A 67,152-nucleotide genomic window follows, 5' to 3' on the forward strand; every position below is an offset into this window, starting at 1 on the left:
TGTTTCTTTAAATGAGAATTGGATTTTCATTTCATTTAGCTCCATTTAAATCAATTCTATGGATACAAAAACCAAATGAAAATGTTGCATTCAAGTTTAATTAGTTAAAGCGTTAATTAATTAAAGAAAGGGTGATTATGAACCTTAGCCTACGATAATTGAGCTATGTGAAAGGCCGTTTCAAATTTGTTTGAACCATGGGAATGTGTAGATTAAATTTTGGTTGTAATTTGATATGATCAATTGTTGTAAAAGAGCATAAGCTCTTCTTTACTTTAAAGTAATTTGATTTGATCAATTGTTGTAAAAGAGCATAAGCTCTTATTTACTTTGAAGTACTCCTTTCTTGTTTTATTCGATATGCATGAAAATGGAGTAGTTGGGTCCAACGCCCAATAAGACAACACGCCTTAATGTGATTAAACGCGTAACTAAAATCAATCACCATCCCTAGACCGAGATTCAACACTAGGCTCGTGTTTGAATCGAATCTAAGGTTCATAGTCATCCTAAGGCCCTAAGGCAACTATATAGTCCATCAATGAATGCAAACCTTATGTTAGTAGTATCATATACTCTTGCTTTAAAAACTGTTTTAAAAGCTTAGTGGGAGTATTATATACAACTAAATCAATCAAATGGACCAATAGTTGTAATAGGACCAAAATGTTTTAATTGGATTAAAATGTATGTTTATATGTGATGAGACCTAAAACCCTCAACAAATCAATATTAAGTTGATAAGCGAGAGATGCTTTGAATATCTCTTCGTGGCCTTCCACCGTGGTAGGCTCCAATCGTTTGTGACTTGTACACCGGCTTCACCCTATCATGGGGGAGTACAAAGTGCATGCTTACACTCAGGAGGAGTCTATACGCATATGATGAGGTGAGTGTAGGCAACGAGGATGGCCAATATCATATCATTGTGAGGCTATTCTTGAACCCCTTCATGAACTAAGCATGGTGGGAATAACTTAACTAAGTGCAATGGCGCCGATATCATATCATTGTGAGGCAACATTCTCTAGAGGCCAAATAAGATGGGTACTTGCATGAGATGCAAATGAGTAAGCGTACTCTCTCATTATTATTAATGCTAGCCAATATCGTATCATCGTGAGGTGGGCTTGGTAATAGTGAGCCTCCCATACCCTACTAAGAGTTTCCTCCAAAACTCTCGAATTCCGATGAGGGATATGGAATTTGCCAAAAATAGTGGGTGGTGCTAAGTGATTTAAAGACCCGAATCAAATAGCTTAAAATCAATCAATTTATATTCGTTATGTATTTGTTTACCAATATATTTGCAAACGCTATCCAAAACTTGACAAAGAAAAACCGAACGCTTTAGTTTCCGAACTTGGTACCACAATCCCATAGATTGTCTTGAATGGATTGTAAAAGTACCTAAGTAGTCTCATCCTCACAATCTTCCTATTGATAATGTATCAATAGAAGAACATGTTAGATAAGTCTACCATGAAGAGGACAATGCAAACTCTAGTGCTTGTCTCTTTGTTACACGAACAAGGAACTTGAGAAGTAAGCACAAGGGCATGGACACTTTATGTGCCATGATTCTTCACTTACAAATAGTTGTATGAAGAAATGAGAGTTGCCTTGAACAACTCTTGAGAGTTTGTTGTTATGTTTAGAACATAATGGTTGGTTGACAAAAATAGTCCATTTATATGGACTTATGATGATTTTGAATCATTGAGTGTTGAAGTGTTAAACCACTTAACGAGACGGAAACTAGGCAAGGACTTCACCTTTGTGTCCCTATCCTAATGGTTCACTAAGTTTATTGTAAACTATATAGTGAACAATAACTGCACGCTCTCCAAATCGTTTGATGTGTATAACACATTTGAAATAAGTTTCAAGAGAGATAGTGGGAGTTTAGGGACCATGACTATTGTAGTCAAAAGGGAAGTCAAATGAAGAAGGCAAAATAACTCCAAGGGAACAAACTTTCTTTATGAAAGGATGGACATTGGAAGGGGTATTTGCAAGAAATGTCTTGCAAGTGTCAAGAACACACCTTTCGAAGGTGTTGTAATATGTTCTTGAAATAGTTCACAACAGTTGGTTCTTCTACTTGAATGCATGATTCTGTATTAGTAACTATGTTTTACAATTGTTGTAAAAGTGTGCTAATAAGAAGTAGAAGATTAAATGAGAGAAGAGAAAGTACTTCACATTCCAAACGTGAATCGAATATAGATCTCTGCGAAAGCGGATTGTACTTACTTCCTCATATGAACTACCAAAGAAATTGGAAAATACTAAAGATTGTCTTTACATTCTAATTTTAAGGAACTTAAATCCGTCACTATAGTAGAGATGGATAAATGTTTTGTTTGACAAAACATTGTTCTTTATTAATCAAAAAAAAAATTAATTAGATTATTGTAATTTAATTGGTTGTCTCTATAGTAGAGATGATGTGGTAGTTTAACTGTTTAGAATACGATGATGCTTAAAACCCAAAAGGTTGCAAGGTAGTGACTAATCCCAACTGAGTTGTGATACCTCTAAAACATAAGTTACGAGTTGGTCATAGATGGATGCTTTGGATCGTTAGATCCGGATCCAATACCTTCTTGTTAAAATTGTATAGAGGCGAAATGTTCGAATCTTTATTCTTTTGGAAAGAAGAAAGAATCACAAAGTTGTTGAGGTTGATTCACTTAGATGTTAGTGGCACTTGTCCACAACATAATACTACTCATGTTGTATGACATTCACCGAAGATCACTCTCGGTTGGACTATAGTTTATTTTGAATAAACAAAAGTCCGAATACTTTGCAAAAGGTTTCAAAGAATTCAAGAAATGTAAGTAGATGAGTAAGACGTCTAAAGTATTTACCACCTTAGATTTGATCCAAGGAAAAAGTAACACTTTAGATTAATTTCCTTGAAAAATATCAAGGAAAGTAGCATCGTAAGATAATGAATTTCTCCATTAGGAGAAGAATGAACATGAATAAGATTTAGTTCGTTGGACATTATCAATTACCCATATATATATGATATATACTTCTAAGACATGTTAGTTGTAAGAAGATCCATCCATCATGGATCTTAGCAAGCTAGTGGGAGCTATAAGCGTCTTATGAGAAAAGATCAATTGTTTGATTTCTCATAAAGATGTAAATGAATCTTTTGTTTACTAGGTTTACAAAAGATTAGTGGGAGTTGATCATATTCCTAAATTTGAATATATATACATGATATATTAATTTTGAAAATGAAAGGAATTCTTCATCGTTAAAGTTATGACTTTAAACATTCTATAATGATAGAATGTATATGGGAGACATAGTCTATATACATGGGATGGAAATCTATAATGATAGATTTCAAAGATATAATTGGATTATATCAATCCCTAAAATAGACAATGAGATGCTAGGAAGTTTCTCATATGATGATAAACTTCAATTAGAATGACAATTCTAGTGAGACTAGGAAGTTGTTCTTCTCAAAGGGAATGTACCCTTTGACTCCCAAAGAAATAATGCGTAAATAGAATCCTTTATGCATACGCAGAAAAGTGATTTATGTATTTCATATTGTATGAAAACATTGATATAAGTCGTACCTAGAACGGTACAAGATGATATCAGTGCAAGCCCAGGATCAGAACCATGGCAACTGTCAAGTGAATCCTTAGGTATTTAAGAAATATTAAGGATGGATTCCTCAAGAATGAGGAAGAATTAGAGTAACGTAATGGAAGCGTAAATGTATTAGATTATGAATCTAATCCATCATAGAATATCTCTTCATTATGAATAAAGTGATAATGAGATATCTCGTTATTATGACTAAAGAGATATTTGGGTGGAAACATTAAAAGTAAATGACTTTAATGTGTTCCATCATGTATGCAAAATATATTGCCATATAGAAGCTTACAACATTGTTGTTTGGATGGGAAAGTTCATTCATGAACTCTTCATTCGGTTCCAACCAGAAAGTGTATGACACTAATGGGGCGATAGCTCAAGCCAGGGAATCAAGGTCTCATCAAGGTCCGAACTCAAATGAGAGACTGAACCACATGATTGAGAATCATGTATAATGGTGACGTCGCTATTCTCAAGGTTGCTTCTATGGATAACATATAGATATCCATTGTCTAGGCCTACTACTCAGCCATTTATGAAATGAATTACAGAAGAGGTATCATCAATGATGACTAAGCTGATTGGCTCTAGTGCAAGTGGGAGATTGTTGGAAATGTGCCCTAAAACCAATCATATGATGATACTTTACGGACATTTCAAACTAATGTAGTTCATTTCAAACTAATGTAGTTTAAATGTAAAGGGCAAAGATTATTGTTTGAGCCGTCTAATATAAATGTTATATGCTTAAACGATAAGTCCAAGGAATATGTGATTGGAAGAATGCGATCTAAAGAAGTTAGATTCATGAGACCATTCTTTCGTTGACACATCCTAAACGTTCCTGATCATAGGATTGTCAATTGGGCATTAACAGTCCGTTAAGATCAGTACGTGCTATGTCTTCTCTCAGGGAGAGTGACTAGTCTCGAGTCATTGGTGTGTGTGACATCAAGACAAGTACGTAGGTGCTCAATAGAGAATGAGTTCACTGAACACGATCAACGAAGAGTTCTCATATTCATGTCACATGAGAACTCATGGTTGGGATAATGCAAATTAGTCTTTTGACCTGAGGCATCACAGTTGTCTTGTGGTTAGGTCCTTAATCTTTGATTATGTCAAAGTCACTCTATCAGGGTGTCCACGGCATCGTCGGGGTTAAGCCACTTAGCCATGGAGGCAAGTGAATGCGCAACAAGGGATCTCTAACCTTCAAACTGTTTGAGGGAGAATACTCTATGATATGATTTGGAATCTCTGGCCAGAGTATGAATGAAATGTTGGAATGCGTTCCAGATCACATTCAAGGTAATCATATAAGCACAAGATTCACATTGGATAGTAGACATGAATAAACTATCAAACCAAACAATGTGGTCAAGAGTATTGTATTAGAGAAAGACCGTATTGCATTTGTAATCCTAAACTGAATAGGTTCTCCACCTCTTCTGATTAGCTTGGGTAACCATGATATGCTGCTAGGTGTCACTCATGGTTTGTGGAAGCCCTAAAAGTGTATTATCACTAACGGGAGAATTGAAAGTAAGTTTCAATTCACAATCGATTTGAAAGAGTTTGAATCGCCCACTGCCTCGCTAAAAGGAACCTAATGGATCGTACACCGTGTAAGGTAGAGTTTGAAGATTCAACGGAGATGAGTAAGAATAATTAAATGGTTTAATTATTTATCTAAGGCTAGGATTAATTAATATGTTAATTAATCAAACGAATAAGTTCGTTAAAGACCTCGGGTTAGTTTTGGGCCGCAAGGCCTAATGGGATTTGAATGTCAAGCCCATTAACTCAAGTTGTATGACAACTTGAATAAAACAAAGGGCTTGAAAGCCCAATAAACCTATAGGCTAGCCATGTGTAAAAGAATAGGGCTTTTGGTCCATTAGGTCACTTATTTGAAGGGACTATATAAAGGACTTTATAGCCTAAAATTTACTAAGGGTTATTTTTGGGGGAAAGGATGAGAACACAAGCTCTCCTTTCTCTCTAAAATTTTGGCCAATCTAGAGGGGAAAATCTAGCAATCTTACTTCCTCTAGGTCACTCATTTCTTCTTCAATATACCTTGGTGTGGAGACTTAGAGGTTCTCAATTTTGGGAACTTGGAGAAACCTTTTCATCCATCCAAATCCATGGATCCAAGATGCAAGGAATGAAGGCCCTCTCTTTGGGTGATTAGCCTTTGCTTATGCAAAGAGGAATCTACAAAGGTATTGATTTCTCAACTCACTTTGTTTTGAGTTGAGTCTTGATTCACCTATCTACTAGGCTTTGAATTTCATGGGTAAATGTTTTGTTTTAAGTGCATACAAGCATGATTCCGCCTTTAATTGTTAATTGCATGCTATTGATGTTGCTTAAATGAACATGTTTTTCACAAATTTTCCTTCACCCACATCGCCCAAGGGAGTGATCCTTATATGTTTATTCCCATCTCTACCTAGCATGAGGCCTTTTGGAAGTTCACTGGCTTTGGGTTCCATGGGAACTCCGAAGTTAAGCGAATAGCGCGCGAGAGCACTCCTATGATGGGTGACCCATTGGGAAGTTCTCGTGTGAGTTCCCAGAAACAAAAACCGTGAGGGCGTGGTCGGGGCCCAAAGCAGACACTATCATGCTACGGTGGAGTCAAGCTCGGGTCAGGATGTGACACTCTATGTTCCCCTCAAAAATGGAAAAAGTTCCATAAAAACCAAATTAATCAACATTTCTCTCCTCATTTGCTCCCACAAAGTTTTAAAAGTTTCACATGGTCGGGGCCCAAAGCAAACAATATCGTGTTACGGTGGAGTCAAACCCGGGTCGGGATGTGACACTCTATGTTCCCCTCAAAAATGGAAAAAGTTCCATAAAAACCAAATTAATCCACATTTCTCTCCTCATTTGCTCCCGCAAAGTTTTAAAAGTTTCACATGGTCGGGGCCCAAAGCGGACAATATTATGCTACGATGGAGTCAAGCCCGGATCGGGATGTGACACTCTATGTCCCCCACAAAAATGGAAAAAGTTCCATAAAAAGCAAATCAATCCACATTTCTCTTCTCATTTGCTCCCACAAAGTTTTAAAAGTTTCAAATGGGTGGTGCTAGAGGACCATTTACTTGAACCGTATTTTATAGATCACATGATGTGATGGTTGATAGTTGGACTTCCATTTTCAAATCATTAAAAAAAAAAAAAAAATTTAACCATCAACTGCCACATCATATGATCTACAAAATATAGTTAAAACATCTATAGGCTCCTTAGTATTTCTTTTTCACACACATAACGTGTGGGCATTTTCTAATATGAATAAAAGCATCGCGTGAATTCTACGTGAACAAATTAGATTATGAGGAACTATCAATCACTCCCCAATCATGAGATTATGATTTCTTATTTGGCTTGACCAACCTCATGCCTTCACAAGCGTAGTATGGATGCCTGCCTACCTTTTATTTGGTAAAGTGAACAACACTATGAACGTAATCAACTCCAACGGTAAGGGTAATCAGAATAAAAAAAAAAAAATTTGATTTCGATTACAATATATTTCGGTGTCTACTAAATATTTGGAGAATGAAAAATTTGGTGGACCCACACAATTTTTTAATCCAACTTCAAAATTTGAAGGAAATGGATTTCCTATAATTTAGTGGGAATTGAATCAAAGATTGTCCTTCACATTATTGGGGGAATCGGAATGAATTTGTCCTCCTCATTTTGATCACTTATTTTTAAAATTCCAAGATTGCCTTTCACATAAACCCAATACCAATTTTTGTTCTCTTAGAAAAAAAAAGATTAAATAAAGTTTTATCCAAAAAAATTAGCATAGAAAATAAATTACTAGAATATGAGCATTTTAGTAATCACATTAATTTTCATTCCGATTTATGTAAATTAGTAAACAGCTTATATGATTCAGTACTATTCTTACTCTGATTCCTAAAAATTTTAGTAAATAGAATTTTAACAGGAATCTGATTATAATTCCATCCCATTCTAACTCCTCAATACAATTCCTCTCATATTGATTAAGGATTAGTAAATGAGTCAAACGAGAGATCTCTAAAGTGGGTTATAGCAAATAGTATTTTCTAAAGTGGGTGAAATTTTTGTATAATTTTGTTGTACATAACCTCTACATACTGTACAAAAAAAAAAAAAAAAAAAAGAGATTTGCATGCATATGATAAGAGGAACCCGAAAGTACAATAATAATAATAAAAACGATATTGCGTATTTGGTTTATATTAGTTCTATCTGCGTAAAATGGCAAGATATTATAAAATAAAATAAAATTTGAATTGTTGAAATTATATGAAGAAACAAAATTTTTAAAACATATCCTACAATTATAAATATATTTTAAAGAGAACTCCGATGAATTGTTATGGCTTGAGTTTGTTAGGTCATCTTCAATTGAAGGGTCCAGCGGGCCAAAAGGTTGAAAATAGCCCAAAAGTAGTCTCCAACCGAGGGCTAGGCTAAAGGGCTCGTGGGCCCTATTGGACAAAAAAGGTTCAAACCCAACCTAACCAGCCAGCCTCGGACCTGGCCAGAAATTTAAATGCAACGACTAGCTAACATCAATTAGCCGTTATATTTGAATTATTATTATTATTTTTACAGTTTCTTTTTTTTTTTTTTTTTTTTTGGGCTACAATTTTTTAAAAAATATTTAATTATAGGCCCAAAGGCGATTTATTCAAAGCTGTGCGTTAGGATGTGGCTTTTATAAGCATGGTTACTCAAATCTCTCCCACAGTCGATGTGGGACTCTCCCACCAGCTTCCCTTTTTTTTTTTTTTTTGTTACTCTAAATAAAACCTCTCACATTTGATTCGAAATATATAAGTTGTATTTTTTAAAATTTTACTCGTAGTTATTAAATTTAAGTTCTATTTTTAAAATTTTAGTTGTAGTTTTAAAATTTAAGTTGTAGTTTTAAAATTTAAATAATAAATTATGTATGGCCCTTTGACCCTCGATTGGAGATGGTTTTTTGTGATAGGGTTAAAATGAGCTCTATGACCCTTTGGCCCTCGGTTGAAGATGTTAAGAAATATGACCATGCATTGTTTATTAAAATATTAATTTCTTGGAGGGCCAAAGGGTTAAAACGAATCTTCTAATCAGCCTTTGGTTGGAGATGGTCTTATGGCCTTAATGGACGCTAGTTTTGTGAGCCCCAACAGTAGGCATGGAAAAGATCTGCAACTGCTTGTAATTAAGAAAATAATATATTACACCGTTAACTAGTATATTGGTAATTACTAGAATAGGTTCAAAGATTCACATGATTTTGGCAGTATACGAACTGATTAGCACACTGCAGATCATCATTTACCGCAATAGTATAAAGTAATTTTTTTGGTAAATAGTAGAAATTATTTTTGTGCATTTAATGTGGGTTTAATCTCACAGATCCCTTTTCTCTTAACAATTGAAAATTTATCACATGTCCCCTTTCTCTTAATGATTGACAAATTAATCTATTAACACTATCGTTTGTTAAAAAAAATAATAATAATTAATAAACGAAGAGGTCAGGGACTTGAACTGTTTTGCAGATCTAGGTTGTGGTTGTGGTTGTGGATCTGGGTGAGGGAGTGGAAGAGGGAGGTGGTGGCATTGCAGATTAGTTGTGCAATTGCTGTGAGGAGTGGGGACTGCGTTTTGGGCGTCGCGAGGGTGCCCGGTGGAACCATGGAAGCGCATGTGAAATATTTTTCTTTAAAATGTTTCAAAAATAATATTTTTGCACATGTAGCACCCACTTGGCATACAAACAAGCAAAAAATGGACCCATTTGTGCCACATCAACATATCTGAATGGAAAACTTAATAAACTTACGGCGTATGGTAAAGCAGGACATGTAAACATAATTTAGAGAATAAATTGGGTCAATATAACTTTTAAGGGCAAATTGGGACTCGCAAACACTTTTAAGGAGCAAGAGAGTAATTAAGCCAAGTTTCTATTACCATGTGATATTTTTTAATAATTGGAGATTTAACTTGTGGCATGAGAGATTCTTACAGTGCTAATTTCACTCGTTGCCTAATTATGTATAACATTGTACAAAATTTATCTAAAGAATTTTTCAGATTTGGATCCTTAGTATGTATCCCGATTAAATGTGTGGTAGCAAGGTTTAAGCACGTGCTTTAATCCGGAAAAAAAAAAAAGGATAATGCTTGTGGTTTCCTCGTGAAGAAATCTATTTGACCCACCACTAATAATTCACGAATCATCATCATACGAAACATTATAATCAAAATCTTTTAATATCTTTATCATCATTTAAAGATTATATATACAAAAAATATTCAATTTGGAGATCTTTAGCTATCCAGACGTTTCAAACCAATTAACAATTTTGATAACAAGCAGCCCTTGCATGATGAGCCCTGTGGATGCAAATTTCCGTCTTCTTCTTCTTGGACAAAATTGTACCTACGAAACAAATAACATCATAGGTCAAGGCCAAAAGCCTTGCGCGCCCACAATGATTTGGGGCCGGGGGGGGGGGGGGGGGGTGTGCTTTGGCCGAAGAACCTCCGATGCCAAAGTTAGAATTTTGAGGGAAAAGTGTTTGGAGAACTTAGAGAATTTTGCAAGAGAGTTGGAATTGAGTTTTGGAGAAAATGAGGGTGTTTATATAGGGGTGTGGCCAGCCCTTTTGGGAGGAGATGAACCAGCCACTTGGATGGTTTGTAGCTAATTAATAAATTAATTGAATAATAAATCAATTCCAAAGTGCATGCTTTCCATGATTTTGGGTGAGATTCGTGATTTGTAGCTCATCCCAAAGTGCATGCTTCTCTGCTAGAGTGAAAGAGCTTGCCAGAGTTAGATTTTTTTAAATGATTAATTCTCCGAATAGCGGGTGGTCTGCTAGGAATCATTTTTCAGAAGGCTGCTCTAGCTATTGAGTCATTGCATCTGACTATCATTGCCTTCTCTGCTTTGAACCTCTTCACATAGTCGTGAAGTGACTTCTTTGGTTGTTCTTGACATTGAACAAGTGGTAGGACTTTTTCTTGATTGAGGGATAGGATGAGTATTCTTTGGTAAAAACCAAAGAAAATTCGTCGAAACTCCAGATGGATTGTGGCAGCAGGGTGCATAACCAATCTTGCGCCTCGCCTTGTAGAGTGGTGGCGAATATCTTGCACATAAGATCATCGTTGCTTCGATAGAGGATCATTGCGCTTCGGTAGTGCTTTAGGTGTCTTTCCGGGTCTTCATCCCCTTTGAAAGATGTGAAATGTGGCATGCTAAACTTGCATGGAAACTCTGCCTGCTCAATCTTATCCATGAAGGGTGACCTGCTTATGTTGGTCATGTCCCATTGTAGTGCCTCGTTGGTGACCTTGTTGCGTCGGAAATCAAGCAATCGCTTCGGTCATGAGCCTTTCTACTTCTTCCTGAATTTTCCTTTGTTGGGGGTAACAGAGCTCTCGGCTACCCCCAATCATTACTTACTGGTCTAGGCTGCTCTTCTACGTGCTCTGCTTATCTATGATGCAGCTACGGTGCATGTGGTTCATTCCTAACAGGTGAGGGAATTCTTTGCAGGCTGCTGGTTGAGCTTGAGCCGGACTAAGTGACTGCTTCTCTCCATTCGTTGTGTTGCCTACTCTGATGTGAGGTGGAGGATGCTCCTTGCGGGCCTAGCTATGAATGAACACTTCGCTTGGAAGGTTGCTCATGTTAACTATCGGAGTGTGGCCCCAATCATGAATGTATGCTCATCCATAGGTTTAGTCGAGAGTGCACGCTTTTCCGCGTGCTAAGACGGGAGTATACGTTATCTCGGGGGCCCAATCGGGAGTGTACACTACTCTAATACTCGGTTTGTGGCTAGTTGAGTGGCTGCTTATCGGCATGTTACTGTTGAGGTTCTTCGTCTGCCCTTGTCCTATTTCTGGACACCTCATCTGGGGCAAGTTGCATCTCAGTGTGCTACAATAGTTGATTCACCAATGTTGTCTGCTGTGCGAGGGTGCTCGTCAATTCTATGACTTGTCGAGACAAGTGTAGATCTCCATTTGGGTTGGAAGAGCTTGGAAAAAATGCATCTCCCTGAGCAGTGGAAGTATGGTAGACTCTGAGTGAGAGATATGAGTTGGAAAATGTCAAATCCGAGGAGAAATGTGGTGAAAATGCCCTCCGTTAAATCGTAGGCCCAAAAATTTAAAGCTGGGACGGTTAAACTAATCTTGGATAGATTTAGGCTGCTTGGAAGGCTACGAGAGCAAGCTGGGCCAATTTGTGGCGCACGTGGGTGCGAGGCTAGGGCTCGGCTTGGCAACGCATTGGGTTCGCGTCGGGCTTGAGTGGCTCGGGCCATCTCACCTTGGGCTTGGGCCAGTGTGGGCTTGAATGGCACGATTTGGGCCATGGTTGTGGTGTCGTAGGCCTTGCTGAGGGTGATCACCATGATGGTTGCCACGGTGGTGCCCCATAGGGGTGGTGCCGCTCCATTCTTCGTTGTGCTGAGCCTCGTAGATCACTGTGGTCCTAATCCTTGAATGTTGGAATTTCCGTTTGTCGAGGTTTCCGAATCTCTTGTCATTGTACTTTTCTTTTACATTTTATCGAGGAATTTTTAAAAATAAAAATTCCAAGAATAAGAACGTACGAAAAATCTACAAGTGAACAAGAAAATGAAAAACCTTGAATGTGAGAGTCTTCTACAAGCATTTGATCAAGACTCTTAATGAAAGCATCAATTTGTGGATGCAAATTTCTGTCTTCGTCTTCTTGGATAAAATTGCACCTACAAAACAAATAACACCTTAGGTCAAGGCTAAGAGCCTCAAGGCCCACGATGAATGGGGGGGCTTTGTTCGAAGAACTTAGAGAATTCTGCAAGAGAGTTGGAATTGAGTTTTGAAGAAAATGAGGGTTTTTATATAGGGGTGTGGCCGGCCCCTTTGGGAGGAGATGGACCGGCCACTTGGATGTTTTTTTGTGTGAGATTCATGATTTGTAACTAATTAATAAATTTATTGAATAATAAATCAATTAATTAGCTAATGAATATAATTTGAAAAGAAAGATTTGGGGGTTACCTTGTGGAGAATATTTGATGAGGATGGATGAAATAGGTTTTGAATAAATACCTATTTTGGGCACTTTTGACTTGATTGAGGGACGGTTATCCATTTCTCACGCGTACGAGTTCTGGTGTTCCTCGAGGGTAATTTTGTCCTTTTCACCCTAGAATCCACGTGTCACCTCTATATTCTTCTTCATTATTTTTTGGCTCCACAAGCTGTCCATTTATTTGATGAATATGAATAACTAAAAAACCTCTAAATAGAATGATTTTTTTTTGCCTTTTTTTTTTTTGTTTGCATATATGATCTTCGGATAATGAGTATGAACATTTTTTATTCATATGATGATACATTGATCATAAATACAGAGACAAGTAGGTTCCTCTGTGCGGGGAACATAAGCATTATAGGCATGAGCTGTAACTCATGATGCATACAATATATAGAAAGATGATTTTCCAGGTCAATTGAGATTAAAAGATGCGTTAATTTTCGGCCAATTAAAGTAAAACGGCAGTATGGGTTAGTGCAAGGTCATATTCATAAAGATCAAATTTTTACAAAAGAAAATTAAAATCCAAGTTACTGTATTAAGGCTAATATCACACGGAATACTTCTCCGTTGGAATTTTTGTTTTATCGTTTTCTAATCTTTTGGTTTCTTTTGCGGTTTTACGTACTAGGTACAGAAAATAGGATATTATTCTTTAAGCACTTGTTATATAACACCATCACATTCTTTTTTCTTTGTTTATTCATTTGACTGCAACGTAAGTCCATTGTAAGGTTGGATTTGGATATGTGTTGAAAGTTAAACGCATTTCTCTAGATCTATTAGCATTGGAAGCTACAAGCAGTATTTTAGGTATACAAATCAACCTACCCAAAATCTTACAAGCTCGTAAGTATAAATTCCTGTAATTGAAACACTTCTTCCTTTTTGTTACGATTTATCCTGAAAATTATTCTATTTTAATTCCTGAAAGTATGAAACAACCAAAATGCTCCTAGAAAAGGAATGTGTTTGACTTTAGCTGACCGTTTCAGTTGTGACACCCATGACCTATCAAATTAGCATATTTTTATAGTACTCATCGACACAAACGCATGGGTTTAAACGGAACAGAATTCAAAGTTGAAATGAAGATTCTACGAAACTACAAAGTTCGAAGGTGTTTTATTAATTTTCCAATCTTCTAGATATTTCTTTTATTTTAATCTGTTTAGGTTTTTTGTCGACAAAGTTCAAAGGGTTTGGACTTATCTTCAACCCTTTGAAGCGTTCCCCAGAGGAAAACCTGTAGAAAACTGGAGCACATTAACCTTTTTATCGGGAGCCCCACGAGCTACTTGCTCCTCAATGGCGTGAATTTCGTCCAACTCATGTTATGGAAGCCCAAGGAATAAACGTGCTAGAAGAACCACATCACCTTGTGCGATCGCTAGGGCCAACAGGATCACTTGTCGATGGAAGGTGTCCTTATTGTCACAGATGATGAAGCGGCTAAGCCATAAACACAACATGACTTCAAATATGTAGTTCGATCAACTCCTGACTCTTCTGCCAAAAGTGCTTAATCCATTTCATTAAACCATAGGGCTTTGCTTGGAGAAGTAGGAGCACCCTTCTTCAGAGTCTTGTACACCTCATCATCCACGGGAGGAATGTCATAGTGGAACAGATCCATGCTCCCCATGTTGTCTTCCAACATCGAAGTAAAATCTTCCCTCCGTACTCCAGCTCTTGACCACATGTCGGAGGAAATCAGGCTCCATACAGAACCAACCGGACATGCCACTGGAGCAGCTGACACCTGTTTTAATCCAGATGTCTCTACAATTGCTGATGGACGAGATTGGGCAAAAGAAATGCCATGAGGTCCACAGCGTAGAAGCGAGAAGGGTTCAGGACATCGAGGGATCTTCTTCATCTAGCTAATAGCCCCCAAGTGGGACGTCTTCTAGACTACAGTAGTTGGAGATATAGTTAGAGGCCATGCACCAGCGAGAAGAAGAAGCCCGCCAGTGAGAAGAAGAAGGGCGTTAGGAAGGAGAAGCTCGAGAAGAAGCTGCGCACCAACGGGAGGAAAAGTTTCAGTGGTACATTGCTGGGATGACGCAAACAATGACATGCTCTAGAATTAGGCTCCCTAATCGGGCGAGCAACCTTCAATCACCGCCCTAATAGTTTAACATCTTTTACATATATACATTTGTAAGAATATTTCGGTTTTAATATAAATAAATTTTTTTTAATATTGTGATTTCTTTTGAGATTAATATAATTAAAACTAACTAATTTATTTAAATTATAATTTTCTTCTAAAAATAAATTAAACATTTGGCCAATGGCTATTTTTGTCTAGCATTTATTTTGTATTTATTTTTCTTTAATTTCCTTACCCGATGACTAGTTCGTCAAGCAAACGTTTTTAATTTTTTGAAGTTCCTAGAACTTGATGAAAATTGTCGTTGGACAAGTTAGATTAGCCCGGCCAAATTGGTCAACTCACTTTGCTCGACGAAAATGTTTCGTCTGGCAATGTTTACTTGACAGAGTTCTACAATTTGTCGGGCAAAAGTTTTGGCTACAACCTTTACCCCGGCTAATTTTTCCCTATGGAGTACCGTTGGACAAAAACTTAGATGATGAGAAGCTTATTTGGCCCGACAAAATCCTTTAGTATGAAAAGGGTGTTCTTTTTGTGTAGTGAATTGACACTACAAGAAAAATGGCCGTTGCACACAAAAAAGTTAAATGTGCCCTATGAGGCTTAAGGACACCACCATATGTGCCCATAGGGCAATAGCAACAATGCAGCAATTAAAACATCATGTGTGCCCTCTATGGGCATGCCCTTTGGTCATTGGGCACAACAATAAGGTGTTTGGTGCTGAAACAGGTAAGCACCAATCAGGGGCTTTTGTGCCTCTGTTCTGACACCTGTGTCAGATGACTTTTCCGAGCCATGTTTGCACAATTTTGTTATCGTGCCCAATAAGTTAAATATTAAAAAACATAAATTCAAAATTACAAAATCAAACCAAATAGTGATACCATCAGTAATAAATTATTTGGCTGGTTTTACATGCACACCCAGGATACCAATTAAACTAAGGGCAGAGCTAAACATGCTTCTAAAATTTAGTTCTACAATCGATTCATATAGATATAAGCACCATGTAAGCAACCAAATCCTTTTAGTATCTTGCCTAACAATATGATTCACCCACTATGAAAGATTCATCAATATTTACTTAATAGGGATAAGAGAAAATAGCTCGTGTTAAGGCCAAATTTATTCTCAATAATTACAAATCAAGTGATATAATATTTTTAGAGCCAGAATTTGATTCCAAGTGCAAACCAATCCACAACTATAATGCCAGTAAAGAAAAAGACCAACCTCTGCCTTCTCAATGACCGGAGACTTCTTGAATTGCAGTAAAATATGTGGGAGTAAATACATATAGACCACAATTGATCAAGTCACTCACCTGCATTTAGAAAATAGATAACCCTTACATAATGTGGCCAAGAACAAAGCACATAAAACAAAGAATTGAGATCATCAAGCACCAACTAAATGAACAATTTAGGGATAGTAATTGCATCGTGTACATACAAAAGTCTCTGGCTTTTCAGTATAATGCAAAGTTCTTTGGCAGGGTCAACAACCAACTGCCAAAATTGGTCTGAAGATTCAATAGAAACTTACAAATGAACCCAAAAACGAAGCATGGCATGATGAAAAAACAAGAGGAAAGAGCATCAGGAATATGGGGGACAGTTGCAACATTATTCAATAGTTCAAGCTGTCTATCAACAAACTAACCTTGTATTACAGACATCATACCCATCACCTTATATCCTTTATGAGCATCTACAATAACGAACAACAAGAAGCAATAAAAGGAATTAACTTTTCGAAATCTTATCTATAATTCCAAGCAACAAACTTCCAGTTAACATACAGGAATATGAAACACAAAACTCACCAAGCATGTTTGTAGACATGTAAATTTCATTGCATGCAAATGATGCATCACAAAGCTCCACGTGGCATACGACTCATCACAAATGAACAAGTCATCAATGACATGTGGAACAAATCAAGTAAAGGATGTACAAAACCTCCCCAAAATTCGACAAAAGCTAGAAAATATCCCTTAAAATCAGCAAAGGGCCCAAAGTGCTCTCAAAACTGGAAAGAAAGCTAAAACATCTTCACAAAACAAGCAAGAATTGAAGATTGATCACAAAATAGGCAACAAGGCCCATAAATTTCGACCAATATGAGGAAAAGTGGTTGAAATTAAGACACAAAATATGCCTAAATTCTCCCATGGACGAATCAAGACACAAATCAAAGCCAAATTCATCCAAAGACATGGCTTTGGAAGTCTATAAATACAAGGTCCCAAGAAACACATAAAGGTCGACAATTTTTACATTGAAGGGACAAAATTCTCACATCCAGAAGAACCTCTGCCAAATCTTTGAAGACTAATACCATGCCAAAGCTCTCTTCAAAGAACGCACAACTAAAGCCGAAGCTTTCAGTCGACCAAAGTCGAAGCATTCCATTGAAGAATTAACAAGCACTTGTGCCGATTCCTTTAAGACTTTGTTTCAAGCTTAAAACTTGTAACAATGTTTGGTTCAAGATCAAGTCGCCAAAACCATTGAATCAATGAAATTCTACATCAACACTCCATTTGCCATAGTCCTAAACTTGAGGTGAAGGCTATCCATACATCGTTTCAAGCTCAAAACTTGAACAATCGCTTAACCATTTGTCCGAGATCAAGTTATTGCAACCCCTCTTGGATCAACAACCTGCGCATCTACATCAAATTTGAAGACTGGATCAGAGGAAAATTGTAAACAGAGATTGTAACCCTACAAATTCATCAATACAAATCTACTACTTGTACACATGTTATCGTTTCATTCCTTAAAGAATTTTCGTGTTTCCAAATTTGGCATGCCCAGTGAGACTTCTCTGCCTCTCATCTCTGTTTTCAAATCCACAAAAAGCACAAATGGCATCAAGAAATGATCAAGTTGTTCCTGCAACCAACGCGAACAACAAAAGCATCCTTGCCATGAGTGGTGGCATTTTAGGCATCACAACCTGAAGCAAGGCAAAAACTCTCTCTACCGTGCTTTCCACCCTTACATCAACTCTGCCAAAGGAGCAAGAGCACCTGAGGCACGAGCCCGTGATCACCTTGGCCTTGCTAAGGGCGCCAAAGGAAGAAAGCTTGAAGAGGTACTCCGAGTCGTTGGCTTCCAATGCCGACTTAAGCAGTAACTCGTATCCCGTAGCCATGCAAGTCATAAATACTAGTGCGCCTTCAATAGAATAGCAGCTGGCACAAATGAATGAAACAGTTGCAAGGCTGACAAGGACAGTGGAGGAAAATGACTTACAGATTACTACACTCGTCAACCATCTGGAGGCGCAGCACGATGAGAAAGCTGACCTAAAGGTTGATCCACCAAAGAAAGAAATCGACAAAGAAGAAGAGCCTTTGGTGGAGAAAACCGAAAAGAAATTGGAGATAGACCGAGCTACAACGCTTATGGGATCTCTCTTTATCAAACAGTTGAAAGAGATGATCACAAGCACGATCAAGGCATAGTACGAAGGGAGCTCACACGATTCTGTACTGTATTGAGATGTGTGTTCAAGGCATCCACTCGGGGTTACATTACATCCTCCAAGGCACAAAACTGAGAACATTTGAAGAATTGGCAACTCGATCCCACAACATGGAGTTGAGTATTGCCAATCATGAGAAGAAGGAGCCGGTCACCGATTTAAAAAATGATAAGGTATTCGCCCCAAAAGTAGACAATACTAGGAAAAAGCCCACCAAGGAAGCTTTTGGAGTCTATACTACCCCAATCAAGACCTCATCTGCACTCATCAAGATCTCCTCCTATAACAAAATGAAGGAGATGAAGAGAGGTGAGCCTTCTTGCACCCAAGATAAGTACAAAACAACTTAAGGGAACTGGAGCAAAAGACGTACCATTTATTGAACTTTAACGTAGCTGCAATGATAGACTACCAATTGAAGAAGAAGGTAATCAAGCTGCCTAAATGCAAAACGTCCTGAAGAGATGAATCACGTTAACGATCCTAGGTATTGTAAGTATCATTGTATCATGAGTCATTTTGTTACCAAGTGCTTTGTCCTCAAGGAGCTCATCATGAACCTAGCACAACAAGGAAAAATTGAACTCGACCTGGAAGACATGGCCGCAACATACACTACCACGATTGTGTTCGGATCCTTCGATCCCGTGCCTTTCCAAGTGAAGAATAACCACTCCCATCCATGCTCAAGCCATACGGCACCTTCTGCACAACCATTGCTATGGGCAAGCGACCAAAATGCACCTACAAACGATGAAGAAGGATGAACCTTGGTGACCAACAAAAAAACAAGGAAGCCAAGACCATAAGCCACACGGCCAAAGGTGGAACAAGGGATAAAACATCGCCGCCGCAACAATAGGAAACCCAAAAGGATCGTAAGAGCTGCTAAGCCAATGTACGTGGGGAATCTATAGAGCAAGAGTCGCGCATTCCCGTCTCCTTACATGAATACTTTCTAAAGAACTTTTTCTAACAGTGCATTACAGCTGCCTACCACATGGTTGAAGTAAAGATAGAAGAGCCTTTAAAAGGCAAAGCTATCACCATCGAGGAAGAGAAGACCCTCACGCCCAAAAAAGGTCTGCCAACATACTTTAGCATCAAGGAAGCACTACGATTGTTCAAGGAGATGCAAAAAGCACTAGTAATGGTCTTAGCGAGTCTCGACAACCACGAGGTGGAAGAAAGCAAGGACGAAGGCTTGAAACTTCAGCCACATAAATATGCCATATGTTGTGCTGCCCATGATGCAATCAACTTCACTAACAAAGACTTGCTGCTAAGGTCAAAGCCTTACAATCATCATCTCTTCATCTTTGGGTACGTGAAAATGAACAAAATAAATCGCATACTTGTAGATGGTAGGTTGGCCATAAACATTATGCCAAAGTTAACAATGACCATAATCGACATCAAGGTGGATGAACTATCCCAAAGCCGCCTTCTAACCCAAGGCTTTAACCAAGGAGGACAAAGAGCGATAGGCATGATCCAAGTCGAGATGAACATTGGCAAACTTAAATCAAGGATGTTATTCCACGTGATTGATGCAAAAACTTCCTACAGCTTGCTCTTAAAAAGGCCTTAGATCCATGAAAATGGAGCACTATCCACCCTTCACCAATGCTTAAAGTTCTACCAAGAAAAAGTAAAAGTGATACAAGGTAACACGAAGCCATTCACCAAAGTCGAATCACACTTCGTGGATGCCAAGTTCTACATGGATGAAGACATAGTGCATGAAGCTCTTCCAAAAGAAATCAAATCCACAGGCAAAGTCGCACCTAAGAAGCAAGAAGCCATGCCTAAGAAATGAGAAGGGGATGCCATGTCATCTTCAAGCAAAAATGATGATAAGCCTGCTAACCTAGAATAACCAAAGAAAGTGTGATGCCCTCAAAAGGACCAAAAACACCTATCTTTTGGTACGTCCCCATATCAAGAAGAAAGAATGGGCAATCCCCATTCCAAACCGGAACAAGCAAAGCTGACATATAGTTACACAAGGACAATGTAAAACTGCTTAAGACAAATGTTGTTTTACCTCTAACACAGCCAGGCGATGCTAAAGTTTCAAAACAACCACAAGGTTTCGTAAAACCCCTGCCAAAGGGGGCGGAACCAAGCTCTCTTCTAACCAAGATGACCGAAGAAGGCTTCGACCCAAACGTCTACAAACTCATGTCAAAGGCTGGGTACGATTTCACCTTATCTTCAAATCTTGGAAAGAATAATGCAAACACCGGCAATAACAAAGAACGTAACCTTACCAAAACTCAAAAGAAGTTGAAGAAGCATCGTTACGGAGTTCACAACAACAAAGCTAGACTTGGCTTCACACCAAATACACCTGTGAAGATTTCAAAAAAGGTGAAAGATGCTAGTGCTCAACACATCAGCGTAAACGTTGAACAAGATCAAGAAAAGCCTAAACCGGCATCTCGAACATCAGTTTTCGATAGGCTGAATCGTTCAAAACCTAGAATTTCAGCACTTGATTGTATTGGTAGTCAAGACTGAACTTCTGTCTTCACACGGCTTAACACGCCAACACCCCAACACCCCAACACCCCAACACCCCAAAGCTCTATTTTTGAAAGGTTGTCAAAACCTAAGAAACAAAGCAACACGGCTGGCTTTGCTTCACGACGGTCGCCCTTGGAAAGACTTGAAAAAACTAAGCAGCCTTCTAGAAAAAGGAAGACAACACCAAAGGAAGAAAAGCTTGATGGTCTAACAGAAAAAGACGACGTTCGAAACTTGATTCCTTTAAGGATGAAGCGCTAAACAACCTTGGAGGTTGACACAAAAGGACCAGTAAAGGTAAGGAGACACACCATTGTTCATACTGGCCAATCTTTAAGCCAACAAGCCCAAGAGAACAAGATTGAACAGGAGGTCCAAGACGTTCCACATCACAATCCAATAAGACGAAGAAGACTAAATCCTCGAGGAAAGCATTATTGTTGCGTCACCACAGCTCAAGGATTGGGATAAGCCATGGTTGATGATCTCAAAGAGCTCAACTTAGGCACTAGTGAGGAACTGAAGCCTATCTTCGAAAGTGCATTATTAAGTGCGGACGAGATCGAAGAGTACTACCAACTTCTAATGGAGTACAAAGACGCCTTTTCTTGGGCCTACAAATAAATGCCCGGCCTTGACCCTACCATCGTTATACATCATCTTATAGTCAAGCCTGGAACGTGAGCGCTAAAGCAAACTCAAAGATGCTATCAATCAGAGCTCATTCCACAAATTGAGGTTGAGTTAGACAAGCTAATCGAAAAAGACTTCATTCGAGAGGTGCAATACCCTAAATGGATCCCCAACATCGTTATTGTCCTTAAGAAATCTGGACAAATACGTATTTGCGTAGATTTTCATGACCTCAACGATGCTTGCCCGAATGATGACTTTCCCTTACCAATCATTGAAATCATGGTGGACGCAGCCACTAGCCACGAGGCACTATCATTCATGGACGACTCGTTTGGATACAATAAAATCCACATAGCTCCCGAAGATGAGGAACTAACAACCTTCTACACTCTAAAAGTTATCTACTGCTACAAGGTAATGCCCTTTGGCTTGAAGTACTCTGGGGCTACATATCAACGTGCAATGCAGAAGATCTTCAACGACATGCTACCCAAAAACGTAGAATGTTACGTAAATGACATAGTTGTCAAGACCAAGAACATATCCGATCACTTGAAGAATTTATGAATAGTGTTTGACAAACTGCGGCACTATAACCTCAAAATGAACCCGTTTGTCAAGCATCGTGCCATTGAAGTGGACCAATTGAAGATTAAGGCCATTCAAAGCATGCCTCAGCTAAGGAATTTACACGAGCTGAAAAGTCTACAATGAAGGGTAGCCTTCATTAGGCGCTTCATCTCTAACCTTGCTGGACGTTGTTAACCCTTTAGTTGACTCATGAAGAAGAACACTTCATTCATATGGGATAATGCCTGTCACAATGCCTTTTAAAGTATAAAAATGTACCTGGCAAGCCCACCTGTCTTAGGAGCTCCCAAGCTTGGAAAGTTGCTCATCCAATACATTGCCACATAAGAGGGTTCCATTAGAGCACTATTGGCATAAGAAAATGAAGACCAAAAGGAAAGAGCACTCTACTACCTAAGTAAAACTCTTACTAGTGCTGAGCTCAACTAGTCATCAATCGAGAATATGTGCCGTGCCCTAGTCTTCGCTGTCCAAAGACATTACATACATCCTTACACCATCCACTTGGTTGCTAAAGCTGACTTAGTCAAGTACGTTATGTCCAAACCCTTTTTGACAGGGCGACTAGCTAAATGGGCGTTGTTTCTCAATCAATATAAGATCACCTATATCCCAGCTAAAGTCGTTAAGGGACAAGCCTTAGCAGACTTCCTTGTTGAGCATCCAATCCCAGCCAATTGGAAAATCTCAAATGACTTGTTTGATGAGGAGGTGTTCTACATCGACATCTTCCCGACATGGACAATGTTCTTCGACGAATCCGCACGAATGGACAGAGCGGGGGTTAGGAGTAGTATTCATGTCACCAAAATGACAAATACTACCCTATTCATTCCGACTAAGCGAGCTATGCTCCAACAACGTTGCTAAGTACCAAGCACTAATCATTAGACTCCGAATAATGATCGACATGGAAATCACAAAGCTAGAAGTGTATGGCGACTCAAGCTCATAATCAATCAACTCTTGGCTGAATATGAAGTAAGGAAAGATGATCTCATCCCATACTTCCAGCTAGCAACTTAACTGCTACAAAAGTTTGAGATTGTGACGCAAGAACATGTGCCAAGAAAAGAAAATCAAATGGTGGACGCTCTTGCTAACTTAGCCTCAAGTATGGCCCTAGAAGAAGACGAAGCTGTAGACGTGCCAGTTTGCCAAAGATGGGTGATCCCGCTTATCACAAAAATGCTATAGGATGATACAAACGTCATCCCAATACATCTAGTCGACACTGAATAATGGAGATAACTGCTGATTGACTACTTGGAGCATGGAAAGCTTCTAGATGATCTTAGACACCGCTCTGAAATACGCCGACAAGCACCTCGCTTCCTCTACTACTCTATTGACGCTCTTTTGAATAAGTACTTCTAAGATGCCTAGGTGAAGAAGAAGTTAATCAAGCTGTGGAACAAACACACTTAAATGTATGAAGATTGGACGTCGTGGGACCAATCACACCAAAATAATCTACTAGCCGCTACGGACTACTTCTCCAAGTGGGCTGAAGCCGTACCCCTAATGGAAGTCAAGAAAGAAACTATCATCCTGTTTCCTCAAAAAGCATATCATCCATCGATATGGTATGCCTTGCTACATCATAACTGATAACAAAAAATAGTTCTCCAACTAATTCATGGATGAGCTCTACGAGAAATACAAATTCAAGTAGCACAAGTTTTCCATGTATCATGCTTCGACCAACGGTTTCGCAGAAGCTTTTAACAAGATGCTGTGCAACCTCCTGAAAAAAATAATTAGTAGAACAAAGAGAGACTAGCACGAAAGAATAAGCGAAGCACTTTGGGCATATAGGACAACACATAGAACTCTTACCCAAGCTACGCTTTATTCTCTCGCATATGGCGTGGAAGTTGTTCTGCCACTCAAAAGTCAAATCCCCTCACTAAGGATGGTTATACAAAAGGGCTTGACTGAAGAGGAAAATGCAAAGTTACAACTTCAAGAGTTGGAAACACTCAACGAAAGAAGGCTCAAAGCTCTACAACACTTGGAATGCTACCAAGCACGGCTATCCAAGGCATTCAACAAGAAGGTCCGCCCAAGGTCTTTCCAAACAGGAGATCTCGTCTTGCCATTACGAAGGCCCATCATCACAACTCACAAAACAAAAAGCAAGTTCACATCACAATGGGATAGACCTTACAGAATACAAAAGGTCTACACCTACAGTGCCTACTTAATCATGAAGGAAAACGGCTTAAAGATTGGCCCCATCAATCGTAGATTCTTGAAGCGTTACTACCCCTAAACCAAATCCACACCAAAATGCTCCTCGCCTGCAGGAGCCTAAACTGCACACATCACAATGCTCCCTGCGTGCATGAGCCTAAACTGCATATGGTACAATGCTCTATACGGCATAATGCTCCTCGCCTGCACGAGCCTAAACTATACATGGCACAAAGCTCCTCGCTTGCACGAACCTAAACTACAAACATCATAAAGCTCCTCGCCTACACAAGCCTAAACTGCATACGGCACAATGCTCCTTGTTCGCACCAGCTTAAAAGGCGACACCCAACATTCCTGGCCCGCAAGAGCATAAACTGTGTACGGCAAAATCAAAAATCAAAAGCGTCATCAAAATCACCATCAAAACTGTCAAAACCATAAAAAAAAAATTCATCATTCCTTTAAAATACGTCATGACTTGATCTCTCCTCAACTGAAGGTACCTAGGCAACTTGAAACTTCAAAACTTCAAGTACAATCACATCATCAACAAAAACACAAATACTTTGAAGAATAAAGAGCAAATTCAAGAATGTGAATACTTTATTTCTTTAGAAGAAGAATTCAGCTACAAAGTTGTATTACAAAATGAGCAAAAAAAACAAAGACGGCTTCTTCAGTAATCGACAAGGCGTTATTCCAAGTTATAGCTCCGCTATGGATGCGATCACCAAGAAGCTCAAACGAAGCCGATGGATTGTCACGAACATGGTGAAGGATTCAAGATAAGAATCCTTGATGTACACTCCTTCTTCTTCCTATTTGGTGAACCAAAATCTGTCATCTCCTAAGATATTTCAGGAAACCACAACTTGATATGCATCGAGTTGTCTTTTCCAAGAAGAACAAGCGCCTTAGGCCAGTCAACGGTGTGCAAAGCTTCAACATCGTTCCCCTATCTTGCGAATCACTTTCCTTCGTAAGAATGGTGATGGTATTGCTCTTAAAGCACTTGCAAAATATCATGCCTACAACAAAACAAACAAGGCAACATATGCATAAGAGTGGGACGGCCAGAAAAAAAAAATTGCTTCACCAAAGCAAAAGACATGCGAGACAAACCTCGTGAGCATTGAAGGATGACAATGACAAAGTCACAACAATTACAAGAAATCAGCCACAGCTTAAGCAACACATCAAAGAGGGCAACTACAAGACGGTCCTTCGAAGCATGCTACAATATCAAAGAAAACCAAAATGGTACGCAATTGCACTACGCAACCCCACAAGGATTACGTAAACAGTTTCTTGCACTGCACAGTAATGTCACCATCGAGGGAAAACTATGACCAAAAGGCACTACACAGTGAAACCCCACTGCAGTATTTTACATAGCACCACACAGTAAAAAGTGATGAACTGCAACAAGCTCCAAGCAGCAATTACACATGGCAACAAGCAGAAATAAGGCACGGCACAGCAGCAAGCATAGTGGCAGTGTACGGCAATGGTGTGTAATGGCAAAAACAAACATCCAATTGTCTTATAAATAAGAGCCAATTACTTCCTAATGCTATAGGGAGAATACATACCAAATAGCAAAAGGAAAATCAGAACAAGGAAGTACATTCCAACCAAAATAAGGAAGCAAATTACAAGCAAAAAATGGCAAGTTTCAGCCAATCTGTGCAAGCAGGACATTTTTTATGATAATTCGACTTTCCGGACATGTTTTGATGCAAGACCAATTGGAGAAGGAAGCTAAGAGGCTGATGATCATTGTATCCAAATTTAATAATTTTTCTTAAAGCCAAACGTTCCAGTTCTCAAAGTTAATCCTGCAAAAGTTGTTTTCCCATCAGAACTGCGCAACTGTGGGAAAATGACGAGTTGAAGGCTTTCTCGATTTTTCCTAGTGGTGTGCGATATATACCTGAAAAGATAAAAGATAAAGCTACATTTTCGATATTTTTACAGAATTTTCCAGAAGAGAAATCAACCTCAAACGTGGCATGCAAGTCAGATGACGTGTTTCCCAAACCAAGGACAAGTCTTCAAGTTTCCCAAAACAAGGAGAAAAATACCCTCCTTGCCGTGAAAAAGAGAAAGGGGAAAGGAAAAAAATGCAAATACTACTTACCCAAGGACAAACATTCAATGTTTCCAAAACCTTGAAGGAAATCACCAAAACTTTCCAACACTTTGAAGGAAATCACCCTCATTACCAAAATTGAAGGAGGTTCCTGCGTAAGAAAAGAAAAAACATTTTTCCCACCACCACAAGGAAAAAAAATCAAGCCTCTAATACACCAAATGTATTTTGCCAAAAATTATGGAAAATCAATACGCACAATAACTATGTGCCGATTTATCCATTTCCAAAATTTGTTTCAAGATCAAGCCTCTACGACCCTTAAAGAAAAATTTTCATTCCTTTCAAGATCAAGCCTCTACGGCCCTTGAAGACAATTATCATTTCAAATCAAGATCAAGCCTCAACGGCCTTGTTCAAGAAATATGCCTTTACGGTCATTGAAGAAGCGTTCTAATTCAAGATCAAGTCTCAACGACCCTTGAGTTAGAACATTCACATTGCAGGACTTCAAAACACGTTTCCTACATATGACAAGCACATACCTACAACGCGCCTTCAAGTGGGGGCATTTGTAGACATATAAAAATGCAAATGATGCATCACAAAGCTCCACGTGGCATATGACTCATCACAAATGGACAAGTCATCAATGACATGTGGCACAAATCAAGCAAAGGAAGTACAAAACCTTCCCAAAATTCGGCAAAAGGGAGAAAATATCCCTTAAAATCGGCAAGGGGCCCAAAGTGCTCTCAAAACTGGAAATAAAGCTAATGCATCTTCACAAAACAAGCAAGAATTGAAGATTGATCACAAAATAAGCAATGATGCCTATAAATTTTGCCCAATATGAGGAAAAGTGGCTGAAATTAAGATACAAAACATGCCTAAATTCTCCCATGGACAAATCAAGACACAAATCAAAGCCAAATCCATCCAAAGGCATGGCTTTGGAAGTCTATAAATAAAAGGTCCCAAAACACACATAAGGGTCGACAATTTTTACATTGAAGGGTCGAAATTCTCACATCCAGAAGAACATCTACCAAATCTTTGAAGACTAATAAGTTGTCAAAGCTCTCTTCAAAGAATGCACAACTAAAGCCGAAGCTTTTATTTGACCAAAGCCGAAGCATTCCCTTGAAGAATCAACAAGCACTTGCGCCGATTCCTTCAAGACTTTGCTTTAAGCTTAAAACTTGTAACGACGTTCAGTTCAAGATCAAGTCCCTAAGACCCTTGAATCAACAAAATTCTACATCAACACTCCCTTTGTCACAGCCCTAAACCTGAGGTGAAGACTATCCACGCATCGTTTCAAGCTCAAAACTTGAAGTAATCACTCAATCGTTTGTCTAAGATCAAGTCATCGCGACCCTTGGATCAACAACCTACAAATCTACATCAAATTTGAAGACTAAATTAGAGGAAAATTGAACATAGATTGTAACCCTACAAATTCATTAATACAAGTCTACTAGTTGTACACGTGTTCTCGTTTCATTCGTTAAAAAAAGTTTGTGTTTACAATGTCTTGAGTGGAAAATTATAGTAAACATCACAATTCAGCAAAAAGATATCCAACTGTTCCAGAAACACAAATACAACATCAAATGTGCGGCTGACTCCGAATTCGAAGGCTTCGATGATGGCGATGAAATATTCATGAGGTCTACAACTCCTCACTCTCTCTCCAACTCGCACCTGCCCTTCCCTCATCAACACCTCTAACCCGATGCGCCTCCCTCCTATGAACCATCCCTATCAGACTCGGATCCCAACGTGATTTCCGATTCAGGCTCTACATCCACTAATCTTCCCAAACCCGACCCACCCCCTCCCCTGATCTCTCCATACCAGACCTGATCTTCCCAAACCTTCCTCCATCACGTGCAAGTGGTTTATGCTAGGGGATTCTGGCAATGACAGAGCTCAAGAGCCTCCACGATTTGTCTGGAGAAGGTAGAGAGAGAAAGAAGGATTGGAAAGATAAAGAGAGAGAGAGAGAGAGAGAGAGAGAGAGAGAGAGAGAGAGAGAGAGAGAGAGAGAGAGAGAGAGAGAGAGAGAGACAAAGAGACAAAGGTGAGAGAAAGAATCTGAGGGAGGTAGAGTGGAAAAGGAAAGTAAATGGAAAGAAAGATGAAAGAGAGTAAGGTTGAGTAGTGTGTGCGTGAGGCTGCTTCTAATACTGAGTGGGATTGTATGGTGTTGACCAATAAAATTAATATTAAAGTATAAATTATAATTGTGTCCAAACTTGTGAAGGAATACACGAACTATTGTGCTAATAAAACCAAATGATTTAAATATACTAAATCAATGGCTACAAACAGAGGGTCCTATTAAAAATTATAATAACTTTTGCCGTTCGATCAAATTTCAAGGGCCTGAATTTGTGGGTCATAAAAATTAGGTGGAAGGGATCCGGAGAGGATCCCTTTCCAAATTAAAGGGCACAAAACTGTTTTTTGTGCATTCATACATTAATAAAAAATTATACTTACTAATATCCATAAAAAGTAACACAAACTTTGTATTCAAATTTTGACAGGCACAATACACCTTTTTGTAGACACAATTTAATGTGTTTTTTTGTTCAAAATGCACATTTGAGATAATTTTATGCTCAATGGAACTTAAAAACACAAATACATATATGTGCTCAATGAAATTGAAAAGGGCACCAATCAATTGTTTTCTTAAACCGTTTTTTTTTTTTTTTTTTGGTAGTGTAACAAATCACCATTACAGACGATACGTGTAACACGTTGAAACAAACCGCAGCCACATCCAATTTCAATTTAAATAAGATAAACAAATAAAAGTAGATATAAACGTGTACGTGTATTCCATATATCCGTGGTGGTGTTTTTGTATTGTATTGTCCCTTGCGGGGGAGTATTAGGTCCTTTTGCCTCTCTCGCCCTCTCTGCTCCAAAGCTGTCTGCTTCTCTCTTTTTCCTCTGTCTAATTGCTGCGCTCCGCGTACGTCTTTTCCCTGAGATTCCGAGCAAACCGCGTTCGACGACGACTTCCCTCTTTTGTTCTTTTTTTTTTTTTTTTTTAACAAAAAAAAAACAAACAAAACAAAACTCACTCATCACCCTCCTCACCTCTTCATTTTCACAAATCTTATAAACACCACCACCACCACCACCTACTCATCTTTAAATTATATACAAATCTTTCTGTTTTCTTTATCAATGAGGGCTTATCCGAGGCACGAGCGCCGATGGGCTTCGGACTCCGTCCCAGAGAGGTCCATGGTCAGCGCCGGATCATCATCTCCGGCAATGACCGACGACTCCAACTCCAGGGATCAGGAGTTCGTCGAGGTAACTCTCGACTTACAAGATGACAACACGATTGTCCTCCGCAGCGTCGAGCCCACCACCGTCATTCACATCGATGAGCTCACAGGCACCGGAAATGAAACTCCGACGTCGGTTTCAGCTTCTTGGTCGCCATCCCCGATACGGAGAAGCTCGTCCAACAGTCGGATACGGCAATTCTCTCAGGAGCTCAAAGCGGATGCCTTGGCCAAAGCAAAGCAATTTTCACAAGAGCTCAAGGCCGAGCTGAGGAGGTTTTCGTGGAGCCAAAGCCACAGCTCGAGAGTTCTCTCCGCTTCAACTTCTCAGAATGCATCAGCCGGTGGCAGCGGAGGCGGTGCGTTTGACTTGGCGCTGGCCGCTCGCGCTCTGAGGCGGCAGCGAGCACAGCTCGATCGCACTCGCTCCGGCGCTGAGAAAGCGCTTCGGGGATTAAGGTTCATTGGTAACTATAATAGTACGAAGACCAATGGCGTCGATGCTTGGAACGAAGTGGAGACCAATTTCAACAAGCTCACCAAAGACGGCCATCTCTTCCGCGCAGATTTCCCTCAATGCATCGGTACTTCTACTACTAAAACTACTTCAACTCATATGCACATTATATATTTAACTAAGATTTTTGCCAAAAAGATTCGTGTTTCAAAAAATAAGCGATAAAAAAAATGATCGGGCAGTTTGCTGCCTTCTGTAATATTACTATGTTAATTTTGGTACATTATTGATTTTTGTATGTACGTTGTTTTCGTTTGATTGTTCTTTTTTAGGAATGAGAGATTCGAAGGAGTTTGCGTTGGAGTTGTTCGATGCGTTGGGTCGAAGACGCAGACTGAAGGTTGAGAAAATCAGCAAGGACGAGCTCTATGAGTTTTGGTCCCAAATTTCAGATCAAAGTTTCGATTCGAGGCTCCAGATCTTCTTCGACATGTAGGCATTAATCAATTAATTAACTAATTACTATTATTGCTCGTCAATTGTTTACTTAACCTGAATTGTATATTCATTTAAAGCAGACACTTGGACAAATACGGCCAAATCGCCGATGTCGTATTTCACTTTTCTGATAAGTTTAAACTTATATGTGAATATTTTAATTCATTTTTATATATTCCAACAGGGTGGACAAGAATGACGACGGTCGAATTACAGAAGAAGAAGTAAAAGAGGTATTTTTATTTTATTATATTTTTATTTTATATATGTTAAAATAATAACATATATGATGTTCATGAATTAGCCTAACTACGCACCGACCTAAATCATTCAAGAAATTTGAGCTCTCTAACAGACAAGTCATGCATGAGCTTCTTTGGTGGTTTCATATTTTTATGGCCTACACGGTGTCATTTGCTTTATTATAATTCATGGTAGGCAAGATTGGGTGACCATAAATCCATGAAAATTCCAAAACTAACTACCACAATTAAATTAAACAAATACTTAATAAAGGAATTGATTAAAATGTCTCATTTTTCTTGGTTCATACGCATCTTTTTCCATTATTAGTTGGGATAACTAGTGCACAAACGACTTTACATTTTTGTGAGTTTGAGATTGGACCCATGGCATCTCTAATTCTCTGATCTTACCAAATTTTTGGGTATGGTCTAATCGTTTTCAATGGGGTTGGTGAGGGTTTTTAAGTCAATTTCTGGCGGTAAGTAATTCGGTCGTTATTTGAAAAATTTTAATTACTGTGAACTATCAAGTCAATGTTGGCTGGAAAATTTAGATTTCTTTTTTAACAAACGATGTTATCTACATTAAGAGATGAATGGAAAATTAAGATTTAAATTCTTATTTTATTTTTTACCAAAAAGAATTCTTATTTTATTTGGTATTTATTTTATTTCTAATGGTTAGATCATCATGTTGAGTGCTTCTGCAAACAAGCTATCAAGATTGAAGGAACAAGCAGACGAATATGCAGCTTTGATCATGGAAGAGTTGGATCCTGAAAGACTTGGCTACATTGAGGTAGGCCCCAATTGCCTAGTTATATCTAAATATAATTTCTTTGTGCGGCACAACTTGTAGTTGGACATTTTTTTTTCTCTTGTATATATGTATTTCTAGATAGCCATAAGCGTAGAGATTATTAAATTCCAAATCTTGGAGTCTGTCTTTGTTTGTAGTACGACTTTTACTGTACTTTGTAATGGAAAATGATATATGAATAATCAAAAGAAAATTACTTGAATTATAAATAGGACGTCCTGAATAATGTTAGAATTCTCATACCACACTACAAAGGTTAAGAAAATTTAGCTATATAGTCTATGGGAAATCCCACTACACTTTCTTAAGGGATGAACTTCTATAATTTAATTTGCAAATTAGTTTTCTCAATTAATTATTTGGGTTTACATGTCAAATAAGGCATTGATCAGTTACACTCGACTATTTCTTACCGTGGCCACTGTCACAGTTAAAATTAAGATGCACACTCTAATTATCAGGTTCCCTTTTTCTCAAATTTTTTCCTAAGCTGGTAATTAAATACGTCATCCAACCATGCATCTTTTCCATTCTAAAAAGCATTTCATGACTGCTTCAAACACCTTTCTTTTATCTTAAATAAAAACACTATTCTTTTATTTACATCTAAATACAGAAAAATATTTAACCGAACCAAACTTAGAGGAGGTATTCGAATGATTGAAAAAGATGCGACTATTAAACATCATAATCTTGTGATGATGTTAACGTAATTTAATCATACACGTTGAAATAATCCTCACCTACTACACTTGGCGCGAGTGCCATTCTGACATTCACACGTAGTTATGTTCGCGCGTGGACCTTCTACTTCTATGCTTAAATCTCACTCAAACACGTAGGCACGCGTGTGGGGTTATCAGTTGACATCGTGCACATTTCTGAAATCTTTCTTGCATTGCATTGTAGTCATCTTCGGAAAAGTATCTCGCTGGATTCTTTCAGAGATTTCATAATTTCATATATTCATCGAACATCGTGCGGTCAATTTTTGTTAAGTATTATTCATATTTAATTTTAAATTTTAAATTTTAAAATAATTTCTAACCGCATGATATACGATTAACGGGTAAGATCACGGAATTCATAGGATCCCTAAGAAAATGATCTGGCGAGGATCCTTTTCCGTCATCTTCAATATCTCGAGTTTGTCCAAAGTGGTATGGTTTTGCTATCGGACTGGGTTCGAGTTCTAACTTTGTCTAGGAAAAAAAATATATCTCTGATGGTTTTGTTGTTTATAACTTGGATGATGATGACGACAGTGAAAATGTTGATGCAGTTATGGCAATTGGAGACGCTTCTACTACAAAAAGATACGTACTTAAACTACAGCCAAGCACTAAGCTACACGAGCCAAGCCCTAAGCCAGAGCCTCCAAGGGCTGAGAAGGAGAAGTCCAATACGCAAAATGAGCACCAACTTAATCTATTATTTGCAGGAAAATTGGAGGAGAGTCTGGATTTTGACATTGTGGTTTTGCATTATGATTGCGCTCTTCACATGGAAATTCATACAGTACAAGCAAAAAAGTGCTTTTGAGATAATGGGTTATTGCCTTCTCACGGCCAAAGGTGCTGGCGAGACCTTGAAATTCAACATGGCTCTTGTGCTGTTGCCTGTTTGTAGAAACACCATCACTCGGCTCAGGTCCACCAGGCTTGGCTTCTTTGTGCCTTTTGACGACAACATCAACTTCCACAAGGTACACACGTGCATGACAATCTCACTCTTTATCTTTCCTTATTTCATACCTTGGTCCCACTTATCTTCGGACCTATTTAGAAAATAAGAAATGTTATTGACACTCTAAAAATCTAATTCTACACTCCTTATAAGTATATTTTTCTTTCCAAATATAGAAAGTTTGAAGTGTAAAATGAGATTTTTTAAGTACCAATAACAATTCCCTCGAAAATATAGCATATTTGTTAATATTTTTTAGTATGATTGTACAGAAGTTTAGAGTTTTTGTAAGCCGTGACTCACACGATGATAGTTAGAAGTAGGGATGGTAACAGTTTGGTTTGGAGACGGAAATACTATATCCATCCCTATAACCATGAAAATTAATCATATCCATAACCACAAATTAATCATTGGGTATTATCCATAACCATACCCACTGGATGACGGATTCCCCATCGGTTAACGGTTTTATCCATCTTTGTCGATACAAAAAAATATATTCATTCAATTAACGCATGATAATTTAGTAAATATTAATTTCGTCATTAAATATTTGATGTATAAAATGATTTAATGAATGGATCTTGTGGAGCATAAAAACTAAAGTTAAACATTGATAATGTTGGCTGATCTTTGATATCTCCCATAAGTACCATTGAATTCTCATAGATTTTGATTCATATCAAAACTTATGAACTTTCCCATAAAATACAACTCACATAATGTAATTTTTGTATTTACAGGGATTTGGTGAATAATGAATATACACATGTGTGTGTGTACTTTAATACTTTAGTATTATGAATAATTATATTATATATTATTTGGTTCAGATTCTGAGACGGATACGGATACGGATTGGGGATTCCTATAACCATATCTAAAACCATAACCGAATAATATTCATAGTTTTTCCTCATACCCAAATCCAATCCGTTCGGACGGTTATCGAGTTTAACGGTTAGAATTGCCATCCCTAATTAGAAGAAGTTAAAATGTTTTTGTGAGTCTTCACAATCCTAAAAAGAAGGATTGTTGTGGCGAAGCCACTAGCTGTTCCCCTTTTTCATAACAAAAGAATTTTTGTAAGGCACATGATCGATTTCACATGAACGTCTCTATATAACTTCACACCTGCAACTAAAGGTAAACTTGATAACATTTAGGCCAATGTAAGTTTTAGGGCTAGTTTGGAATTGTTGCACTTTAAAAAAAAAAATTACTTCTGTTGTATTATGAGAATAAACAGTTGTAAAATAAAGTTGTTAAGTGATTGATAAACTTTTTTTGTAAAAATGATTTCAACAAAATAAAAAATAAACAACATCTAGGTTTTTGAAAACTTTTATATAAAATTGTTGTGTATATGTTAAGTGACTAAAAAATAATATGGTATTTAATGTGATATAATAATTGTTAAAGAGAATAATGCAGGGGCAAAAATTGTAATTTTGTAAAATATGCAGGGGTGTACTTGCAATTTGAAAATTTCATTGAATGGATGTTATTCACTATGCTTTGAAAAAGAAAAAAAATCCTTTTTTAGAAGCATGGTAGACCCTACTTCTGTTTTTCTATGCTTTGTATCGTCATTGACAGTAATTCTTTTAAAAAAACACTTTTTTTTTTTTTGTTTTACCAAACATATTTGGTTTTCTAGATTTTTTTTAATAAGCTGTGTTTTTTTTTTAAAGCACCTCAATCTCAAATTAGCCATTGGAAAACACTAGCTTCATCCAGAAACTATGGATTTGGATCCTCTCTGGATCCCCTCATTGGCGATCTCGAGGATCAATGCATAAGGATCGTTCATCAAAGATCGTGCGGTCACAATTAAATGTTTTTCACGTAAAACGAGATTGTTTTACTTTTTAGAAATATAAAAAGCATTTAATTGTGACCGCACGATCTTTGATAAACGATCCTTATGCATTGATCACCAAGATCCCTAGTGAGGGGATCCGGAGATGATCCAATCGAAATATCATGTGCTATAAGTATTATTAATACGGCCGGTTGTGCAAATATCATCACTTGTTCAGGATCCGAAATGGTCACCTAAATCTATCTATTGGTGATATTGTAACCGTCCTATGAGGTGCCAAAACTATTATAGTAGAAGTATTAAATTAATTTTTAGAAGTAATAAATTAATTTTATTTTTAATTTTTTTTATGTCAATATAGTTCAAGTGTAGGGTTTAGGCGAGGCAAACTCACTGGAATATATTCTGGTTTAGGTAATTGCGGATGATTTCCTCTGCAGTTTGGTTCTCTACAATATAATCGTAAATGCAATGTGTCTTATTGTGATAGATATTTTTTTCATGTATAAAAACATGACGCATCAAAGTGAGACTGTTTAACAGCGAGAATGAAAGTGTCCTTGGTTTGTGGAGGTCCTGAATTTTTTGATTAATCTTGTTACCTAAATCCCTGACTAATTAAACTCAATTCGTGATATGAGATGGATGATAATATGTGACATCCGTCGGAAATGTGCATTCCTTTGATAACCTTTGCAGACAATTGCTGCGGCCATTGTAGTTGGTGTCATTCTCCATGCTGGGAACCATCTCGCTTGTGATTTTCCGAGGCTTATAAAGGTTTCCGAATCAGTCTACAAGAAGTATTTGCTTCACGACTTTGGAAAGCATAAACCCAGCTATCTAGATTTGATTAAAGGGCCAGAGGGGCTGACTGGAATTATTATGTTGATATGCATGATTATTGCTTTCACACTCGCTACACGGTGGTTCAGGCGTAACCTCGTTAAGCTTCCCAAGCCCTTCAATAGGCTCACTGGCTTCAATGCCTTCTGGTATTCACATCACTTGTTTGTTATTGTCTACGTCTTGCTCATTATCCATGGCGTTTTCCTCTATCTCGTGCACACGTGGTACCTAAAGACGGTAATCATTTGAGATCCTTCGATTGATTAGAAATATATCTTCAATTAAGTAGGGTTGCTAATAATGTCTAAGTTGCTTAATAAAGAATGTTATATTCATGTTTTTCAGACTTGGATGTATCTTTCTGTTCCTGTTTTACTATATGCTGGAGAAAGAATCTTGAGAATCTTCCGGTCTGGCTTCTATACCGTCCGTCTTCTGAAGGTGATCATATAAAGGGCATTAATACGCAACTTCTGTTGTTAGAAAACTAGAATTTATATAGTCTTCTTTGATAGTAAATTGCAACCTAATGACTTATTTGATTAGACATTAATCCTGAACTTGTAGGTTGCTATTTATCCTGGAAACGTTCTCACATTGCAAATGTCGAAGCCACAACAGTTTAAGTACAAGAGTGGACAGTACATGTTTGTACAGTGCCCAGCAGTTTCTCCGTTTGAGTGGTAAGTCACCATGGTGATTCCCATTTATGAAAAATACTCAATTTTAGTCCCCTGCCTATAATTATTGTATGGATGTTGTTTCTGATTTGCTCATTCTGAGTGTGAATTTGTTAAAATATGTATGTCAGGCATCCATTTTCGATTACATCTGCTCCCGGTGATGACTACCTTAGTGTTCACATTCGTCAGCTTGGTGACTGGACGCAAGAGCTTAAGAGGGTTTTCTCAGAAGCTTGTGAGCCTTCCTTAGCTGGGAAGAGTGGTCTTCTAAGGGCTGATGAGACAACCAAGACAAGGTGTATATCATGATATTATTAGTATTTTGCTCTCAATTTTAGTATGATATCTAAACACAATTTTCTGGGCACCAGTTTGCCCAAGCTTTTAATAGATGGGCCTTATGGTGCCTCAGCCCAAGACTACCGGAATTATGATGTCCTGCTGCTTGTTGGACTTGGAATCGGTGCAACGCCATTCATCAGTATTTTAAAAGATCTGCTCAACAATATTGTCAAGATGGAAGAGCAGGCAGTAAGTACATGTATAACTTGTGCACCCATTCTGCTTATTGTGACTGCTATTTCACTATCCCAGTGTTATCATCTAAATCTGTGTCTCTTGATCACCAAATCCTTTGCATCAATGAGAACTCACAAATTTGCTTTCTTCTCTTCAGGATTCTGTTTCAGATTTCATTAGAACATCAGAACTAAGTTCTGGGAGTATAGATTCTCCCAATCCCAACAAGGTTTATCCAAAACGAAAAAAGCCACTGAAGACCACTAATGCCTACTTTTATTGGGTAACAAGGGAGCAAGGCTCATTTGATTGGTTCAAAGGAGTGATGAATGAAGTTGCAGAGCTTGATCAAAGGGTAATTAGACATGTTCCGTGAAATTGCTTTGGTATATAGATAGATGACCATAATTAAGTTACTTATAACATTGTCATGATTTGTTATTTACTTTTAGGGTGTCATTGAGATGCACAACTACTTGACTAGTGTGTACGAGGAAGGTGATGCTCGATCAACACTCATCACCATGGTTCAAGCTCTCAACCATGCTAAGAATGGGGTGGACATTGTGTCTGGCACAAGGGTAAGATATTTGATCTCTTTTATTCTATAGCATCTCATGCATGCTGGCCTTTCAAGCATTGCTCTTTCCACCACAGATTTTTGTGGCATCGAAACTGCAACCAATGCCTTAATTTGTCATTTTCTTTTTCTTCCCATGACATAAACTTGGGAACTTTTGCATTACATATGAATATGATTCACTTGGGATGTTGTTAAGTCGCCAAAACTGAGTGGATAAATGGTCCATTGTGGTTCTGTTTTCATTTCATAAATAAGATACTAGCTAGTTATATCCGTGGCACCCCATCATTAGTCCTTTTTGGGTATAGCGTCGAGGTGGCGAGCACTTTCCTGGGTCATCGTCGTGACAATAACCTTACTTATTATTCTTCATTCTTATATAATTAGGTGCGGACCCATTTTGCAAGGCCTAATTGGAAGAAAGTTTTCTCAAAAACTTCCTCCAAACACTCTAATGCAAGGATAGGTAAGTCAATATTCTTAACCCTATAAAACATAAGCAGAATTTGCTTGCTTTCTCCTAATTCTTTTACTAATTAACCGTGTTCAAATATTGGATTAGGGGTATTCTATTGTGGAGCACCAGTTTTGGCAAAAGAACTCAGCCAGCTTTGCTATGACTTCAATCAAAAAGGTTCAACCAAGTTCGAATTCCACAAGGAACACTTTTAGAACACTCTGGGGAAATACTTATATATAACTACCATGCCTTTTAGCTTCTCCATTCAAATCCATATCCCTTCCTAATACCTTCCTTCCTTACTGAGTAAGAAATTTTGCAATAATCTTAAATCAATATAAATAAGAAAATGAATTTTGTACAGTCTTGGCTAGAAAAAAGAAATAAAAAGAAATTTGAAGTGCATACATATATACTTATACAAATATTCTCTACCTAGTATTTAGCCATATAAAATAATGTAAAGAACCACAACCAGAAAAAAAAATATTCTCGTTAGTGAGAGGACTACGAAAATTTTGATTGCTGCTTTCATCCTGCTTTTGTACACATGGAAAGATATGATAGGTGGTAAGATGTACAAGGTGATCTCAAATGCCATTGTTGGGGACCTAGTAAAGCTAAAGTGCGATACAGCTTCAATGGAGAAGTTTACCAAATTGGTAATGATTTGACTTGGATGGGGGGTTAATGGAAGAAAACAGATTGGAAAAAGGAAAAGTTAACAGAAGAAGGTTCTTTCCGTGGACTATGGAGGTGGAGGAGTGAGATGGCTTTCTCTGTTGGAGTGATTGATCTCCTCCATTTGTGAAGTGGGCACAGATAATATCCTTTTAGAATATGTGGATGATGCAGTTGCCATGCAGGCTGAAAGACCACTTGCAGATGCATTGTAGTTACTTTTCAGGTTACTTTGCAGTAATAAAATTTTGCCTGTAAATGGGGATCATACTTTTTTTTTCATTGTGGTCAATCCATATGAAAGAAACATAATATGGAATCTCTTTTCTCTATGAAATTATGTTACCAACATAAGTGTATTTTCTAAGAAATTCATGAGTAAAAGTTTTAATTCAGAAATTGAGATTCCAAATCTAAACTTTTTATAGTTCACAAGATATGAGTCATTCAAAATATAACACAATCAATATGCAAATTGGAGTTTACTAGCAAAATTTTGCAATGACATGAGATATAATAAGAAATTTTTAGTTTGTTCTGGACATCTTTGATAGTTCATTATGCAATCATGTTTACATTGTATATTGATCTTATTAATTTGGAGATTTTCATATGGCATGGTTGTGAGAGTGATTTTGAGAGCTTGAAGTAAAACAATTTTGAAATACACATTAAAACTAATTTAGCGTGTATTCAAAAAATAGCTTTCTTTTTAAAATCTTACGTGACCTAAATAATATGTGAGGTGCTAATAAAAAAACATTGGCTAAAAGTTGCATGAGTGTGGATATTGATTTTTCTATGATCACAACAAACACAAGAATTGTATGCTTATAAGAAAGAAAAAAAACAAAAAAAAAAAAAACTAAAGAATTTGTAAAATAGAACGAATACAAACTTTAATCGACGAAAATCATTTTTAACTCAACATATTCAGGGGATTTCATGGTAACTGATTGCTAGAGCTATAAATTGGCTCAAAACAGTTTAAGATCGCACCGGATTTGGCTCATCAAAGCTCGGTAGTTCAAGCTTGACAAGTAACAATACTTAAATGAATATATATAAATATATATATATATATATATATATTAAATTGTTGTAAAAATAATAATAGTTTTTATTTTCGCATTCTTTGTATAATACGTATTTAATTTTAGCTCACATTCCGAATTTGAGTTTTGTCACTAATTCCAAGTCCAGGACGTGACAAGCATGCTATCCAACGTTGAATGTCACCACGCACCTATGAAGATCGACATAACTCCGGTGTCGACTTTGGGCTGTTAATAAACAGGCATGAATAAGAGTAAGTCCACTCCTAAAAAATGAGTTGGCTCAAAGTTCATTAAATCCATCCAAATGAATAGTAATTGACTTGATTGAACAGTAATTGGTCAAGTGCATTTCCATCACTAAAAAATAAGTTGGCCTAAAGTCTAGTCAACTCGTATTAAAATATTACTAATTTTTTATGAAATAATAAAAAATAATTTTATTTTTAATTTTGGATAGAATTTTTAACCAATCTTGTCACGCCACATGTCATTTTCCGAAAGTACAATTTTTGTAGAAGATGATTAGGTATTTATATAAATGAAAAATCGTTTAATTTTTTTTTTGTATTTTTAAACATTTTTTATTAAGTTAATTAATCTGGACCGTTGGATTTCAAAAATGTTGAAATTCAATAGCCCAAAAAGTGGACATGTGGCCCACGGTGAGATTCTAACAAAAGAAATCAGCCATGGCTGACGTCATGCTGATGTCAGATAGTCCGGTTCCTCACTCAGCCCATTCTGAGACGGCCTAGAGACTGGGGTGGACTTTGGGCCGATCTATTTTGTGGGGTGGAGTGAGTTTCTGTAGCAATCTGTACCTCATGCAAATGCAGTGTAGTTATTTTTAAGGTTACTTACAGTAATGGAATTTTGCCTGTAAATAGGGATCATATTTCATGGGTTTTTTTTTTCGTTATGGTCAATCCATATGAAAGAAACATTTTTTTTATTTAAATTTTTTATTATTACTAAGGAGAGAGGAGATGGTTCGAAACTATTACAGTAGATGGGAGTTTCGAACTTGGAATGCATGGGTAGGAAAAAAAAAAAAACATAATATGAAAATGTCTTTTAGAAGATTTTGGCATCCAGTGTAAAGTACCAAATTATAATTAATTTTAATCTCTATCAATCTCATTCACTTTGGTCGTTATAATTAATTTTATATGATTATTTGCTAAACCATTGAAGTCTTCATTCTTTTTTGGATGCCATAGTCTTTAGCTTTGGGACAACACAATAACTTATAATGTAAAGGTTGGGATGTCTTTTCTTTATGAAACTACGCTCCATATAATAATATTCACATATTAAACCTTGGGATCTCTATGAAATTTATGAGCGGAAAGTTTAATTCAGAATTAAGGATTCCAAATCTAAACTTATATCGTTCACAAAATATGAGAGTCATTTCAAATATAACACAATCAATATGGAGATTGGAGTTACTAGCAAAATTTTGTAATGACATGAGATATGATATAACCTACCCCCACTCCACGCCAACTCAAAAAACCAGGAAAAAAGAAGAAAACAAAAAATCTTTAATGGGCTTCGAGTTTACAGGCTTAATTCTAGCTCAACCTAATTTAAATGGGCTATGGACTTTCAACACCCCGATTGACTTCGGGAGGTATTGAGACAGCTCTCGTAACTCATAGCTAAAAGTTGCATGATTCTGGAAATTGATAATTGATTTTTCTATGATCACGACATACGCAAGAATTGTATACTTATAAGCTCACCTTAACATATTAAGGTGATTTACATGGTACCTGTCTAACTGGTCACATATTGAACTATAATTATCGAACATAGATATGTTCATGTGATACATTAATCGGGAACTATTGTCATGAAAAAAAATACTACTTTTATCAGAAATCATGCATTTAGAAGTAATTGTATTCCGGGGTCAAAGTTCAGAGCCACTACTCGGGTGATTTTCGGATCGCTCTTTCGATTATTCCCAGTAAGGTGCAAAGCCCAGGTTTGAGTGTGTAACCCACAACCCTTAGATTGCATAAATTTTCCAGAAGTTGGATGGTGCACTGGAAGTTGCCGAACAACAGGGTCATGTCCTAATGTTTGTTGTCCTCCTAAGCGTAATAGCGCTTAATACGGCTCGAGCCTCATAAGTTGCTAACATGAACACCACGAAATGGGCTATAGGAGACTCCCCTAACACAAACACTTTTAAATTTTTTAGACTTGCACCTTTGTATAGTTTTCAAAGCAATGTGATATATGGGATGTTGGGTATTCCTTGTACTATAAAAAAGAAAAAAGGAAAGGAAATAACAAACAATAGTCATGCGATATTCAAACTACATTCTTATTATAAAAGAATAGGGGTTTGATGGGGGAAAGGGGTGTGATTGCATCTGTCTTAGACTGCCTAATCTCCAAACTTGGAGAATCAAATCTCAAACATAGTTCTAAGAAAATATGATGCAATGTGTGTTTACATTAGGGTTCATCTTGATGAAAGTGCCTTGACATAGGCAAGCTTTGGAGATACTTCTCCATGGCTACGCATAGACGGGCGTTGAATCTATGGTTGATGACCTGCATAACTTCTCATGTCAACGAAGAATCAAACCACGTCTAGTCCACTGCATATTTTTAGAAATACATCTGGACTTGGGGATATTCTACCTTTTGGTGATCGGAGCTCTACCCGTGTGTGCGAAGTTGTAGGTTCCTTTGCTTTCACGTGCTTTGGCATTGCCCAAATGCTCTTACTCCCCATATAAAATTGATGCTGAGGATTGACTTTTTAGCTGGTCGCCGGTCTTCCTCCTTGTCCATGAGTTGATACTGCTTGGACTTACCTTGACCTTTCTTTTCATTAGGTTTCCCTTTGTTGGCTTTGTCATTCACAAATTCCCAGCAACCTAGCAATATTCCTGATCAAGTAGATCATGGATATGATCATGGAACGTACTGCAATTCTAAAGAGTGTGGTCGTGGCACTGGTGGAAAGAGCAGTATTCATTTAGCGTCTTCTTAGCTAGATGATTAGGAAGAGGTTTGGGCCTTTTAAGGAAAGGTTTATCCTTAATGTTGTGGAAGACTTTGTTGATTGTAGTATTCAAGGTAGCATAATGCTTTGGTAGATGAAGCTGGCTTGTCTTTGCACCCTCTCTAGTCATTCTAACATGGAGAATGAGGCGGAGTATCATGTCCATCCCTTTTCCGATTGAACCTCATGTCTTGATCCAAGTCAAAGTTCATCCTTTAAGCTCTGTCACCCCTGCCAGTAATGTCATTGACTATGTCAAACCATTCTGCCAAAGCATACATCATTGTTGTTATACAACTCTTAGCATTCCTGTAATCCATGATGTAGTAGTTTCAATCTGATTCTCCATAAAAGTATTTTAACCTGGGCTCAGTAAACTTTTTCGGATAAGGTGCATATTCCATGGTTGAAGAAATAGGGCCTCTGGCCTTGTTGACAACTTTGCTAGAGAGTTGATTCCGAGCGTCCCTCTGAGCATTCCTAAGGTTACCATGGTTTAGTGGCATGCACCATCTTTACTCTTCAGATGAATCCGATCGTCAAATTCGAGGGGCCTAGGTTCCAAGTAGAAAGCTATCGTAGTGTAAGGGGTCGAAGTTACGCTAAACTCTGATCCTGCATGAAATAGTACGACTGACACTCCGGCCATCATGTTGTTCCACTTGCGAGTTCAAATTAGCAGTGTTGCCGGGGTAAAAACAGGCATTGGTACAATCAGCTGTCCATCAAGGGTGATGGAATTCAAGCTTCCAAAACCAAAGATAGGGACTTAAGTTTGCATAGTAGTTCCGTGAGTATTCTTTAGAGAGGGCGGGGCATGAGCGGATTATCATAAACAACATCTTAAGTTATGCCTTAGACCCTCACCTTATTTAAAGAAAGTAAAATTGGAGGACTAGCCAGGGGATTGGGAATGACCATAGAGTTGGCAAGCTCTTATTTTTGGAGAAACTTTGTGGCTTTCATGTGCCTTTCGAAGTCGACAAAGTTTGAACGATTCTTAGCCTGAGAAGCTTGAGAGGTTGTAGATCGTTGACATAAGTAGTGATCCTTAACAAGGTTTCCCATATATGGTCTATGGTGCAGGGAACTTCACCAGTAGGAGCGTCACTGTTACCCGGAGCGACAAAGGCATTTGGGAGTTGATTGCTTTCACCCTATGTGTTGGTGTCAACGTTCACAGAGTTATCTTCAGTAGACATGGTGTAGTAGACTGATTTGGTAAAAGGACTATGAGTTCACATCTCAATGAAAAACACCAATTGTTGGAACCAAATTTGCGCACTAGTGGGATACTAGTCAAACGTTCTCCGAAGGTTAAGTTGGTCAACAATATTGATACTCAAGTAGTGAGCAAGAATAACTATGCGTTACAGGATTGTTACCAGTGTTAAGCCTTAAACAAGGGTATTTATACTAGTCCGGAGAAAGACCTTTTAAAATATGGAATATGTATTAAACTGGATAATCCAATAGGATATCTAGGAATATATATTGTTTCCTCTTACGTTGCATGCCAATCCCTAGATTGTAGGAATCTTCAAGAATATAGGAAATTCATTTGACCTTAACCGGATCATGTTTCCGTATCTTGCAATAAGAATGGTCAAGCTTAGTAAAGTCGGTGGACTTTGCCTACCTTTCCGGAGCACAGTAAGATGTGGTGGCATCGTGGTCTACTTAAGCAACTCAATCTGATTGGAATTGTTGAGTCAGTGACCGAAATTTTGAGGTAACGATCCTTCTTACTCCGACCCTAGAAAATCATGGTCCCACACTCGGCCCTAAAAAGATTTTAAAAATCCTTCATCAATACTTATGCTTTCACTAAAGTAGTGATTCATATAACTAACCGATTAAGTTGAAGTGATATGATGATGATTAATTGTAAATGGAAAGACTAAAAGCATCTACAATGCTTATCCTCAAAGCTATCATCACCACCTTACAGACTTTAAAAATGAGGAATAAGGCCTTCAAATGCACCTGAAACTAAGCTCTTAAAGTATAAGGACTTACCAAATACATGAGGCAAGTCCTTACATAAGGGACAACACCTAGATGGATTTGGTGGAGCTTAATAGGCATTGTGAGTGGAAAACTCATCCCACCTACGTGCTTGCTGCTTTGCAGTTGTTACATTACTCCATCCACATGTAGAATGCTACATTACTGGCCAGATAAATGTTGACGTAACTGTAGTCTTGTGTCTCGCAGCAAATGCTGCTTTATTATATATTTATGCTGATGTGCTTCATTCAACGATATAGACGTATTGTGGTGTTTTTTCACATTTTTAACGTTGAAGATCAACTATTTGAATTAAACTTTGAAAGCTACCATTAGAATTCAATGGTGGAGCTTCATCCCACCAACTTTAGTAAGGAAAAAATGTTGGTGTCGGAATTTGAATTATTTTTTGGAAACTTTCGTGAAAAGGGCTTGGGCTAAGTTTATTTTAACCAAAAACAATGCTATAACTTTATTTAATGAAAAAGAATTAAAATTAATGAAAAACCCTTAAATTTTAATTAAAAAAAAAAGACAAAAGAACTTAAATTTTAATGAAAATGACACAATTTTAATATAAAAACAAAATTTAAAAAAAATACCTAATGCGTAGGACCCTGTGCATCCTTCAGAGTCACTGTTTATGAAACTGAACACTATTTATGAAAACGACGCTACACTATTTATTGGTCCAGTTTCATAAATGTTCATAGTTCTTGGTCTACTTTCATAAATAATGCCTAATTCTTGGTCATGTTTCATAAATAATGCCTAGTTATTGGGTCTAGTTTCATAAATAGTGTATGGTAATGGTACATTTTCATAAATAGTGTCCCTTTCTTGGTCCGGTTTCATAAATAGTGTATAGTTATTGGTCTACTTTCATAACTAATGCCTAGTTCTTGGTCATGTTTCATAAATAATGTCTAGTTCTTTGTCCAGTTTCATAAATAGTTTCCACCTATTGGTTTAGTTTTAGAAATAGTGCATAATTCTTGGTTTCGTTTCATAAATAGTGTCTACTTATTGGTCCAGTTTCATAAATAGTATCCATTTAATTTATTGGTCCAATTTCGTAAATAGTGTCTACTTATTGGTCAAGTTTTATAAATAGTGTCTAATTCTTGATTCAGTTTCCTAAGGTTTGAAACTTAGACCCTGTTTGGTCCTGTAAAAGCAACCATTGCACCAAAAACGATGAACCCATAAGTGATCCTTTAAATCAAATCCTCGAGAAGATTATGTTCTCAGTAATTATATTTAAAGAGCTATTTTTCAATTACCAAATTAAAATACTGGATACTATTTAAGTTGTGGGAAATTTTTCCTTCTGCTTGTAACACAAGCGGTACACCACATGTCATTATATAAGTAGTGGGAAATTTTATTTTTTATGTTATTAATTTTTTAACACAAGAATCTCACCACTTGTATAGAGACACGTGGTGTACCATCCCATGTTTCGGGCATATTGAAAAATCTCTTGTCCTCTTGACTACTATTGGAAAACAACCCCACAAAAATAAAACTGGAGAATGCAATTCAATTTGAAGTCATTTTCTTATTCTAAGCAAAAAAATAAAAAAAAATAAAAATCTATTAATGTAACTGACAATGGGAGAAAAAAATGGAGAGTGAAAGGGGAGGGGGGTGGGTGAGGGTGGTGTTTATGCAAGGCATGGGCTTTGACCAACTCCAAAGTAATTGGTATCTGAGTTTCCACAGTGCGTGCAACAAGCAAAAACATGAAGGATTTGTTGTATAAGTTTATATGGGGGACGCGCTAAGCGCAAGTTGGGTTCTTTATTTTTTTATTTTTTTGTAATTTTTATTCTTTTGTCCTATCATTAAATAAAGTTAGTGGATGGTTTTTTTTTTTTATTAAAATGTTAAAATTTGAAGCCATTTTTCATTAGTTTTCCTTTATTTTTTGTAGAAATTTTTACAAAAAAAAAAAAATTACAATAACATGAAGTTAAATTAACTTAAAATGTTAAAAAAAAAAAAAAAGAAAAACCTTCTATGAAATTATCACATAAAATTATATAAATCTCGAATTTAGAGTTTATACTATAAGTGTGATAGCTCGTCCCAAATTATTCGTACCGTAGGTGTGAAATGATAATTTTGGACCTAGTGGTTATGTTTCGTTTTGGTGTTTGTTTTGTGGGCTTGTTGGTTGCATCTGGACCACACACACACTCTCATCCTTATCTCTTCCCGTATACTTTCCCTGTCCCGTGTGTGTGTCTCTCTCTCCCTCTTCTTCTTCTTCGCACGAACAAGTACCAAAACCTGTGAAAACGTTGTAGATCGAGGTGGAAAACTATATCTTTGTGTTCGTGAGGATCATACAAGTTCAACCATAACCATTTCAGGGAATTTGAAGCTTGTAGGAAGCTTAGTGAGATCCTTAGGAAGCTCGGGTTGGTTCGTTGGAAGGATTTGGACGTCGGGATCGTGAGTTGCAGGTTTGGCCGGATTTTGTGAAGTTTCTCTGGCGAGATTTCGTGAATTTCAGGGCTTGAAAGTGTTGTTTCGCATATAGGTGAAATTATCCCGAGAACGAGCGTAGTCACTCGAGACAAGGGGGTTACGGCTCTTCCACATACCAGTGAGTGGGCTTTTGGTTTTCCGTATATACCTATATACTGTGGTTTTTCCCAAAAAATGATATGGAATGTTTATATGTTTTAAATGCCGTACATTGCGTTTGCCTATTTATTTATGCATTAGTAGTTGCATATATGTATGTTTGGTGCTGCGGAAGCACATGTAAGTGCCAAGTAAGTTATAGTTTATGATGATGATTTGTAGTTATGTGAGCTATGTAGATAGCTCATAACCTGCACCCCCGGTGTTAGTGCTCCCGCCTAAAGTAAGGCACAGTCCTTCACGTGATGTTCACCTCCTACACCACATGCTCATCTTGGATCCAAGTTAGGTGCACAGTTTTGTCGTACAGATGACTTTAGGTGGTTCTGACTCGTAGGTGACCCGCGATTATTTGCCCAGTCTTCATGTGATCATAGCACTTGAGCGTATTTATTTACACCCAGTCTTGTCGTACAGACCACTTTAGGTAGTTCCGACTCGTGTGCAGGTATAGTTAGTGAGTTGGAGATTTGAGCTTTAGATTCAGCCGTACTGGTCACGTTAGGTGACTCTGGCTGACATGTTATTTGCATTGTTTGGCATTACCTGGGTTACTTACATTTTTATGGAGACATTCGACATGGCATATTTTTGAGCATGTTTTCTTTATATGTGTATATTCTATTTTCTGGGAAACTATACAGGTTTTACGGTGAGGGGTTAGAACTTTTGATAATTAAATGATTTTAAAAAGCTTTGTTTTGCCCACTCACACTTTCTGTTTTGCGCCCCTCCAGGTTCTAGTTTGGTTTGCTCTTTTGCTAGCTCTCGAGGAATTCACGACATATCTGACAGATTATCACCAGTGTAGGACCCCCTCTAGGTGTGTTTAGTTAGTATTTGTTCCTCTGGACTGGACTAGGTTTTCTGTGCTCTGAATATTGTTTTTCACACTTACGCTTACACATGTATGTTAACTACTCTGTGTGTAGTTTGATTTTTATTTGTTCGTACTTTTATTATTATTCTTAGCTTCCGCACTGTGCACATGGTTACGTCACCCTCATGTGACGGCCAACATGCCTAGATTTCGGTCAGGGTGTGTCAATAAGCCTCTTTAAGGCCATCTCCAATCGATTCGGCCAGAGGGCCAAAAATAGCTTGAAATGACACAAAAACCGTTTCCAACCATGGATTAGGCCAAATGGCTCGTGGGCCCCAACGGGCCAAAAGAGGGAAAACTGGCCAACCAATTGGCCCAAATGAGCCAGCCAACAAGCCCAGGGCTAGCCCAAGCATTTGAATCCAACAGCTACTTGGTGTCAACATGACGCCAGCTAGCCATGACCATTAGATTTGAATTTTTTTTTTTCTTGAATTTTTTTTTTTCTTGAAATTTTTTTTTTAAAAAAAATTTAAAAAAATTCCCATTTTTTTTTCCTATAAGTACCTAAGTCATTCCTACATCATTTTTCATATAATTTTCACCATTCCATACTATCTTACTTCATTTTATTTAAATTCTTCGCATTCTATTCTCTTACCTCTTCCAATAATCTTTCTTCAATTTTTTCAATAATTTTCAAATGGCCACATTTGCAATGTAAGTTAGGGCTTGGACTCGAAAAGAACATGAAGCTCTTTGCAGGGCTTATAGATAGGTCCCGGAAGATAGTGTGAGGGGGAGTTCTCAAACAAATGAAGGTGTTGGGACTCGTACGTCCAAAAAATACTATGAGTTCTACAAAAGCACCACTCCACCGAATACCTGAAACAACGAGAGTAGTTCTTCAAGATGGAAGAAACATCTTCATCCAAGTTTGAATAAATGGCATCAAGCACTGTTACAGGCCGTCAGCAGACATGAAAATATCGCCATTTACTACGACGAAGTAAGTGTTTTCACAATTTATTTTAAATATTTAATTATATTGCATTTAATTTCATAAATTAATTTCCTTTACTTTTTGCAATTATATTTTCTAGGTATGTCAAGCGAAGGAATTGTATATGGAGGACAACTTAAAACCCTTTAATCATCATGGTTTTGGGAAATTTGTAAAGGGTGGATGTTATTTGAAGATCCACCTCAACAAAGAGTTGGTCCTACACTGGTGTTCGGAAATGTATCCTCAACTGTAGATGGGGATGAAGATGGATCTCCTACGATTCAAGAAACAAGGGTAGAAAATTGAAGGAAAAGGGCAAGGCAAAGGATGATTACACATTTCAACAGGAAATGGTGGCCTCTTTGCGATTAATGGCGGAGCAAAATGCCATTGTCATGGAAGAAAAGAACCGTAGGTACGAAGAACGGGCCAAACAAATATAAGAAGAGATGGATGACAACAATATGCAAAGGAACACTTTGGATTACACTCCAATGAGTAAGGCCTATTTTGATAGGAAAAAGAGGGATATTATGGCCCGACGGGAGTTGTTTACCTCTGACTATAATTCTACAATCACGGATGATGATGATGATTATAGACTTTAAATTTAAGTTGTAGTTTTTAAATTAAAATAATAAATTATGTTTGGCCTACGGCCCTTTGGCCCTCTCGGTTGGAGATGATTTTTTGTCACAAGGCTATGTTTAGCATATGACTCTCTGCCCTCTCGATTGGAGATGGTAAGAAATATGACCTGATACTGTTCATTAAAATAGTAATTTCTTGGAGGGCTATAGGACTAAAACGAGCCCTCTAGCCCTCCTTCAATTGAAGATCACCGAAATGAGTCCTCAAATTTCGTAATTGTGGAAATCCCTCTAATTTAAGGTTTATACTATAAGGAGTACGAAAGGTTACTTTTGATGTGCGTAGTTAGTAATGATGCTCTAATTTAGGGTTTATACCGTCAGGATCATGAGAGGTTCCTTTGTTGTTTGTATAGTTAGCAAGCAGCACAAATGCAATTCAACTCAACAAGTGGACCCTACAATCCGTACTATACAGTCTCCAAATTAACTTTGTGTTGAGTCTATAAAGGCTGCTGCTTCATAATATATATATATATATATATAAGTGTGTGTGTTGATAGGCGCAACCCCCGGTTTTTTGTCCATGAAGTGGGTCTCACACGGACATTTCCACCATGACAGCCTTGAGTTGGTGAGTCAGTCGCCTTTATTTATAAAAGAAGATTATGTATCTTGTAATTAGGCACGCCACACGTTAAAGTCGTTAACTGTATTACTGTGAAGGTGTCTTTCTCTTCCAGAAGACAAGAATGGGTAGTATCTAATCTTTACGTGAGAAATGCCCCCACTTGACAAATATTAAACTCTATCATTTTTAAATCCACGACTAGTCACTCTCTCAAAGACTGAAACTTAGGATAAAAAAGGGCACGTAAGGCCATCTTCAACCAATTTGGTTGAAAAGTTATAGGCCTAAAAATAATTCGAAATGACTTCATGTTAACTTCATGTTGTTAATTATCGATTAGGTAATGTTAAATAGATTAGATTTGTAGACACAATTTTGAAAATTAAAAGATATAAAAGTTGATGATTAGTTTAGGGAATTGTTATTGGCACTCTAAAAATCTCATTCTACACTCCTCAAAAGTGTATTTTTCTTTCCTAATATAGAAAGTTTGGAGTGTAGAATGATATTTTTGGAGTGCTAATAACAATTCTCTTAGTTTATTACTTAAACGTTAATGAACGTACTTGTTCTTATTAGTAACACATCATTTAATTTGTAAAGTTTTTATCCCTAACATCGCCCTTATCAATTTACATTATAAGACTAAAGTTATGTTGGTAATTATGATTTCACTCAACACGACTAAATTAAAAAGAAATTTACAATAATTGGTCCATTTTAATGTACAATAAGCAATCCTATAAATCGAGAAATTACCTTTCATTGATAGGATAAATAGTTAAAACTAAAGGGATAGTAAGGCAATGTTTGATACCACAAAATTCTTGGATTCTCACGACACTACTCTATTGAAAAGAACATGATAGTCCTAGAATGTTGAGAATGAATTTCATATTGATGACATAAAGGGCTTTATATGTGCTTATATATATAGTTTGGATACTTTACATGTTGTCAATTAATTTTATGATGAAACTCTAGCTTTCTTCATCCTATCAGATTAATTAGGTTGTCTAACATGTGAAATCCAACGACCACACGCGCGTCACGTTACCCTATTTATGTTGTCCACATGTTTGTTTTAGAAATTTGCTGCAAATGAGGAATAGACTTTACGTATCCGCAAATTCTTTCATCTAGAAGAACAAAAAGAAAAATTGATAGGTTTAACGGTTGAGATATTTCACAGAAGCTTCAGTGAAATTGTAGGCTTGTACACTGTTGGTCAGATACTCGAAAGTCTTCCAAACACGTTTTGAAATATCAACAAAGAAAAAATCAAAGATAGTAAGCAATTAATACAATAAAAATCCTACGTCTCCACTTGAATTTCTTAAACATTTTATCGTATCTGACACCACAAGAATTTATAAATACTGCAGCTCTGTGATTTCAAGTCATTCTACTCATTCAACTCCTTAGAGCCTTTTACAATTCTTTGATACGTACCAAACCAAGAGCAAAGAAAAACCAGGGTTTCCTTTATTACAAACACAAAAAAAACAATCATCATCCATTTTTTTCATACACAATGAAAGGAGACGGGAAGAACAAGAAGTGCCTAGCATATGTTGCTATTTTCATTGTGTTTCAGATCATAGTTATCACAGCCTTTGCACTTACCGTGATGAAAGTCAAGGGTCCAAAAGTCAGATTTGTCACAATTACTGCAGATAATTTCAGCTCCACAGGCTCCAACTCTGATCCATCTTTGAGTTTGAATTTGGTAACTGAAATTGCAGTGAAGAACACAAACTTCGGTCATTTCAAATATCAAAACAGCACTGTCACAATCTACTACAGTGGACAGGCAATTGGTACTGCTGATATTCCTCAGGGAAAAGCCAAAGCTCGATCGACTCGGAGAACCGGTGTTATCATTAGCATTAACACCGACAAGCTTTCAGGATCCACAAACCTTGGCAGTGACATCAACTCAGGCGTTGTGCCTCTGACTAGTGAGGCTACCTTGAAGGGAAAGGTTGAATTGATGAAGATTATCAAGAAGAACAAGTCTGGCAAAATGAGCTGCAGCATGTCACTTAATTTGACCAACCGTGCTATCCAGGATTTGAAGTGCAAGTGATCAAAAATTTATGTGGTTTTGGTTTGGTTAGTTTCGTTCATTGTGATATATTTATTTTTCCTGGGAGGACTTTATTGAGTCTCTCTCTTTTGTTTTTGTGTTTTTTTTTTATATAGTTCTTGTTTTTTTTGTTTTTAGCTTTTGGATCCTGTACTTTGTAGTTTGTAATGCCTTTCGGATTGTTGAGTTATATTGATTATATATACATTCTTTTATATTCGTATTCATTTGGTGTTGAGATTAATTTGTGATTTTTTTTTTTTGTGGGTAAAGGAAGGCAACAATAGCAAGCACAATAATCAAGTACTTTATTTTAACAATAGAAAACTAGTACTTTTTAAAAATTAATTAAAGTCTTTTTGTAGAAAAATGAATTCTAGCATGCTTAAGTGAGTAAATGAAAGCCCTTCTGTTTCTGTCGTAAGCCAAAGGGAAATTGGTGTGAAAAAAAATGTAAAGATTATGAATCGTTAAGGGTTAGTTGATGTAATGTTGGTCTATTTCTTTGAACTCTGATTGAAAGTCCCATCATGATTCAATTAATCCCATTCTTTATGTAGTATCTATCATGTACGTGTTCTTTTTATCTTAATGAATATCATACATATTCCTAAGCAAAATGTAACAAAAATATAACCCAAATGTAAATGGACGTTGAATTGGAAATAAACATCTATTGTAATTAATGTCCAGAAATATATGTAACTTTGCTTCCTAAGATAATTTAATTAAGGTAGGACCTTATTTGTCGCATTAGAAAAAACAAGGATGTGTCATATCGGTCTTCTTTTAAATGTGCATATTACGGGTTTCTTTATACCGATTTTAATCTCCCTAAGATATTGAGGCCGCCAAATACGAAACTGGCAATTGGCAATTTGGCACTGCTGGCCGCCGCCAAGCATAATTTAATTGGAAGGCCACCAAAGCAGGTAACATTTTATAAAGAAATTAAAAAAAAAATGGAGGACTTTTTTTTATAGTAGCAAGAATTTATTAAGATTCCACTACATAGAACAGGTCGGACTGGGGTGCCTATGATGCCCATTTGGGCAGTTGGGAAGGGACTGGTTTGATTGGGATATGAGTGGTGGTTGTTGAGCATGACGTGGGTGCCTATGATGCCCATTCCGGCTGGAGTGCTCAAGTGGAGATGGATTGTGCAATCTTGTTAGGACTATGATGATGGAGTGGTTCTGGGGTATTTGTTGAGAACCACTTATGATATCTTACGATAAAGACGTGAAGGCACCTTACTCACTCCGGGTTGGACCGACTGAGTGAGTTCATATATTCACTATTCTGAAGGGGTGGAAAACATGGTCTCGCAATTGCCCCTAATTATGTCTTCGAAGGGCCTTGGGGTTATAGTTGAACAAGACTACATCACCTCGCCCAAAGTGAGATTCAAGTCATAATGCATGATTGAGTGGAAGCCTAAGGGATGAAATCTATCTTAGATGACTAGCCAGTAATTGTAGAATTTTTATTCTAACACCAAGTACTTGGCGCAGAGTGGAAGTTGTCACTTTGAGTGGGTGATGCCATTACTGAGGCAACGCACGGAGCTCGAATGCGGTTTTGCCTAATGAGTGTGTCAGAGTCGGCTCGTTTCCATCGCCTATCATGGTCAGCTTGGGCAACATGCCCATTCTGAGTGGTGGAACGTGAGCGCGATCTGGTTGGTTGATACTTAGCACTACCTGTTTCGAGGACTATGAGCCGATTCGGTTGAACCAGTCTAGAGACTGGTCTGGGACGCTAAAGCCAATTTAGGTGTGCAGACGCAGAGGTTGAGCGCTAGGGTGAACATTCGAGTTAGTTAGGCATGTCTGGCTTGGGCCGGGCACCAGGCTCGTGCGTAGTGGGCTTGGGCTCCTTTTGTTGGCTGGACCTGTGTTTCTGCTATCTATACGTGGGCATGGGCTGCAAGGCCTGTTGTAGTTGCTGTGCCTGGAAGGTTTGGGCTCTTGCTGCCAAGGTTCTAAAAGCGCTAAGCGCTAGCCGGAAGGCGAGTAGGGGCATAGTATTCAACAAGTCTTTTACAATTTATTGAAAAAATAAAATACAAAACAAAAGTTATTTATTTTATGCCTAAGTGACAGTTGTGATCCAAGCGGGTGCCTAGGAAGGTCTAGGCACATTTTTTTAATTTCAAATGCCTAGGGATCAATCGAGCCAGTGACCAGTCACCTGGTGCCTAGGCAGGGCCTAGGTTGGGCTTGGCTAGAATTTTCAAAACAATGGTTGTTGCAGTGTTTGTTGCCATCTATTAGGTTGTCGTGGCAGCATGCAGTGGCGGAAAAAGGTGTCCAACCACCGTGTTCGGTCGTGAGGAGTGGCAGAGTTGGGCCAGGTCATGGCCTCCATTCTCTAGTCTACATCCAGGTACGTAGGGCGTACTATTTGTTATGGTTTCAGAACTTTCAGCCGTGTTCTCTTTTCTCAAATGACTAAAAAAATTCAGAGACTAGGGGAGTGCAAGAAAATCGAGGAGGGGGAAATTTGACAAAAGGGATTATGAGAGCCTTCTATGAGAATTAAATTAAGCTCTCAATGAAAGCATCAATTTGTGGTAGGAAAAATCCGCTATCTTCAATCTCGATAAAATCATTTGATCAAAGACCAAAGCCACTCGCCTAAGGAGTTGGGGAGGGTGATGGGTGGTTGTAATACCAAAACGACAAATATGATTTTGCATTTTGAGATTTGAGAATGCGTATAGTAGTTTAGTTTGAGAATCATTTTAGAGAACAAAAACATTAAAAACGCGTCTAGTACCAAATGTCAAATACATACATATACATACATACATACATACATACATACATACATATATATACGTGCGTGTGTATATAAATTCATATTTTGAAGTAATGATGGTGGTGGTGGTAAGGATGGTTTGATTGAGACGAAAGTGGTGTTAATATAAATGGTGGTTGGAGTAGTGGTAGTAGTGCAGAGAATAAATGTATTAATAGCAGTGTGATATAGGTGGTGGCAATTGGGGGTAAAGAGCAATGGTACAGGGAGTAATGAAGGTGGTGAAGGGGGTTGTTGGGATATTGTTAGAGGATGGTTGTGTTATTAGTGATTATGAGGGTTAATTACACAAACACCTCCTGAGATTTATCGAGGTTTCATAAAACCCGCTCACATTTGAGATTACACTAACACCCCCTCACTTTTTAATTCACTTTTACATAACCTCCTCAGTCAAAATTCTGCTAATAAATTGACAAGTTTACTCTTATAACTAATTAATTAAATAATAAAAAATATATTAGAAAAGAAAAGATTTAAAATAAATTAATTAAACATTAAAAAATAAATTAAAAACTTGAAAGATCGAAAGGGAAAAAAGAGAGAAACCCCTAAACCTTCCCAATTCTACGCCTCACCGTTCTTCCTGCCCGCCATCTTACCATCGCCACGTTCTGTTGGAACCCAAGGATGAACACTCAAGAAAACTTGTAGATAAATGAATGTTTGTGCACTCAATAGCTGGGAGAATATCTATTATTTAATTGAAAGAGCAACAATGACGTTACATAGCCTTACAAGAAAACTAGAAATAAGCAGCCCATGTTTTAACAAACCTAATAACGTGGTACACGACTAAAGTTAGAAGTAAATCAAACAACTTGTCCCTAAAGAATAGGGATTATTAACAACTACTGTAAACAACCCTACAAACTAGGAAACCTAACCCTAACGGCTAGGAAATCCTAACAACTTCAACTTCCTCCCTTAAACTAAATGCTATCAGCAATCAGTTTACATCTAAGAGTGAGCAAATACCTATCAACTCCTGTAGTTTCAGAAACACATCTAGCTTCAATGGTTTGGTCATTATATCTGCTACCTACTCCTGCGTAGAACATTGAACCAGTTCCACAAATTTGTCCTTGGTGAGCTCTTGAAGAAAATGGAAACAAACATCTATGTGTTTGCTACGACCATGCATCATTCGATTCTTTTAAAGCTTAACAATAGAACTATTATCACAATAAATCATTGTGGATTTGCACTGTTCCTGACTAAGGCACTGCAAAATCCTTCTTAACTACACTGCTTGACATGTACTCAATGATGCAGCTATAAACTCAGCTTTAGTGGTAGATAAAGTAACCACGAGTTGTTTCTTCGAAGACCATGAGACTGCCCTTGAACTCAACATAAAAACATACCCTGAAGTACTTTTCATATCATCCTGATCTCCAGTATAATCACTATATGTGTACCCAACGAGTTCTTCATTTCCTCCATTCTTATAGAACAACCCAAAACTCACGGTGTTCTTCAAGTACCTTAACACTATCTTCGCTGCTTTAAGATGTAGCTTAGTAGGTCGTTCCATAAACCTGCTAATTAAACTGATAACATACATCATATCAGGTTATGTGGCAGCCAGGTGTTGGAAATGTGCCCTAAAACCAATCATATGATGATACTTTATGGACATTTCACATGTTAAACTAATCTAGTTTAATATTAAGGGCAAACATTATTGTTTGAGCCGTCTCATATAAATGTTATATGCTTAAACGATAAGTCCAAGGAATATATGATTGGGAGAATGCGATCTAAAGAAGTTAGATTCATGAGACCATTCTTTCGTAGACACATCCTAAACGTTCCTGATCATAGGATTGCCAATTGGGCATTGACAGTCCGTTAAGATCAGTACGTGCTGTGTCTTCTCTCAGGGAGAGTGACTAGTCTCGAGTCATTGGTGTGAGTGACACCAAGACAAGCATGTAGGTGCTCAATAGAGAATGAGTTCACTGAACACGATCAACGAGGAGTTCTCATATTCATGTCACATGAGAACTCATGGTTGGGATAATGCAAAGTAGTCCTTTGACCTGAGGCATCACAGCTGTCTTGTGGTTAGGTACTTGATCTTTGATTATGTCAAAGTCACTCTATCAGGGTGTCCACGGCATCGTCGGGGTTAAGCCACTTAGCCATGGAGGCAAGTGAATGCGCAACAAGGGATCTCTAACCTTCAAACTGTTTGAGGGAGAATACTCTATGATATGATTTAGAATCTCTGGCCAGAGTATGAATGAGATGTTGGAATGCGTTCCAGATCACATTCAAGGTAATCATATAAGTACAAGATTCACATTGGATAGTAGACATGAATAAACTATCAAACCAAACAATGTGGTCAAGAGTATTGTATTAGAGAAAGACCGTATTGCATTTGTAATCCTAAAACTGAATAGGTTCTCCACCTCTTCTGATTAGCTTGGGTAACCATGACATGCTGCTAGGCGTCAACCATGGTTTGTGGAAGCCCTAAACGTGTATAAACACTAAAGGGAGAATTGAAAGTAAGTTTCAATTCACAATCGATTTGAAAGAGTTTGAATCGCCCACTGCCTCGCTAAAAGGAACCTAATGGATCGTACACCGTGTAAGGTAGAGATTGAAGATTCAACGGAGATGAGTAAGAATAATTAAATGGTTTAATTATTTATGGCAAGGATTAATTAATATGTTAATTAATCAAACGAATAAGTTCGTTAAAAGACCTCGGGATAGTTTTGGACCTTAAGGCCCAATGGGCTTCGAACGTCAAGTCCATTGACTTAAGTTGTATGAAAACTTAATGAATAATGATTCACAAAGGCCCAAATAGCCCAATAAATCCCCTTAGGCCGGCCATGTTAGAGAAGGAGTGGTTTTGGACTTATTTACAAGTTTGCCACTCAAATGAATTAAGGAATAAGTATGACTTAATAGCCAAAATTCATTAAGGGTTGTTTTTGGGGAAAGGATGAGAACACAAGCTCTCCTTTCTCTCTAAAATTTTGGCCACCCTTGAGGAAAATAATATCTAGCAATCTTACTTCCTCAAGGTCACTCATTTCTTCTTCAATATGCCTTGGTGTGGAGACTTAGAGGTTCTCAATTTTGGGAACTTGGAGAAACCTTTTCATCCATCCAAATCCATGGATCTAAGATGCAAGGAATGAAGGCCCTCTCTTTGGGTGATTAGCCTTTGCTTATGCAAAGAGGAATCTACAAAGGTATTGATTTCTCAACTCACTTTGTTTTGAGTTGAGTCTTGGTTCACCTATCTACTAGGCTTTGAAGTTCATGGGTTAAGTTTTGTTTTTGAGTGCATATAAACATGATTCCGCCTTTTAATTGTTAATTGCATGTTGTTGATGTTGCTCAAATGAACTTGTTTTTCACAAATTTTCCTTCAAGTGGTATCAGAGCCTAAGTCTAGTAGTTGGTGAATCCTTTTGGGTTTTGTAGTTCATAGTTTGTGATTTGAATGTTGTAATTGTTACAAGCTTTATTCTTGCTTCTTTGAATGTAAATTTTGTTAGAAAATTTGCCATCTCAAATGTTGTAGATGTAGTTCATATGAGCATGAATTTTGGAGCTAAAATTTGGTGCCCTGTTTTTGGGGAAATTCGGCCAAATCCAAAGGGTGGATTTTTGGGTTCTTGTTTGACTTGTTAAAAGTGTTTTAAAGTGACTTTTGGAACCCCTTTGTACCCTAGTATGGTTGTATGTTATTTCCTTCAAGTTTGAGTGGTTTTGGTTTGTTTTTGGGTGAAGAATGTTCATGGAGCTCTTATGGGTTTTCATGGATGTTCTTCATTGTTCTTGATATGTTCTTGCCAAGAACAAAAGGTTTGGTGTTTTGATTCAAAGTTTTGATTTATTTCATAAAGTTTTTGTTTTGAAATATTTCTTATGTTTAAATATATTAGATATTTATTTTGAAAAATTAAAGAAATTTTAGTGGGTAGGTGTGTAATGATTTATTCCATTACACACACCCCACTTACAAAAACTTTGAAATTTTTTTTATTACTTTGCTTCAAAACCGGCCACCCTACTCAATTAGGGTCCTTGTGGGGCTTTTGTGCAATTATATAAAGTTTTGATACTTTTGTGTATTTGCATTTTGACCCAAAAGTTTACGTTTTTACGTAAAGGTCCAAAATCACTAAAAGGACAAATTGTTTTGCTCCTTTAATGAAGTTTTAGCTTTTGTGGAAATTTTTGGGTTCTAGTTGTAATTACATGAAGTAGTGGACTTTTGTGTTTTTACAAAGTGACCCCAAAAGTTTAAGTTTTTGCAAAATAGCCCAAAAGTTGAGGTTAATTGCACTATGGCCCAAACAAGTTGAGGTCATAGCATTTTGGCCCAAATTAGGTAGAGAACAAAATTGTTTTGTCTCTTTAAATGAGAATTGGATTTTCATTTCATTTAGGTCCATCTAAATCAATTCTATGGATACAAAAACCAAATGAAAATGTTGCATTCAAGTTTAATTAGTTAAAGCGTTAATTAATTAAAGAAAGGGTGATTATGAACCTAAGCCTACTATAATTGAGCTATGTGAAAGGCCGTTTCAAATTTGTTTGAACCATGGGAATGTGTAGATTAAATTTTGGTTGTAATTTGATATGATCAATTGTTGTAAAAGAGCATAAGCTCTTCTTTACTTTAAAGTAATTTGATTTGATCAATTGTTGTAAAAGAGCATAAGCTCTTATTTACTTTGAAGTACTCCTTTCTTGTTTTATTTGATATGCATGAAATTGGAGTAGTTGGGTCCAACGCCCAATAAGACAACACGCCTTAATGTGATTAAACGCGTAACTAAAATCAATCACCATCCCTAGACCGAGATTCAACACTAGGCTCGTGTTGAATCGAATCAAAGGTTCATAGTCATCCTAAGGCCCTAAGGCAACTATATAGTCCATCAATGAATGCAAATATTATGTTAGTAGTATCATATACTCTTGCTTTAAAAACCGTTTTAAAAGCTTAGTGGGAGTATTATATACAACTAAATCAATCAAATGGACCAATAGTTGTAATAGGGCCAAAATGTTTTAATTGGATTAAAATGTATGTTTATATGTGATGAGACCTAAAACCCTCAACAAACCATTATTAAGTTGATAAGCGAGAGATGCTTTGAATATCTCTTCGTAGGCCTTCCACCGTGGTGGGCTCCAATCGTTTGTGACTCATGCACCGGCTTCACCCTATAATGGGGAAGTACAAAGTATGTGTTTACATCCAGGAGGAGTCCATAAACATATGATGAGGTGAGTGTAGACAACGAGTATGACCAACATGATATAATTCTGAGGTTGTGCTTGAACCTTTACATAAACTAAGCATGGTGGGAATAACTTAACTAAGTGCAATGGTGCCAACATGATATAATTCTGAGGCATTCATTCTCCAGAGGCCAAACTAGATGGGTAATTACAAGAGTTGTAAATGACTAAAGTGTTATTCTCTCATCATTATTTTTGCTAACCAAAATGATATAATTCTGAGGTGGGCTTGGTAATGGTGAGTCTCCCATACCCTGCTAAGAGTTCAACAAAACTCTCGAATTCCGATGAGGGATATGGAATTTGCCAAAAATAGTGGGTGGTGCTATTTGATTTAAAGACCCCAATCAAATGGCTTAAAATCAATCAATTTATATTCGTTATGTATTTGTTTACCAATATATTTGCAAACTTTATCCAAAACTTGACAAAGAAAAGCTGAATGCTTTAATTTCCGGACTTAGTTCTACAATCCCATAGATTGTCTTTAATGGCTTGTAGATGTAACTAAGTAGTCTCATCCTCACAATCTTCCTATTGATAATGTATCATTGGAAGAATATGTTAGATAAGTCTAACATGAGAAGGACAACACTTTTAATGTCATAATTCTTCAAATACAAATTGTTGTATGAAGAAATGAGAGTTGCCTTGAACAACTCTTGAAAGTTTGTTATTATGTTTAGAACATAATGGTTGGTTGACAAAAATAGTCCATTTATATGGACTTATGATGATTTTGAATCATTGAGTGTTGAAGTGTTAAACCACTTAACGAGACGGAAACTAGGCAAGGACTTCACCTTTGTGTCCCTATCCTAATGGTTCACTAAGTTTATTGTAAACTATATAGTGAACAATAACCGCACGCTCTCCAAATCGTTTGATGTGTATAACACATTTGAAATAAGTTTCAAGAGAGATAGTGGGAGTTTAGGGACCATGACTATTGTAGTCAAAAGGGAAGTCAAATGAAGAAGGCAAAATAACTCCAAGGGAACAAACTTTCTTTATGAAAGGATGAACATTGGAAGGGGTATTTACAAGAAATGTCTTGCAAGTGTCAAGACCATACCTTTTGAAGGTGTTGTAAAATGTTCTTGAAAAGTTCATAACAGTTGGTTCTTCTACTTGAATGCATGATTCTGTATTAGTAACTATGTTTTACAATTGTTGTAAAAGTGTTCTAATAAGAAGTAGAAGATTAATGAGAGAAGAGAAAGTACTTCACATTCGGAAAGTGAATAAAATATAGATCTCTGCGAAAGCGGATTGTACTTACTTCCTCATATGAACTACCAAAGAAATTGGAAAATACTAAAGATTGTCTTTACATTCCAATTTTAGGGAACTTAAATTCGTCACTATAGTAGAGATGGATAAATGTTTTGTTTGACAAAACATTGTTCTTTATTAATCAATAATTAGATTATTGTAATTTAATTGGTTGTCTCTATAGTAAAGATGATGTGGTAGTTTAACTGTTTAGAATACGATGATGCTTAAAACCCAAAAGGTTGCAAGGGAGTGACTAATCCCAACTGAGTTGTGACACCTCTAAAACATAAATTACGAGTTGGTTATAGATGGATGCTTTGGATTGTTAGATCCGGATCCAATGCCTTCTTGTTAAAATTGTATAGAGGCGAAATGTTCGAATCTTTATTCTTTTTGGAAAGAAGAAAGAATCACAAAGTTGTTGAGATTAATTCACTTAGATGTTAGTGGCTCTTATCCACAACATAATACTACTCATGTTGTATGACATTCACCGAAGATCACTCTCGGTTGGACTATAGTTTATTTTGAATAAACACAAGTCCGAATACTTTGCAAAAGGTTTCAAAGAATTCAAGAAATGTGAGTTGATGAGTAAGACGTCTAAAGTATTTACCTCCTTGGATTTGATCCAAGGAAAGATAACACTTTAGATGAGTTTCCTTGAAAGATATCAAGGAAAATAGCATCATAAGATAATGAATTTCTCCATTAGGAGAATAACGAACTTGAATAAAATTTAGTTCGTTGGATGTTATCTATTACCCATATATAGGATATATATATATATATATATATATATATATATATACACTTCTAAAACAATATGATTGTCAATTAGAAGATCTTCCAAAATTTTCATAACTCCATAAGATGTAGTTGGAAAGAAAGACAAATCTTAAACATGTTAAGATTTGGGGTTGTGTGCTAATAAGCAATATTTGTTTGATATGATCAACAAAAATAACAACCTAGTTCCTGCACCACAAGCTCCAAGGTAGTCGAGAAGGATTTATAAATCGTCTCAGTTGAATGGTTTGAACTTTATGACTATGTCATAGAGTTACACCTCTTAATTTGAAAGAAATAAGAATGAAAATCCTTATTACTATACTGAGTGTATATATATGACATATACTCAAGGAAATGGTAAAGTACCATTTGAATCGAAATAATGAAACCTTAATAGCTAATCGGTAGCTTAAGGTGACTACACTCAAAGAAAATGGTTGACTTTGAAGAAACCGTCTTTGACATAGTCTTAGTTTCAATTAATTCGAAGATTGCTAGAAACAACTAAATGGTGATTCAATGTTTGGACATAATATGGGTTTCCGAAACCATTATCAAGATAGTCTTGATAATATATGTCTAAAACAAAGAATCACAAGACATATAAGTTGTAGAGATCCATCCATCATGAATCTCAGCAAATTAGTGGGAGCTATAAGCATCTTATGAGAAAAAAGGATCAAATCGTTTGATTTCTCATAAAGATGTAAAAGAATCTTTTGTTTACTAGGTTTACAAAAGATTAGTGGGAGTTAATCATATTCCTAAATTTGAATATATATACATGATATATATTAATTTTGAAAATGAAAGGAATTCTTCATCGTTAAAGTTATGACTTTAAACATTCTATAATGATAGAATGTATATGGGAGACATAGTCTATATACATGGGATGGAAATCTATAATGATAGATTTCAAGATATAATTCGATTATATCAATCCCTAAAATAGACAAGAGATGCTAGGAAGTTTCTCATATGATGATAAACTTCAATTAGAATGACAATACTAGTGAGACTAGGAAGTTGTTCTTCTCAAAAGGAATGTACCCTGTGACTCCCAAAGAAATAATGCGTAAATAGAATCTTTTATGCATACGCAGAAAGGTGATTTATGTATTTCATATTGTATGAAAACATTGATATAAGTTGTACCTAGAACGGTACAAGATGATATCAGTGCAAGCCCAGGATCAGAATCATGGCAACTGTCAAGTGAATCCTTAGGTATTTAAGAAATACTAAGGATGGATTCCTCAAGAATGAGGAAGAATTAGAGTAACGTAATGGAAGCGTAAATGTATTAGATTATGAATCTAATCCATCATAGAATATCTCTTCATTATGAATGAAGTGATAATGAGATATCTCTTTATTATGACTAAAGAGATATTTGGGTGGAAACATTAAAAGTAAATGACTTTAATGTGTTCCATCATGTATGCAAAATATATTGCCATATAGAAGCTTACAACATTGTTGTTTGGATGGGAAAGTTCATTCATGAACTCTCCATTCGGTTCCAACCAGAAAGTGTATGACACTAATGGGGCGATAGCTCAAGCCAGGGAATCAAGGTCTCATCAAGGTCCGAACTCAAATGAGAGACTGAACCACATGATTGAGAATCATGTATAATGGTGACGTCATTATTCTCAAGGTTGCTTCTATGGATAACATATAGATATCCATTGTCTAGGCCTACTACTCAGCCATTTATGAAATGACTACAGAAGAGGTATCATCACTGATGACTAAGCTGATTGGCTCTAGTGCAAGTGGGAGATTGTTGGAAATGTGCCCTAAAACCAATCATATGATGATACTTTATGGACATTTCACATGTTAAACTAATCTAGTTTAATATTAAGGGCAAACATTATTGTTTGAGCCGTCTCATATAAATGTTATATGCTTAAACGATAAGTCCAAGGAATATGTGATTGGGAGAATGCGATCTAAAGAAGTTAGATTCATGAGACCATTCTTTCGTAGACACATCATAAATGTTCCTGATCATAGGATTGCCAATTGGGCATTGACAGTCCGTTAAGATCAGTACGTGCTGTGTCTTCTCTCAGGGAGAGTGACTAGTCTCGAGTCATTGGTGTGAGTGACACCAAGACAAGCATGTAGGTGCTCAATAGAGAATGAGTTCACTGAACACGATCAACGAGGAGTTCTCATATTCATGTCACATGAGAACTCATGGTTGGGATAATGCAAAGTAGTCCTTTGATCTGAGGCATCACATCTGTCTTGTGGTTAGGTACTTGATCTTTGATTATGTCAAAGTCACTCTATCAGGGTGTCCACGGCATCGTCGGGGTTAAGCCACTTAGCCATGGAGGCAAGTGAATGCGCAACAAGGGATCTCTAACCTTCAAACTGTTTGAGGGAGAATACTCTATGATATGATTTAGAATCTCTGGCCAGAGTATGAATGAGATGTTGGAATGCGTTCCAGATCACATTCAAGGTAATCATATAAGTACAAGATTCACATTGGATAGTAGACATGAATAAACTATCAAACCAAACAATGTGGTCAAAAGTATTGTATTAGAGAAAGACCGTATTGCATTTGTAATCCTAAAACTGAATAGGTTCTCCACCTCTTCTGATTAGCTTGGGTAACCATGACATGCTGCTAGGCGTCAACCATGGTTTGTGGAAGCCCTAAACGTGTATAAACACTAAAGGGAGAATTGAAAGTAAGTTTCAATTCACAATCGATTTGAAAGAGTTTGAATCGCCCACTGCCTCGCTAAAAGGAACCTAATGGATCGTACACCGTGTAAGGTAGAGATTGAAGATTCAACGGAGATGAGTAAGAATAATTAAATGGTTTAATTATTTATGGCAAGGATTAATTAATATGTTAATTAATCAAACGAATAAGTTCGTTAAAAGACCTCGGGATAGTTTTGGACCTTAAGGCCCAATGGGCTTCGAACGTCAAGTCCATTGACTTAAGTTGTATGAAAACTTAATGAATAATGATTCACAAAGGCCCAAATAGCCCAATAAATCCCCTTAGGCCGGCCATGTTAGAGAAGGAGTGGTTTTGGACTTATTTACAAGTTTGCCACTCAAATGAATTAAGGAATAAGTATGACTTAATAGCCAAAATTCATTAAGGGTTGTTTTTGGGGAAAGGATGAGAACACAAGCTCTCCTTTCTCTCTAAAATTTTGGCCACCCTTGAGGAAAATAATATCTAGCAATCTTACTTCCTCAAGGTCACTCATTTCTTCTTCAATATGCCTTGGTGTGGAGACTTAGAGGTTCTCAATTTTGGGAACTTGGAGAAACCTTTTCATCCATCCAAATCCATGGATCTAAGATGCAAGGAATGAAGGCCCTCTCTTTGGGTGATTAGCCTTTGCTTATGCAAAGAGGAATCTACAAAGGTATTGATTTCTCAACTCACTTTGTTTTGAGTTGAGTCTTGGTTCACCTATCTACTAGGCTTTGAAGTTCATGGGTTAAGTTTTGTTTTTGAGTGCATATAAACATGATTCCGCCTTTTAATTGTTAATTGCATGTTGTTGATGTTGCTCAAATGAACTTGTTTTTCATAAATTTTCCTTCACCAGGTACATGAGACTTCTCACTATTTATTTGTACAAAGTGCTATCAACTATTATGCCTCCTTCATCTTTCATCATTTTGAAGCCAGGAACAATAGGATTATGAATTGCATTACACTGGTCCATGTTAAACCTCTCCAACACTTCTTGAGCATATTTTCGTTGGCTAACATAGATACTTTATGGCCTTTGTAGCACTTCTAAGCCAAGAAAATAGCTCACTCTTCGAAGATCAGTCATGTCAGACTCAATCATCATAGAATTCTTGAACTCTTTGAACATAGACTTGTCATTCCTAGCAACTATGAGATCATCAACATAAAGACAAACAATTAACATTTTACCTTCATTCATTCTTTTGACAAACAAGGTTTATTCATGTGGTCACTTCTCGAAACCTTCCTTCATGAAATAAGACCGTATAAAGCCTT

At 37.2% G+C, this 67,152-nt stretch overlaps 2 protein-coding genes and 1 long non-coding RNA gene across 3 annotated transcripts; all 3 read left to right on the forward strand.

The window, feature by feature from the left end:
• Positions 1-29,330: 29,330 nt before the first annotated feature.
• On the forward strand, positions 29,331-39,452 carry LOC125469381 (respiratory burst oxidase homolog protein A-like). Its single transcript, XM_048566648.1, has 14 exons — positions 29,331-30,328; positions 30,534-30,693; positions 30,884-30,932; positions 31,630-31,743; positions 33,047-33,469; positions 35,978-36,364; positions 36,473-36,568; positions 36,695-36,810; positions 36,939-37,106; positions 37,182-37,341; positions 37,487-37,684; positions 37,782-37,910; positions 38,300-38,378; positions 38,475-39,452. The coding sequence occupies exons 1-14, from the start codon at positions 29,638-29,640 to the stop codon at positions 38,582-38,584; spliced, it is 2,880 nt and encodes a 959-aa protein (XP_048422605.1). The 5' UTR covers positions 29,331-29,637; the 3' UTR covers positions 38,585-39,452.
• Positions 39,453-47,101: 7,649 nt separating this feature from the next.
• LOC125469325 lies at positions 47,102-49,133 on the forward strand. The gene is made up of 2 exons (XR_007251667.1): positions 47,102-47,763; positions 48,542-49,133. It is a non-coding gene; the product is annotated as an uncharacterized LOC125469325 (long non-coding RNA).
• A 3,109-nt stretch (positions 49,134-52,242) lies between these two features.
• On the forward strand, positions 52,243-53,170 carry LOC125469337 (late embryogenesis abundant protein At1g64065-like). Its single transcript, XM_048566557.1, has one exon. The coding sequence runs from the start codon at positions 52,389-52,391 to the stop codon at positions 52,941-52,943; it is 555 nt and encodes a 184-aa protein (XP_048422514.1). The 5' UTR covers positions 52,243-52,388; the 3' UTR covers positions 52,944-53,170.
• Positions 53,171-67,152: the final 13,982 nt, after the last annotated feature.

This window comes from the organism of the source record quoted next, unplaced genomic scaffold (assembly GCF_019419815.1).
Source record: "Pyrus x bretschneideri cultivar Hongxiangsu unplaced genomic scaffold, Pyrus_bretschneideri_v1 Contig42, whole genome shotgun sequence".
In the NCBI taxonomy this organism is placed as follows: Eukaryota; Viridiplantae; Streptophyta; class Magnoliopsida; order Rosales; family Rosaceae; genus Pyrus; species Pyrus x bretschneideri.

Coding starts and splice junctions, on each gene's coding strand:
- LOC125469381 (XM_048566648.1), top strand. CDS start 29,638: ATGAGGGCTTATCCGAGGCACGAGCGCCGATGGGCTTCGGACTCCGTC. Junction 30,694..30,883: donor CTCCAGATCTTCTTCGACAT/GTAGGCATTAAT, acceptor ATATTCCAACAG/GGTGGACAAGAATGACGACG. Junction 30,933..31,629: donor CAGAAGAAGAAGTAAAAGAG/GTATTTTTATTT, acceptor TCTAATGGTTAG/ATCATCATGTTGAGTGCTTC.
- LOC125469337 (XM_048566557.1), top strand. CDS start 52,389: ATGAAAGGAGACGGGAAGAACAAGAAGTGCCTAGCATATGTTGCTATT.